Here is a 72,089-nt window from a genome sequence, read left to right as displayed (position 1 = left end):
CGATACTAGAGAGATGTCAGTCCCAGGAATTCCAAGGTCGTGTCAAAATCTATACACTGTTTCCGGAGACTAGCCCGAACATACACAAAGAAGTGAACAGAGGACTTCGGTTTATACACGTGGAGAGAGAAAGTTTAATAAAATATTTTTTATTTTTTTATTAAAATATATTATGATGTATGCAGCATGCAGCAATATTTTTCTGTAATGCTTTTGACGGATGATGAATGCAGTTTAAGATGTAATAGCAAAAAAATATTTTATATGTGATATTATTACATTTCAACAATTTTCGAATTTCTTTCTTCACTTATACTGTGAAACTTTCCTTATTGCCAAATTTAAATGTTGTAGGCTAACGAGCGAGTTTGTATCAAAATATGTGTCATAAAACATGTGTCATTTGATTAAATGGACTTAGAAGCTTAAATGATTTACATCGCCAAGGGACCGATTGCTTAATACACAACATAAATTCGAACTTGATATGCCTACCCGTTCATGAGAGAAAGGGTTCTTAACATTTAGACAAACAACAACGCGATCGCATAAGGGTTCCGTTCTTATCGATTGACGTACGGAATGTCTCTCCGCCCTCCCACCCCCAAAAAAGAAAGTCGAGTAAACGTGGGCTTTAAAATGAATATCTTAAGAGCTATGAAGCTATGAGCACTTGTTCCGTAGATGAGATGTGATTCACAATAGCGAAGATGAAGAAGTTCTCACAGGTCTTAAGATAGTATGCATTTTGGTGGGATAAGGAACGTGTCCTTAAATCGTGTTAAGGGTGTTTGGTTACACCCAGTATGTGTGCTGTCCGTCCAAACAAGAGTGTTTCAGATGATTAACGGAAACTATTTCATCGTATGATGATGGCTTACAAAAAAATTCACTTCATCAAAGGTGAATTCAATGACTGATAAATACAGGGGACAGGCAAAATAATAGTAGTAATGGGATGGTTGTGTTTGGCAGTCACCAACGCAGGTAAGGCACGCGTCGCGCTGGACTGTACATGATGAGTGCAGGTTGTTTACTAGTAGTGCACACTTCGTATTTGCATTCAGAGGCCGAGGTCGACGCACAATGAAAGACCCAACAGAGTTCCAAAGAGGGCAGATTGTGGGGGTCCCGATTAGTTGGAGCATCAGTAACCAAGACAGGCAACTTACTGAATGTTTCAAGAGCAACTGTTTCAACAGTCATGACGGCCTACACAAAACATGGGAAGACATCATCGTGTAAGTGTAACAGTGGGCGCAAATAAAAAAAAATGACAGAGATCGTCGTACGCTAACACGATTTGTGTCCAAACACGAAACTGCGGCGGCTAAAGTGATTGTAGAACTCTATAGCCATCTTCCAGACCACGTGTCTGTGGACACTGTCCGCCGAGAACTCCATAAATCGAATATTCATGGACGAGCTGCTATACCGAAACTATTAGTGACGACAACCTAGGCAAAGAAGTGTAAAACTTGGTGTCAGAAGCCTATACCCTGGACGGCTGATCAGTGGACACATGCCTTATGGTACGACGATTCAGCGTTTCCGTTATTTCCTACATCGGGCAGTGTTTACGTCTGGAGAACGCTAAAAGAAGCCTACAATCCCGATTGCTTCATTCCAACGGTTAAGCATAGAGGTGGAGGTGTGATTGTGTCGGCAGCCATATCATGGTATTCTGCTGGTCCTATCATTACTCTCAAAGGCCGTGTTAGAGCCAACGGTTATGTGAACATTTTAGGTGATGAGGTGCACCCCATGTTTCACATGTTGTTCCTCAACAACGATGCCATATTTCAGGACGATAATGTACCCATTACACAGCCAGGACGGTACAATCGTGGAGCACGCAACTCAACTGCAGCGACTTCTCTCGCCCACACAGCCCCCGGACTCGAACATTATCGCGCCCTAGTGGGCGGTATTGGAACAGATTTCCGCCTCCCTCGTCATTACAGGAGTTAGAAGAGGTTCGGATCGATCAGTGGCATAACATTCCACTGGAGTCTAAACAATCATTATATTACAGAATTCCAAGAAGAATAGCAGTTGTATTATGGGAAAATGGTGTCGAACCCCTTATTAATAAACCATTCCCAAGTAAGTAAAGGTGTTCACACAATTTTGCCTGTTCCCTGTATATACCGCGAACACGGTTCCACTGATTTTCGACAGTAGCTCAGAGGAAGCAATTCCTTAGGGCACATTGTTTGGGGATTCCGTATTCGCTGAAATTGCACTTTTAAAAGCAATGGTCATAATTAGGCTCTGGTTCGAACTTATTGCCTTTCGACGGTTGTGTACTGTTGCAGAATCTTAATTCTGCGTTAAAATGAAGTGCTTGTAAAATGATCTCGTATTCTTCTCCGGATGTGGTGTATTCATTTCGGTTAACTTACACTTTAGTTTATAATTATGGCTTGTATGTGAGGCCGAAATGTCGAGACTCGATAAAAGAAGAGAATGTAGAGACACACGTATCTTGTGCCTTCTGATGGAAAGCGTTACGTCACGAAGTTTTTTCTATCATCTTTGTAACTCGGCTAACGCACTTTTAGCGCGCTTTAATTCCAATATCATTAAACGTGTAAAAGTAAGAAGAAATTTATGAAGGCAGACCTGCTTCGTAATACTCCTGAGCTGAAATTCCGTCTAGGTAGCACATAAAAGTAGCAGTGTAATGTCGAAACTATCTATAGCTTCTTTCTCGCAGTTGGTGGGGGGAAACGGGTGGAATAGTTTCGTAATTCCTGCGCTGTCTCTAAGGCGTGTCTTCGCTGTGAATACAGAGCCCGATTCGGAGCTGAATTTAACCCCGAAACTAATTATCTCGCGCCCGTAATCCCCACCCGGTATACGTCTGGGCTGAGCTGAAAATGGGACGTCAGCCCCGCCAGAAACGCCGAGAAGAAGTATTGAAGTCGGCTAGACGTCTTTTCGAACAACGAATGACGGAGGTTAGGAATTCTAATGTCGCCAGACGATCCTCGACCCTTTGACTCACTCGATCGAACAAGTCGACCTAATTCTATGTTACGCCAAGGATAAGACGTCCTCAAACTCTTTCCAAAGTATTATTTCACAAAATTGCACATGACCTTTCATTAATACCTCCGAGGTTTCAGAAGAGGGCTATGGGAAAACTACAAGACATACAGAAAAAGTACAGTTCATCAGCTGTGACTGAGCCCTCGCGATCTCTTTACTTTAATTCAATCTACGCTTTTTAATTAGTGACATACCGCGTAAAAAATTGCATCAAATTTATTTCGTGACAGTTCTGCAATGCCTGTTGATTGCCGATCAAGGGTCTACTGCTCCTGTTAACATAGTTCGTTAAACAGGTCGGATCAGAGCTTCAGTTTTTCGTAAACACAAGTTACATTCTGCTTCACTCGGTCGCCTCAGTCTGATTGTTGTCTCTGCGACTGTTAGTTCGAACCGTGGCAATTGGTGACGGCCTCGTCGGTGCTATGTCGCTTAACTGTTACGCCGGATCCCAGTCCAAGCAAAAATTTCGCTTTGACTCATCGGTATACTGACGCTGTTAATATGTAACGAATAACGATATGCATTTTGCCGTATTTTGATTGACGCGTGTGTCCCCTACCTGAACTGTTTAATACATCAGAAGGGCGATCGATTACTTATTCCAAAGTGACTGGTGGATACAGGAGTTCGATCCTCAACTATACCCACTAACGTATTCAAAGCAGTGTCTTAATGTTAACACTGCCCATTTTCGATATCGTTTTCATAGCGTGATTACATTCGCCAGTCCACAGCCGAAGATTCAAGCTCAGGAAGAGTAGCTAGTGACTCACCTTGTATTATTCTTCTGTAATAATTGCTATTCTCTTGTTTTCTTTACAGTCGCCAAGTACTTCGCTTTAATTTTGAAATAAATTCTAGATGGTTGCTGTATTTTAATTTCAGTGCTGTATTTAATATTTAAATATGGATTCATTGATATACATCTTTAATTTTACGTATCGCTTTATGGAAATGGTTTTCTTTAACAAAAATTTAGCATTTAGTGAAACTTTGATGTTAATACAGCAAAATAATTGCTTCCAAAGAAATTGAATCGCAAAGTGAGCAACGCAGTTAAAACTTCTATTCTCTCTGCGTGAAGTGTCATAATTACTTCAGCAGTATTACTTTTGTTTTCATGTTTTTTGGTTTACGAAAGGTTTTTTGGTTTGCGAAGCACCATGGTTTCAAAGGAAAACTTCAGAGAGTTATAAAGATAATTGGATAAGGGAGAGTAAATTGTCTTTGATTGAATTTGACACTGTCATTAAGAATTATTAATATCAACAATCCTGTTGGCAGAACATCGGCAATTGAGCATTATATCAGAGGTTGAAAATACCGTTTCAGTTGTAAATTACTTTATTTTCACACGACCGGTTTCGGACTGTTATAAGCCCATCCTCAGGTGTCGTAGCTGTGCTATGGTCCCCGAGGACAGGGAGTTCTGCTCTCATAGGTAGCACACCGCACCTAGTACACGCGGCGCTCGGGGACCACAGCACAGCTACGACACCTGAGGATGGGCTTATAACAGTCCGAAACCGGTCGTGTGAAAATAAAGTAATTTACAACTGAAGCGGTATTTTCAACCTCCGCAATTATTAACAGATAATTTACAAAAATCATGTAATAGAAAATTATACTATGCTTATAGTATTTAAGAAAAGTAATTGGAGATTCTTGCCGTTTCGTGTCGTGACATTCGTTGTCGCGTGGGTCGTTAGGTGTGGGATAGGCAAACCCCTATTGCACTACTTCTTCTCGTTTCTCATGCATTAATTACTTGTCGACCAATATTACGCTATTTGGAGCCGTTGTTACTTCGGCAGCCATAGCTCCAAAACTTTGCAGGGTCAGAAGCGTGGAAATTTTTGCATCCACTCGTTGGAAATATCAGAGACGGTTTAACAGCGTCGAAATTAGCATCACACCAAATTATACTACTTAAAACACACTTTTTTTTAACAAAATAAACTGATATATCACCAACCGTTGACAAAACGACTGCCCAGTTCCACGTCTCGCTATCCTCTCTCTCCCTGCTATTGTGCACGACGCTACTGCGCGCCCCACCTGCGTGCGCAACCGATCACGATTCTCGAATCTCGTAATTACGACTTTTAAAAGCAAGTAGCTATTTTATAGACACATGGAGTACAGCAGTAAATTACATATACAAAACTAATTATTACAACTCTTTCTCCGGATTAATTAAGACTGTTTATAAACTTATTACTTTCCTAAGTTATATAGATACCAGCATTCCATTTACTTACAGGTACGTATCAGAACTTCTGGATCGACCACAAAATATCGAAAACATTTATGAAAGTAAATAATTTTGTTGTCTTTTGATGTCATTTATAGCTGTCCTGTTACGCAGTGGATAGAGATTGCCTCCATATTACTTGCTGTGGAATACTTGCACTAAGGGAGGGACGTGTCAGAAGATGTGGACCGATACCTCACTCCGTATGAGCGCATCGAATTAGTTCGCACCTGCAGACAGACAACCCAGTAAACATTTATCCAAAGCGGACAGCTGTAGATGCTATTCGGGCTACTCCCATCGGCGAGTCTTATGATTTGCATGTCGTAATCAAACTCTATGGTTCCAGGGACATTTACAAGTTTCAAACATCTATGATGTATACATGCACACTGAAAAGACGAAAGAAAATTTGTCTGAACCTGTACAAATTTCCATTCGTCGCTTCACTCTGCATATATCCATCATAGATGTTTAGTACTGGAAAAGGTTTCTAGAACCACACTACTGGCCATTAAAATTGCTACACCACAAAGATGACGTGCTACAGACGCGAAATTTAAGCGACAGGATGAAGATGCTGTGATATGCAAATGATTAGCTTTTCAGAGCATTCACACAAGGTTGGCGCCGGTGGCGACAACTACGACGTGCTGACATGAGGAAAGGTTCCAACCGATTTCTCATACACAAACGGTAGTTGACCGGCGTTGCCTGGTGAAACGTTGTTGCGATGCCTCGTGTAAGGAGGAGAAATGCGTACCATCACGTTTCCTACGTTAAAGAAGGTCGGATTGCAGCCTATCGCGATTGCGGTTTATCGAACCGCGACATTGCTGCTCGCGTTGGTCGAGATCCAATGACTGTTAGCAGAATATGGAATCGGTGGGTTCACGGGGGTAATACGGAACGCCGTGTGGATCCCAACGGCCTCGTATCACTATCAGTCGAGATGACCGGCATCTTATCCGCATGGCTGTAACGGATCATGCAGCCACGTCTCGATCCCTGAGTCAACAAATGAGGACGTTTGCAAGACAGCAACCATCTGCAAGAACAGTTCGACGACGTTTGCAGCAGCATGGACTATCGGCTCGGAGACCATGGCTGCGGTTACCCTTGACGCTGCATCACAGGCAGGAGCGCCTGCGACGGTGTACTCAACGACGAACCTGGGTGCACGAATGGCAAAACGTCATTTTTTCGGATGAATCCAGGTTCTGTTTACAGCATCGTGGTGGTCGCATACGTCCTTGGCGACATCGCGGTGAACGCACATTGGAAGCGTGTATTCATCATCGCCATACTGGCGTATCACCCGGCGTGTTGGTACGGGGTGCCATTGGTTACACGTCTTGGTCACCTCTTGTTCGCATTGACGGCACTTTGAACAGTGGACGTTACGTTTCAGATGTTTTACGACCCGTGGCTCTACCCTCCATTCGATCCCTGCGAAATCCTACATTTCAGCAGGATATTGCACGATCGCATGTTGCAGGTCCTGTACAGGAAATTCTGGATACAGAAAATGTTCGACTGCTGCCCTGGACAGCACATTCCCCAGATCTCTCAGCAACTGAAAACGTTTGGTCAATGGCGGCCGAGCAACAGACTCGTCACAATACGCGAGTCACTACACTTGATGGGCTGCGGTATCGTGTAGAAGCTGCATGGGTAGCTGTACCTGTACACGCCATCCAAGCTCTGTTCGACTCAATGCCCATGCGTAGCGAAGCCGTTATTACGGCAAGACGTGGTTGTTCTGGGTACTGATTTCTCAGGATCTATGCACCCAAAATGCGTGAAAATGTAATCACATGTCAGTTCTAGTATAGTATCTGTTAAGAAAAAGTTTGTGACCATGGACGTAAATTAAAGAAAACTTATAATATATTTGTCCAATGAATACCCATTTACCATCTGCATTTCTTCTTGGGGTAGAAATTTTAATGGCCAGTAGTGTATGTAGTTTAATTGATTAAAGCACCTATGCTTTGGTATTATACAGTGTCCCCCATTTAGTTGGATGCTGAAGTGTTATTCCAATAGAGCTGGAGTGCCTCTGCAATGCTCTTCGGGTTTAGGGGGAATATCAAATGGGTTGAAGCGTGAATGGGAATTTGCATTGAGGAGGAAGGCATGCTAGAGTGGTCCATGCAGTTGTGCAAAGCCCCCGTGCCCAGGTGACGTGATGGTCAGTGCGTCTACCTAGTGAGCAGGAGACAAGGTTCAAATCACGGCGTTGACACAAATTTTCATTCACCGCTTCAGTCTGAATGTATACATCATATTGCAAACGAAATCTAGCTTCCGAATTAAAACAACACGAGGTTTTGTACGCCAAGTGCTGATATTTTTGCTTTGCTCCAGTTATCAAACTGAAGTAATGTTCCACCGTTACAGTGTGCCAAATCAGGAGAGTATCGATAATGTTCAGTGACAATGAAGTTCTTACTACTCAAAATTTGGTTCACTGGTAAAACTTTGTGAACAGGCGCAATTTCAATATTCGTGACAATGCTGCCGGAACACTAGAAATTTCAGCTGTAAACTACTGGTCTGCTCCGTTTTGAAAACAAATAACTGCAACCAGTCACATCAGTCATTCTTACCTCTGTATAATTCAGTCTGTTGTATCTAATACAATAGGACATGTGATAATAAATTTTGGGGAACCTGTGGGCTTTTATCGCAGCAAAACACAATCTCAAAGGTTTGTGGACACTTCGGCTGAATACGTGCACAATAATATAGACATAAATATTTTCTAATGGCTACAGGCAGCTTTTAGAATTATGTTTATAACGAATACAGTTTTAACAAAGTGAAATTAAAAAAATTGATTATTAGAAGCAAACCAATTCCTAAATAGTAGTGCGGACAGCGGTGGCAAATCTTCAGTAATATTTTGGTTATTAATCTTATATTAACCATTTGACTACTGGGGGCTGGTTAACGCATCATGTCCCACGGCCCCACATGTGCTAGGTTTTCCTGAAGCGCTACTGACATGTTTCTACAACCCCTTTCCGTCGATTTAAGACGGCTGCGTATTCCACGTGATCTAACGGTGTGCTTCCCGCATGGGAAAGCGTGCCGGTCCCCGGCACGAATCCGCCCAGTGAATTAGTGCCGAGGTCCGGCGTGTCAGCCATCCCCTGTGGATGGTATCTAAGGGGAGTTAGAACGGTAAAATTTTTTTCACATTTTCAGAATTTTATCTCGTTATAAAATTTGATTGTATGTATATATATATTGGTGTTTTGTCCTTAAAGAGCGCAGTTGGACTAAACTACATGGACAGTCCTTTTGCTGCTTTCCTTGCTGCCCAAACTTCCCTCATTCGCTCCCTGTGTTACTGTTTCCGGTCCTCTGTCCATGCATCTTGTCTGCTTTGTGTATTTGGCTTCATCTTGATTGCCTTTTTGGTTGCCCATATTTCTTTCATCTTCCAACTGTGATCTTACTTGCGTTCTTCGGTCCATTTTACGCCTGTTCGTTTGTCAGAGTGTATCTCATGTAGTTTACGTTTATTAAAGATGTTTCTGAGTTTTATTCTGTCGTTTATTGTGTCTGCTGTTATGTTGAGTTGGTTCAGGTCATTTTATACCTCTGCCACCCATTTGTTGTGTCTAGTGGTTACCCAGTCAAAGATCTATTTGGTCAGTCTGTGTGATGGCATTCTGTATAGGTATCCATAGAATTGTAGTCTGTGTTTTCTAATCTTTTCTGTGATTGTCTCCGTATGTTTGTACAGTTCCTCTGTAGGTTTCTTAATCCATATCCCATTGTTGTTAGTTGCGCCAAATATTTTCCTGAGTATTTTCCGTTTTACTTTTTCTAGTTATCTGATACGTGTATGTCCTAAGATTAGTGTGGCCTCTGCTGCATATAGAGCCTCGGAGATCACCACCGTGTCGTAGTGGCGTAATTGATATATATATATATATATATATATATATATATATATACATATATATATATATATATATATATGTGTGTATATAAAACTCACATGGGAAGTGTTTTATTTTATTTTTTTAAAATATAATCTACACCGGTTAAAAATGTAAAATTTTTACGTGCATTGATTCAAGATCCAATAAAATCGGTAAATTTTTATATGAAGATGGTGGATTGCTGTGTTATAAATGTCACATTCAGAAGAGGATGGGTACCAGGTTGAGGAAGTTGAAACAAAATTTGAGAGACAAGAGACGTTGAGATGGTAAAACCATATGCGGCAGGCTGACAGACAAAATGATCGATGACCTACAGCAGTATTATGGGATGGCCATTAGAAATAATACTGAGGATTTGTTGAAAATGAAGCAGGCAGTATGGGCTACCTTCTTCCACAGACTGTCAACTGATGAAAAACCAGTACACTACCTTTGCCCTCCTGGACCTGATTCATTGTGCAATTACCACAATGCCCAGGATTCAAACAGTTCACGCATCCATAAACAATCCACCCCAGCAGGAATCATGGATATCAAAAAACCTATTTACAGAGACCTGTCAAATCCTGAATTACTGAAGAAGTGTCTGCATGGTTAGACTCAAAATCACAGTGAGTCGTTCAGTAATCTTATATGGACTCGCTTACCTAAAAATGTTTTTGTTCGAATGAAGACACTAAAGCGGAGGGTCAGTGATGCTGTTATTGCATTTAATGTTGGCAACATTGGTAGGGTGAAAGAGCTACAGCATATGGGTATTAATCCTGGAGCAAACTGCATCAGAGAACTTTAACGGATGGACAAGATTCACAGTGATGAAGCAGAGTATGCAGCACAGATGGCCACTAAGGAGTCCAGAAAGGAGAAATGAAGAAGAAACATGTAAAATGATCTAGAAGATGATATAAGTTACAGTATGGTGCAGGGTGCTTCTGAGTGGCTAAAAATAAAAAAAATAAGCAAATATTAAGTGAGTTACAGTCTTTTGAAACCTTAGAAGCCGTTAGTCAAAATTTAGATTTTCTGTTGTATTTTTTCCTACGTCTCAGAAACCACTTCGAGTAGAGTATTCAAATTTTCAGGGAGTAATAAAAAAACATATCCTGAAACTACTGAACTAAGAAAAGCACATAATTTTATCTATGACTGAAATTATTTAGGATAACGAACAAGCAATTTACACAAAATTTTTGCCGTGTAATTAAAAAATTATATTTCCGAAAGCAGTGGCTGACGTGAAATTGTTGTAGTTCAGTAGACTCAAAAGAAACAGTCTACTGTCCTGTAAATGTTTCATATCAATGGCTACAGTAGTTCCTGAAATACATTGAAGCCAAGTCACTAAACTTAACACTGTCGGGATAGAGCGTTCCAACTGCCGTTAAGGTGGTTTTCCATCTGCCTCGGTGAACGCAGGCTTGTTCCCCTTATTCAACCTCCGTTACACTATGTTGGCGATTGCTGCGCAAACACTGTCTCCACGTACGTGTACATCGTAATTACTCTACCACGCAAACATCTGGGATTACACTCGTTTGGCATGAGACGTTCCTGGTGGTGGTGAGGGAGGGGGGGGGGGGAGGGGGGGGGGCTTCACTGGAGGCCGAACCGCACAGTAACCCTGGGGTCGGTGTGGGGCGGCAGTGAGTTGGGTGGACTGCTGTGGCCTTTTGTGTGATTGTGGACCACTGTGAGCATCGACGGGACGAAGCCTCTCCGTCGTTTCTAGGCCACGGTTCAATACACACACACACTATTTATCATACTACATATCCTTGCATGCTACCATTTCCAAAAAAAGTAAAAATAAAGAACCTCTTTTCGATATCTTGAATCGTTTATGATGGATGACAACTGCTATAACCACATAATTCCAAATGTGCAGGGATGTAGATGGGTGCATCAGTTGGGTATAAAGTAAGTAACTTGCGAGTGACTAGAGATATCGCCCAGCTCTCAGTTTTAAATAAAGTTTCGATATCTTATCTACACTGAGGAATACAGAAGAGAAACTGTGGTAGAGTTCAGATTGACTACGGCCTTTGAATTGCTAAGCGTATGATTTAAATTTATTTTATTGTGACTAGGCTCACAACAATAATTTGAACAGTTACTCTGTAACATTAACGCTGTTTTCCTTGCTCCTAAAATGTATAATTATTTACGTAAATCTGGCTATTAGCTAGGTAAGGCAACTGCAACAAAACATAACGCAATCTGGAATTAATGAACTACTAAAAGAACCATATTAATTATTATCATGAACCATCTTCTGTCATCATTTCAATTGATTTAATCAGCTCCTATTTCCACAAACTGAGCACACCATCTTAAATAGGCATTCAGGGATTCTCCTGTTCTTATGGAGAAAAGTATCGGATTTTATGGTCCATAAGACGTTATGGACTATAATATGAATCTTAATTTTTTTGCAATTTTTTTAAAAAATCACATTTTTTCTGTTATTATTAGACTGTGAAATCAATCTAAAAGAGAAATTCTTACATTATAAAGCAGAACTGACATTAAAAATCCCTAAAAATGGGCATCTCAACTTTCTTTTTCCTGTTCTTCTCCTTCTTCCTCTTTGTCGTCATCATTGTCCTTGTGGTCCTCACTGCTATTAGTCTTTCTCGTTTTCTCAGTTCTTCTTTATTAACCTGCCAATTGCCAAGTGTCTTTCCTGTTGGTGGAGGGCCGAAATGACGCTCAGCTGCTCTGTTCCCATTTCCTTCTGCATATGTTATTACTTTCAATTTATAGCCATATGAACAGCATTTATTTTTTCCATCACGAAACTACCTACTTAGAAAAATAATGTACTGTTATTTATAACACAAATCACTTTCAATTCAAGTTCGCTGGCAATGACGTATCATGGGCAAGCCATTGTTCTGGGTTTGTGATGGCTGGACGGAAGTGAGACAGTGTTAGCAAGCTTGTGAATCCTCGCAACTCTTGTTCATCACTTCTGTGCACTGCTGCAGTCAGACGAATCCAATGTTGCCATATAGGTATGTTTCACTCGTCATCGAATACATGGCCATTTTAACACTGGCGGGAATTTTAGATCAAACACTGGACATTATTATATTTGTTTCGAGTATAGGACGGACCTGAATTTTGGAGGCAATTTTTCGAAGAGAAAATTACATCTTATAGTCGGTAAAACGTCGTATACCAGTTACTGGTTAAGCATAAGTTATAATAACTGATATAACTTGAATGATTTATTTTATCCAACAATATTACAGGCATATTTATTACTCTGTTTCTTTAAAAATACTTTTGCTTATTCTAGGATCCTCTCTACAATTGCAAATCTACAGAAAGTTGCCAACGTTAAAAGTCAAGGTAAAAGGTAACGAGTACTCTGAAAAATAAAATGAAATCATTAATACATGTCTCCAACGGCGTATTTCAGTTGCAGCAAAGCTAATTAAGTAGGACAAACGCTCATAAAAAAACTAAAGTTTAATGTATAGGCTGAGCAATGCATATCCGTCGTTGACATGCCTCACAACAAAATGAGAATACGTTTTCTTTATATATCGAATATGCGGTATCTCTCGCCTCCCAATGCAATAAATAACGCCGATTTAAATACAATGTATTAAATTACTTGACAGAGACATACCACAATAACTGAACTGCAGGCTATGTGCAAACGAAAGTACGAGTAGTAAATTGATGAGCGATGGCTCGATATTACCAAATGCAGTAGCGATATCTAGAAAGAAGATCTGGTCAGTTTGGTGGCAGCAGCAAAAGTGCCTCTCCACGCTACCATTCGAAAAACCAAACGTTTTCACCCGTTCCTCCGGACGGTGACCTACACTTACCCCAAGGGAACCATACCATCCTACGAAAATTTAGGCAAGGCTAGATTAGTGAGAGTGGCAACTGAATACATGGTTACATCGCTGGTCTTAGCTCAGCAAAGATGGGGAGGATTGAACATATAGCCGACCGCAGCTCACCAGCGTTACCTTAGAGAAATATCGCCGTCTGACGAACTTAATTGTAATAATGAACTGAAAGCAGCAAAAGAAATCATAACTATATTCCAGTATTAAACGATGAGACGACCCCTACGAACTTGTCTCCCTATTTTACAATTCTTGTTACACACTTGTAGAAGTTGTAGAAGGGACATAGTACATCTAGTTTCAACTAGGAACCCCGAGTCCGGAACCACCATCCAACGACGCTACACAACGTCAGGCTGGCGCCTGAAAATGTACATACAGGATGATACCATGATGATGTTACAAAATTCCAGGGATGATAGAGAGGGATAAACCTATCAATTTGCGGGAAGAGTCCCTGTGCCGACAACGAACGAGTCGGAAGTATTAAGCGAAAACTGTTCTCACACCTCTGGCGGTGGCACACATGTGCCGGTACTATTGTTGGTAAGATTGTGTGATAGGTACCAACTTTCAGAGGTTTTAATGTGTACCAGAGCAAGAAAAAAATGCCCGGTAAACGTGGGCTCTAAATTGCATACCTGAAGAGCGATGTGGCCTTGTTCCATAGAAGAGACGTATTACACATTAGCGAAGATGAACAAGTACTCATACAATGAAGAGCAAGAGAAATTGGCACACCCATATTATATGGTGTAGGGCCCCCGCAAACACGCAGAAGTGCAGTAGCACGACGTGGCATGGACTCGACTAATGTCTGAGGTAATGCTAGTGTTAAATGATACCATGAATCCTGCTGAGCTGTCCATAAATCCGTAATAGTACGAAAGGGAGGAGATCGCTTCTGTACAGCACGTTGCAAGGCCTCCCAGATACGCTCAATAACTTTCATGTCTGTGTATTTTTCGTGCCAGCGGAAATGTTTCAACTCAGAAGAGTGTTCCTGGAGCCAGTCTGTAGCAATTCTGGACGTGTGGGGTGTCTCATTGTCCTGCTGTAATTTCCCAAGTCCGTCGGAAGGCACAATGGAAACGAATGGATGCAGGTGATGAGACAGGACGTTTACGTGTGTTACCTGTCAGAGGTATATCTAGACGTATCAGGGGTCCCATATCACACAAACTGCACACGTCTCACGTCTCACACAGTTACAGAGCCTCCACCAGCTTTAACAATCCCCTACTGATATGCTGGTTCCATGGATTCATAAGATTGTCTCCATACATGTTCACGTCCATCCACTCGATACAATTTGAAACCATACTCGTCCGACCAGACAACGTGTTTCCAGTCATCAGCAATCCAATGTCGATGTTGATGGGCCCATGCGAGGCGTGAGGTCATCAGGGGTACACGAGTGGGCAATCGGCTCCGAAAGCCCATATCGATGATGTTTCGGTGAATGGTTCGCACGCTGACCCTTGTTGACGGTCCAGCACTATAATCTGCAACAATCTGCGGAAGGTTGCACTTCTACCACATTGAAAGATGCTCTGCAGTCGTCGTTCGTCCCGTTCTTGCAGGATCTTTTTCCGACCGCAGCGATGTCGGAGATTTAATGTTTTTCCGGATTCCTGTTTTTCACGGTACACTTATGGAATTGTCGTACCAGTTATAACCTCCCCACAAAATTTCAGCCGGCCGCGTTGGCCGTGCGGTTCTAGGCACTTCAGTCTGGAACCGCGTGACTGCTACGGTCGCAGGTTCGAATCCTGCCTCGGACGTGGATGTGTGTAATGTCCTTAGGTTAGTTAGGTTTAAGTAGTTCTAAGTTCTAGGGCACTGATGACCTCAGATGTTGAGTCCCATAGTGCTCAGAGCCATTTGAACCATTTTTGAACAAAATTTCATTCTGTGTAACCTCCCCACAAAATTCTTTTCTCATTTAATGTAAGCTCAAAACAGAAAAATTCCTAAACTTCTCAACAGTAAAAATTATAATTATGTCGTTCACATTCAGTGTAACATCCCAACAAAATAATTTCCGTAACCTGATAATAATACAATGTAACAAACCTCTCAATTAAATTGTAGCTCACTTCTAATTTTTCAATAATTGACTGTGAATTTCACCTGGTAAATTTTGGACGTCAGAGTGCTGCGTCATGGTCTTGAAAGATCATTCTGAATAAAAAGACAAAAATTCTTACCTCAATGAAGTCCCCGGATAACGCATATATATCTGCTCTTACAATTTTTTTTTGGGTCACAGCCCTGTGCAATGCTGCCCGATAGATTTGTCATTTATGAAAGGAAACAACTGATTTTTCTTTTGCAACAATCGGGATGATCATGGATTGGAGAAATTAGTAAATTCTTTAAATTGAAATGAATGGTTGTTAAAAGTTACTTTTTATGAGAAAGATTATTATTACGAGATTTTTAAAACATTTACATGGGAGTTGAGATAACGTTACTACATATGCGCGAGGCTGCTTTTCACCTTATACAATAATACTCAGGCTCCGGCATCACTGCACCGCGACCGGCCCAGTCAACTCGACACACCAGACCAGACCAGAGCAGACCGCAGACTAGCAACAACTTACTGCTACAGCTAAACAGTTCCTACTGCAGTCAACACTGCTCTCTGGTCAGAGATTCTCTTATACCTTGCATATCGCAGGCATCACATGAGCAATACATCGAAATTACATCTGCTCGGACCTCTTACATAACCCTCCATTGGGGGGCAAAAATTTGGCAGCGATGGTGAGTCAATTGGACTTGCCATGAGCAACAAATTTTTCTATAATCTACTTAATTAACTAAGTTTACAGTTACATAATATATACATATATATATAAGTGCAGAACATGAAATGAAATAGAGTGCACATGCGCTGAGTACAGAACATATCAAGAAATGACAAAATGTATGCGCAATGAGTACAAAACATATTAACAAATGACATAAAGTGCACATGCACTGTGTATATTTTTACCATTTTACAATAACTAGGAAAGGAAAGGGAAGGATTGCATCATGGTTGTAGCACATTAGGTTGTACATAGCTGCACTGAAAGTCCATATCTTTCTACAGAAGCACAACACCAAGTGAGACAATCTGAAATTCTCTTCCCTGAAGCATTAATCAGTGTAGCCAAGACACTGAAATGTTGTATTAATATTCAATGTCATCATTTTGGTAGTACTTTAGGTACACCAAACAGTGGGACCATAATAACATCTCCATTGTTCAAGGTGGTGGACAGCATGATGTGTCAACACCACATTCTTGTTGAATCCATACTCTTTCACCAACGTAGAATTAGTGCAAAATCCAAAAATAGTGTTCCATGATCATGAGGATGGATAGGACAAACGGATATTGCAGTAATTTCTGGTAATTAGGTCAGAAGGTGAAAGACATTAATTCTTATGCTACTCATCATTGAGAATTACACTAGTCTATCAACCAATTTGAGCAATTGTTGGCACTCATCGCCTAGTTACTAAACATTTCTGTACTATGTACGGAGTACTACAGAACATTGTTCATAAGTCATCTAATTACAGTAAATATTGGCACTCATTGGCCAGTTACAAGACCATTTTTATGCATCATTCAAAACAAGAGTTAATTAATGGAATAGCATTTACATAATTCATCTAATTATGGTAATCATTGGTATTCATTGGCCAGTTACTAAACATGTAACAAGTATTGAGTATTACAAAACTTTTTCATAACTCATCTGATTGCGGTAATTATTGGCACTCATTGGCCAGTTACAAACCATTTTTATGCATTATTCAGAAGTCATCATTCTAAACAAGAGTTAATGAGTGTAGCATCAAGCTACTGGTATTCATATATAATATCATGTAAGTGGCATAAGACAAATTTAAAATATAAGAAACAGTGGCATTCATTGGCCAGTTACTAAACATATAGCAAGTATTGAATATTACAAAACATTTTTCATAACTCATCTGATTGCAGTAATTATTGGCACTCATTGGCCAGTTACAAAGTAATCATATAGTTTTATAAAACATCATTCAGTATTATTCAGAAGTCATCATTCAAAATGAGAGTTAATTATTGGTATAGCATTTATAGAGTATAACAAAAATATTATTTACAGAAATTATTGACATAGCATTTATGCATTATTACAAAACATCATTCAGTATTACTCAGAACTCATCATTCAAGTGACATAGGACATATTACTCAAGGTGTGTGGTCCAATAATACATAGATAAAATGGATTAATACATATGAGAAATTAGCATTATATTTAAAACCAGAAATACCTCTTAAACTAGTAGCATTATTTAGGACTGGTAATACATTTTTTGTGCTATCAATGCATTGCGTTGAGATCGATAATTAATTGCTGGGGCATGAAAGTATTTGCTTTTGACTTATTGCTGGAAATAAGGATTAATAACGTCATTCGTCGTGAGTCAGCTGTAGCAAGGTTATGAAACAAGTAGAGTATATGCGATCACATTCATGAATGACACACACAAATGGGTAAAAAAATGCAAGTACTAGAACAGGTTTAATGAGTAACTGCTTATAGCACAATAATTTCATCAATAGCTTCTCCTGGAAAAAATACAAAATGGATTATTGAGCTGAAGGAAGAAACGCAAATTATGCTGAAAAGCAGTGAACTTCGAATTAACGGGTAATGAAACATGTACTCGATATGTATGTACTCTAGCTGTCCTTTCCAAAACATTCAGTCATTATACCATGCGACATAAGACATACTGTCAAAACGAACTGCAACAAATAATTAAATAACTACATAGCATCCCTTAACTAATAGTAAATATATAAACTTCATCATTATCCTCATCTGTAAAGAAAAACTTCATTATTCACATTACCATAACTTCATTACTATCATCACTTGCAAAGAAAAACTTCATTATTCATATTAGCATATTCTTCATATAACTATTCATCATCATTCATTATCATCTGCAAAAAAGACACTTCATTATTCATATTACCATTTACTTCATACAACTATTCATAGTATAGAGTTTCTTATTTCTAGCATATTTCATCACTAAAACTAAGATATGTAGTTCTATCTGAGAGCTTGCATCAATCGTCTCGTATTCTGAAAGAAAAATAATTAGTTAAGACTGCTATCATACGACGTGTATGGTTTATTCTTGTTAATTCTGATCCATTTACTCTTCATGATAAGGTATTGCATTTTCTTTCGTTCATTCCGAAGGTGAAATTCCCATTTCATAGTAATCCACTGTGGTTTTTTTAATTTATCCCTATTACACGTTATTGCTTTCTGAAAATGATGAATGAGGATTAATATCTTGCATTTAAATCATATACTCATTAAATAAAAACTAGTTTCCAGTGATATAATTAAGCACACAGCATAGCATGACAGAAAACGTATTATGTCAAAAACATAGACAGTTTTAAAGTGCAAAAAATGTACACAGAGTATCATAATGTAGTAGCAAAAAAATGTAAAATTGTCAAGATATTGACATATCACAAGGAAAACTGTCAAATTCAACTGGTGTTTGTTATATCTTAAAGATTTCGTAGTGCATATAAACAAAACAGGAAAACAATCATACATACACGAAAAATGGAAAATGTGCACGGTCTGATATATAACGACAAGAAAAATGACCTGCTAACCTTACCTTGCCGGGCTCTTGCCAAGAAAAAATATTATAATCATCAGTAAGTAGTCACATATATAGCATTGCATAATTGGTCATAAAATATGTAAGTTTATCTGGAAAAATGTGCACGGTCTGACGTGTAACGACAAGAAAAGCGACCTGCTAACCTTACCTTGCCGGGCACTTGCCAAGAAAAAATATGATAATCATCAGTAAGTGTTCATATAAATATAATTGCATAAGTGGTCATATACAAATCAGGAAATGGCATTACAGTGTGATAAATCATAAAGTATGTTCATTCAATAAAGGGTTTAATATTGGAGACATGGTGATTGCCCTTGCTTTTTCTAGTTCTCAAAGTTTCGACGTGTACTACACTGGGGTGTGAAATTCTGCGAATTCGATATGGACATGCGTATAGAAGCTCAAATTTACTGCATCTACTCTTTCCTCTGTTGGATAAATAGTGTGTACGTACTAATATCTTCTGTCCAATGTGAAAGTCACGGCGTGTACAAACCTGTTTTTGCTGTCTTCTCCGGCGCTCTGCGGCACGTTTGATGTTTTTGAGTGCAATGTCAATTATTTCATGGTGGCGTAGTCGACGCGATGTAGGAAAGGATACCAATTCTTTAATTTTGTTAGGTGGTTCAACATTTTTCAATATAATAGTCGGAGATAGCATAGTAGATTCATCTGGTATGGAGTTAATTACATCCTGGAATGAGAGTATGTGTGTGTCCCAATCAATATGTTTTTTATGGCAGTTTATTCTACATAGTTTATCAATTTCTTTCATTAGTCGTTCACAAGGGCTCGAAGAAGCGTGATACCTGGATATATAGATCGGACAAATGTTTCCTGCTCGTAACACACGTGTCCATATAGCAGATCGACATTGTGGTACATTGTCGGAAATTACTTTCAATACATGCCCTACATGGAATAAAAAATGTTTTACAAATGCATTCGAAATCGATTTAGCGGTAGCTTTGCGTAACGGAGTGAAGGTAACAAATTTCGAAGTGAGTTCAACAACGACAAAGATGTAGCAAAAACCTCAATTAGTTCTGGGAATCGGACCAAAAATGTCTACAGCGGCCATGTGTCTCAATTTAACAGGTACAATGGGATGTAACGGAGGAATATGTGAAGTCGTGTTTGACTTAGCTTTCTGGCCGGTTTTACGTGACGCTAAAACTCGTCGAACATGTTGGCAAAGTAACAGTTCTGTCTCAGTATAAGAAAACATTTTCTGGCTCCATAATGTGCGTAACTTAAATGAGTATACCAAATTAATTTGTTAACAAGTTCGTCAGGAATGCATAGTAACCAGTTGTTGCTGTCAGGGTGAGAGCGGCGAAACAGAATATTATTGAGTACAGTGTAATGGTTTCTGATGGTAATATTATTCCTGTCTTGCCAAAGGTGTTTAATGTCTTTCCGCACGTTGTCTTTACTCTGCTCTTGAGCTATGTCTCGTAATGATGCCGAAATAAAATTTTCGAATGTAACTTGTTGAATATACATGACGCTAGGATTTGCTTGGCAGAAGTTGGTTGCGATGTCTTCCTGATTGTTAGTGAGAGAACGGGATAGTGCGTCTGCTACAATATTTTGCGTACCGGGAATATGAACAATTGTAAAATTAAATTCCTGTAAATAAAGTTTCCATCTGCTTAACCTGCCGTCTGTAAATTTTGCTGAAAGTAAAAAACTTAATAGCCTTATGATCTGTGTAAACAGTCGTATGTCTTCCATAAAAATGCCTAAATCTGGTAAATGCCCATGTAACACATAATGTTTCAAGTTCTGTAACAGAATTATTGCGTTCAGCAGGTGACAGAATGCGACTCGCAATGGCGATGTTTTTAATTACTGTAGAACTATCTTCTTCAATTTCCCGAAAAATGTGTACGCCTAAAGCAGTGTTAGAACTGTCGGTGGCAATGGAAAAATTTCTAGTAAGATCTGGGTGTGATAAAAGAGGTGCATTCAACAAGGCATGTTTCAAATTAACAAACTCAGACTGTGTTTGGCTATCCCAGGACCAAACAGTGTTTTTACCTGTCAATTGACATAATCTAGGGGTGTCTAAAGCAGAGTAATGAATAAATTTACGAAAAAAGTTAATTAAACACAGAAAGCTGCGTCATTGTTTCTTCGTCGTAGGTACAGTAATGTCACGTAAAGCTTGAAGTTTTCCCGGGTCAGGCGCAATGCCTTCTGCTCAAATTACATGTCCAAGAAATTTTATTGAAGTTTTGCCAAAGTGTGATTTGCTAAGATTAACTGCGAGTCCTTGTGCACGAAATGTTTGCAACAGTTGTTCAAGAATCAGATTGTGTTCAGACCAGTTAGCTTCTGCAATAAGAATGTCGTCTACATACGTTGTGATTCTGCCTATCAGTTCTGTCGGAAGTATAGTATTCCAACCTCTGCTGAAGAAATAGTTAAACCGAACGGTAATTTGCAAAATTGATGACAGTCACCAAAACAGAGAAATGCTGTGTACTTTCTGCAGTTCGGATGGAGCTGAATTTGCCAAAATCCCCATTTTAAATCTAAAGGGGAATAAATAGCAGTACCATGAAATTTCTGTAGAAGTTTTTGTAGTGTCTGTGGGCGATTTGTTTCATTAATAATAATGTCATTGATGTGACGCGAATCAAGTACGAGGCGAAGTGAACCATCCTTTTTCTTAACAATATGGAGCGGGTTTATGTACAGACTAACTGACGGTTCAATAATTCGTTGGTCAAGCATAGCTCACAATTCTTTCTTAACTTGATCTCTGTGAATATATGGAAAGGGATAATGTTTGACTTTAAACGTGTCGTGCTGTTTAACTTGAAATTCATACATAAATCCGGACATAGTACCAGGGATGTTGCCAAAAACTGGAGCTTGCTGTAAAAGAATTTTGCGTAGTTGCGTGCGTTCGTCGTCTGTATTTGCACTGCTCTGTTTAACTTTTTCAGAAATCATCGGCATAACGTCATAGTCGGCTTCGTCTGGAGTATTATTGTTGTGTACGTACGTATATGTGAACAACGTGGAATAATAGTCTATGTTACGTGATGCAGAAATGACCCCTGTACGATTAATTGTTTGTTCTTCTACAGATAAAGAGTGCTGAAATTCTAATGCCAGTTATACATTTTCATCCTTTAACATTAAATAGGGATTTTGAAAGTCAATAATTGCGTCATGTTGTACCAGAAAATTCGTACCTAAAATAACGTCTGTTGTCAATAAGGGAACAATCCAAAAATTTGAGTGAAACGTATGACCTGCAATACAATATGATATGTGTGTCTGTAACTTTACATCTACTGCTTTACCAGATACTACTCCTTTTACTTTAGTTTTGCCTAATGGTAACGTAGGATAGGTACTCTCTTTGTTACATTCGTTGAAAGTTTCCTCATTTATAACTGACATAGGTGATCCAGAATTGATTACTGCTGAAAATTTGGATGATCCAATCTTTACTTCAATGACAGGGTGGGAAATGGTTTTTTAAATAACTGGTTTTTCCTGCAAAAGAGTGTCAAAAGTATTGCTTGCGTTGCTGGAAGATTCATTCTGTACTGTATCTAGTCAAATTCTTCCTGACGTGCTGTTAATCGCGGGAGGATGCTGTGGCATTTCAAGTATTTGTACTGTTCTGTTATTTCTTCCTGACGTATTACGTTCGAGACGATATCTACTGTCTGGTTCATTCATAATAATCTGTTGTTGCGGATGACTCTGCTGCTGGTAAGACCGACTGTTATTAAATGTACGCTGAAATCTGTGCTCATTACATTTACGTCTGTCATGATAGTCATTGCTGTATGGCGTGTTGCGATAGGAATTGAAATGATGTGTCTTCAGTACGTAGTGATTTCCTTGTTGCTGTGCATTTCTACACTCCTGGAAATGGAAAAAAGAACACATTGACACCGGTGTGTCAGACCCACCATACTTGCTCCGGACACTGCGAGAGGGCTGTACAAGTAATGATCACACGCACGGCACAGCGGACACACCAGGAACCGCGGTGTTGGCCGTCGAATGGCGCTAGCTGCGCAGCATTTGTGCACCGCCGCCGTCAGTGTCAGCCAGTTTGCCGTGGCATACGGAGCTCCATCGCAGTCTTTAACACTGGTAGCATGCCGCGACAGCGTGGACATGAACCGTATGTGCAGTTGACGGACTTTGAGCGAGGGCGTATAGTGGGCATGCGGGAGGCCGGGTGGACGTACCGCCGAATTGCTCAACACGTGGGGCGTGAGGTCTCCACAGTACATCGATGTTGTCGCCAGTGGTCGGCGGAAGGTGCACGTGCCCGTCGACCTGGGACCGGACCGCAGCGACGCACGGATGCACGCCAAGACCGTAGGATCCTACGCAGTGCCGTAGGGGACCGCACCGCCACTTCCCAGCAAATTAGGGACACTGTTGCTCCTGGGGTATCGGCGAGGACCATTCGCAACCGTCTCCATGAACCTGGGCTACGGTCCCGCACACCGTTAGGCCGTCTTCCGCTCACGCTCCAACATCGTGCAGCCCACCTCCAGTGGTGTCGCGACAGGCGTGAATGGAGGGACGAATGGAGACGTGTCGTCTTCAGCGATGAGAGTCGCTTCTGCCTTGGTGCCAATGATGGTCGTATGCGTGTTTGGCGCCGTGCAGGTGAGCGCCACAATCAGGACTGCATACGACCGAGGCACACAGGGCCAATACCCGGCATCATGGTGTGGGGAGCGATCTCCTACACTGGCCGTACACCACTGGTGATCGTCGAGGGGACACTGAATAGTGCACGGTACATCCAAACCGTCATTGAACCCATCGTTCTACCATTGCTAGACCGGCAAGGGAACTTACTGTTCCAACAGAACAATGCACGTCCGCATGTATCCCGTGCCAACCAACGTGCTCTAGAAGGTGTAAGTCAACTACCCTGGCCAGCAAGATCTCCGGATCTGTCCCCCATTGAGCATGTTTGGGACTGGATGAAGCGTCGTCTCACGCGGTCTGCACGTCCAGCACGAACGCTGGTCCAACTGAGGCGCCAGGTGGAAATGGCATGGCAAGCCGTTCCACAGGACTACATCCAGCATCTATACGATCGTCTCCACTGTACTAGTGCCGACATTGTGCATGCTCTGTTGCCTGTGTCTATGTGCCTGTGGTTCTGTCAGTGTGATCATGTGATGTATCTGACCCCAGGAATGTGTCAATAAAGTTTCCCCTTCCTGGGACAATGAATTCACGGTGTTCTTATTTCAATTTCCAGGAGTGTATTTGGCGGAGCCGACGCTATACTTGTAGGCGGCGAAACATTAAAGCTTCGTTGACCTTGCAGACTACGTTGTTGGTTAGGTATGCTAACCGGCTGGTTTTGTTGTTGTTGTGGAGAAGAACCTCTATTGTTGCCAAAATATGTTTGCGATTGCTGAAAATTTTGTACATAATGATGATTAAAATTTTGTCTTATTAAAATTATGCTGGTAGTTCTGGAGTGTCTAATGAAAATTGTCACTTTCGGTAAAACTTGTCATATCGGGTTTTCTTTACACGTTTCTAATCCTAGATAGATATATAGTTGAAGAGTTGTTTTGATAGATGTAAAGGATAGTAGAAGAGAAGGCAGCAGTGCAGAAAACTAAAGATGAAATAGCACTACTACGGCTCGGGGCCCTGTGCACGCTACGGCACAAATTCATCGAAGCGTAATGAATCCCCTGAGGTCACTTACGCGCTGCAAATAAAGTTTAGTTTCTGCAATACAGGCAATGCCGGTGAAAATTCAAAAACAAATTGTCGTATCCAGTCCAAAGGGTGAATCTGTGTTGTGTCATTATTAAATAACTTTAATTTTCTCACTGACAGAAAGTGCTTATAATCACAAGTTTCGTCTCTGAATGTCTGAACAGGTTCAGGATTGTATGATAATCTGTTTGTCTGTGACTGTTCGGAATCTAACTCACGTAGTCTCTGTAAATTACCTAAATTACACTGGCTGTGTGAGTCTGACAAATGTTCGGAGAGTGGCGTATGCTGTGATCTGTTAAATGCTGAAATATTTTTCATCTCCGTAATTTCTTGCTGTAAAGATGACAATTTTCCACGTAATGTATTATTGTACGAACCTATCTCACTGATCGTCTGCTGTAAATTTTGGAATTCGGGTGTTTGATTAAACGAAACAGGTGACGTATCATCTGATTTGGTGTCATTATTACTTTCTATAACGTCAATACGACTGGCCAATTCATCATATCTTTCAGTCAGTGCATTTACGTGATCGTCGTTTTTAGTGTCACAAGCTTTAATTTGTTTTTGTATTTTACGTGTGGTTTTGTTCAATTTCTTAACGTCTGCTTTAATGGCATCGGGATCCTGTATTAATTCCAACTTTTCAAGTCTGTTGGTCATTGTCTGAACGTCTAATGTGTGTGTGTCTGTTTTTGTTTTAAGATCGGAAATTTCATTATGCAATTCGGTGTTCAACTGTTTGATAGTATTAATTTCGTCTGATACTGTAGCAATATTGTTGTCTACGTATGTTTTTGCTTTCGTAAACAATTTACGCTTATCTTCCTGTCTCTGTCCAGTAATTGTTTCCATGTCTTGTTGCTTTACTTTATTCTGTTCCTGTATAAATTTACTGTAACGCGTTTCACTGCTTTGTAAGTGGTGATTAAAACGTTCGCCAATTTGTCTGTTCTGTTGGTCAAATTTCGCGTCTACTTTCGCACCCAGCGTGCGTGAAAGTTTGGTCTTTCTCCCTATCCAGACAGAAATATATGCCCAACATCTCACCTGGACTTAGTATTTGCGTGTGCTGCCAAAATTCAAGCGACCTTCTTCGAGGCAGGAATCATGTTTTGGAAGTAGTCCTGGCGCTGTTATCGGGGAATAAGCTGGAGAAATGTAATCTAAATGTAATGTAAAATGCAGGTGACCAGAAACTGCAGATCATTGAATGTATGGTAGGTGGACCGAGGAAATTCCTCGCTTAATAAAAAAACCGAGGCGACGATCTAACATCAAGGTGGGTGTTTGACTTAAGTAAACGCCCAATTTATTTCTTGGATGTGTGCCAGTAAACCTTCCACGTGTAAAACAATTTCAGACTTGTAACTACTATACAAATGTGAAAAATATTTGAGGTTAAGTATGTAAGCGAGAAAAGTTGAGAAAATGTTTGAAATTATCCTTAAATCATCTTGGTACCACGTAACTGGTATCAATTTTGGTCTCCGTGTTAAGAAAAATCAAATTTTCCACACACTTTTTTATTTTTTATTTTTTTTACGTCATATATGCTGAACTGTGCGACGTACATTTATATGCCATGGCAGGTACATTCAGTGACATACGTGGGTTCTGTCTGTAAAATGTGTTGCGAATAGACTTAGCAGCAAAGAAACTGTAAAAAAATGCCTCTGAGCACTATGCAACTTAACTTCTGAGGTCATCAGTCGCCTAGAACTTAGAACTAATTTAACCTAAGTAACCTAAGGATATCACACACATCCATGCCCAAGGCAGGATTCGAACCTGCTACCGTACCGGTCGCTTGGGTCAGACTGTAGCGCCTAGAACCGCACGGCCATTACGGCCGGCTAAAGAAGTTCTAAATTAAAACGTCATGCCTACTGTGGCACTTTCACTACGTGAGTGTCGACAGCATAATAAGCAATGAACTATATTCCTTTAATTACGTCATAGGTGTCATCGATAAAAAGTTTGATAATGATCTGAAACGAGGTATAAAGTTTGTTGCCAGTCAATGAGTGCTTTCATTATCAAATACTGGATAAATATAATTCGTGTTTTTGCATGCGGTGTGTCACAGTGTTTCAAGAAATATACTGTACATAGCTACTATTACCAACATTTACCTTAATGTGTTACACCTTTAACAAAAGATTACGACCTGCAGATGAGTAGGTTATTACAGCATTTTAAGTACACTACTGGCCATTAAAATTGCTGCACCACGAAGATGACGTGCTACAGAAACGAACTTTAACGAGAAGGAAGATGATGCTGTGATATGCAAATGATTAGCTTTTCAGAGCATTCACACAATGTTGGCGCCGGTGGCAACACCTACATCGTGCTGACATGAGGAAAGTTTCCGGCCGATTTCTCATACACAAACAGTAGTTGACTGGCGTTGCCTGGTGAAACATTGTTGTGATGAATCGTGTAAGGAGCAGAAATGCGTACCATCGCGTTTCCAACTTTGATAAAGGTCGTATTGTAGCCTATTGCGATTGCGGTTCATCGTATCGCGACATTGCTGCTCGAGTTGGCCGAGACCCCATGACTGTTAGCAGAATATGGAATCGGTATGTTCAGGAGAGTAATACGGAACGCCGCGCTGCATCCCAACGGCCTCGTATTACTAGCAGTCGAGATGACAGGCATCTTACCCGCATGGCTGTAACGGATCGTGCAGCCACGTCTCGATCCCTGAGTCAACAGATGGGGACGTTTGCAAGACAACACCCATCTGCACGAATAGTTCGACGACGTTTGCAGCAGCATGGACTATCAGCTCGGAGACCATGGCTGCGGTTACCCATGACACTGCATCACAGACAGGAGCGCCTGCGATGGTGTACTCAACGACGAACCAGGGTGCACAAACAGCAAAACGTGATTTTTTCATATGAATCCAGGTTCTGTTTACAGCATCATGATGGTCGCATACGTCCTTGGCGATATCATGGTGAACGCACATTGGAAGCGTGTATGCGACATCGCCATACTGGTGTATCACCAGGCGTGATGGTATGGGGTGCCATTGGTTACACGTCTCGGTCACCTCTTGTTAGCACTGACGGCACTTTGAACAGTGGACGTTACATTTCAGATGTGTTACGACCCGTGGCTCTACCCTTCATTCGATCCCTGCGAAACCCTACATTTCAGCAGGATAATGCACGACCGCATGTCGCAGGTCCTGTACATGCCTTTCTGGATGTAGAAAATGTTCGACTGCTGCCCTGGCCAACACATTCTCCAGATCTCTAACCAACTGAAAACGTCTGGTCAGTGGTGGCCGAGCTACTGGCTCGTCACAATATGCCAGTCACTACTCTTGATGAATTGTGGTATCGTGTTGAAGCTGCATGGGCAGCTGTACTTGTACACACCATCCAAGCTCTGTTTGACTCAATGCCCAGGCGTATGAAGGCCGTTATTACGGCCAGAGGTGGTTGTTCTGGGTACGGATTTCTCAGGATCTATGCATCCAAACTGCGTGAAAATGTAATCACGTGTCAGTTCTAGTATAATATATTTGTCCAATGAATATTCGTTTATCATCTGCATTTCTTCTTGGTGTAGCAATTTTAATGGACTTCAGTAAATAATTATAAAAATATCTTAAATCAAATTTTACTGCCCCCAAGAAGCCACTAAATAGGGAACCTCAATTGGTAGTGAAACTGCGGACCGTGAATCGGGATAGCTATTTTATTCCTGAAATGCCTGACGATTGTAGTGCAAGTTTTTAAATGCCACGAGGATTCTTTCACGGAACAGTTGATATTAAGTGGCTAATGATAATGATTTATGAAACAGACGATAAGTAGGGGACGTACTCCAGAACACTTTTGAGACGTTCTCACTGTAGTAAAGAATATATGTATATTATCATTCCCTTTTATATGATAGATTTCACATCTTGTGTGCTGCAGTGTTTTTTCTAAAATTATAAAAATTACTTGAAAGACATAAGGCTTTTTCAAGCTTGGAAAATTATTCCAAAGTACAAGATGGTCATGGACCAGTGGACAAATATTTGATTGAAATTTAAAAGGGTGGCTATTGAGAAATTCTTGTTAATACTGCATTTAATATTCTGTTTGTTATATTATTATTTTACTATAAAACAATAATTTAAAGAAATGTAACTAAGTACATATATTATCGAAAACCAGATAGAAGTTAAGTATTTTTTTTAATTAGAAGCTGTTGGAAACCGTTATAAGTCTCTATTTTACGACAGCTAAAACTGTTACGTCGATGAAAAAAGTCAGGTAATTTGCAAATGAAACATGGACCAAAATAGAAGTCGTTCTTCCGTTTCCAGCTACAAGATGGTGCATGACCGACGATGTCGTTTTAAAAATATTTACTGTTTTACTCCCCATGAAATTCTGGAATTGAAAAATTAGGAATGTCTCCAAAACACCTGTTATTCAAATGTTCTGCAAAATTTAAATGCATGAAATTAAATGTCTTTAAAAGTATTGCTCAAATTACAGTCTGATGTCACACAGCAGCAAAAACAGTAGAAAACAATGAAAACTGCATATTATTCAAGTCTTCCTTTGGGTCTATAATCATTCAGTAGATGGAAACACTGACCAGAAAACATATTCGTTCCTCGGTACAGTGTTCTTAAGCAACAACACGCTCTCTTACTGCCCGAACTTATTGCAACTGTAAAAGAAGTCTCATAAATAGTTTGTGTGAGTTGCAGTCGATGGGTAGTTTGATTAGGCTGTCCAATCTAATTGCTTCTGTGCAAGTGCCTTCATCTCTATGTAGGTATTGTAGCCTACATCCTCTTGAATCTTCTTAGTGTGGTCGTTCTCTGGTCACTCTCTACAATTTATACTCGTCGTTGTTTCATATCCATACAAACTTTCACTCCAAGCTAACATTTTGAGAAAGCACCCCATCAAATTTTAATTTATATTACATTTTATGAATTCTTTGTTCGAGAAAGGTTTCCTTACAATTGCATGACCGCATTTTATATCTTCCTTACATAGTCTGTCATCAGTTATTGTAGTTCCCTAACAGCAAATGTTGTCTACAATTTTATGTGGATCATTACGTTATTCGATTCACCCAACATTTCCTGATTTAATTCGGATACTCTCCAGTACCTTTGTTCAACAATTATTGATTTTGATTTTATAAATTCTTTTGAAGCTTCTGTCCACTATATTTAAAATTCGAGATCATTTACCCCGTCTCGCATAATTTGAATGCCATCGGGAAACATCAAACTTTTTAGTTCTTCTCCATGAACTTTGGTTTCCTTTACAGATATCTCCTTTGTTTTCTTTACTGCTAAGACACTGTACAGACTGTGTAAATGGAGAAAAGTTCCACGTGGTAGAAGAAGCTGTAAGATTAGTTTTGTCTTATTCAGATATGTTTCATCATATTCTGTGCTATTTACAATTGGTTTTATTTATTTTCCTTCTGAAGACTAATATATGTTAACACCCTGTGAATGTTATGTGAACCTTGGCTTGACGCTATTTTCACATACAAAGCAAAGATAATTAAGCATCAGATTAACGTTAGTTTACTTACACAGCTAAAGACATATGTCAGTGCATTGAGTCGCTAAGTAATATTGAAAACTAAGGCAGCTTACAAAACAGAGGAAAGGGTACAATATATAATGGTTCAGTTCTGTGACAAGTGTATTGTGTTTATATGTAAACTAAGTACATTTCACACCCAATTACAGCTCCCTCGTACATGAAAACTGTTTAATGTGTAATTGGTAAAACTTCCACGCGTTATTGACTTCTGATAATAATTTGCGGAAAGGAAGTAAGCGGAACCCACGGAAGGTAATAGATAAATTAGTTACAAAGATTTGGCTACGACAAAACTAATGACACGTGTGTTTCATAAGAGCAATTTTTTCCCCAATCTCCCGTAGCCGTCACGGACATTAAAATCAGCCACATCATACAAAAAATTATAGAGGCTGAATAACTTCAGTGATTGGCTACAATACTGTTTCCCTCTCTTTCGTATACTTCGACCGTTGCAGCTGCAATCTGAGTTTATACAAGTTGTAGACCAAAGAATAGTAAATAAAGGTAATTCCTCAGAACAAGAAATCAATTATCCCTCGTGGAGAACTGCGAAGCCGAGCATGCACAGTGCTATGTCTGCTATGTTCCCCCACAGTAATTCACTGTTAACACCCACACGGCAGTGAATTGGAGCTGAACGGCAATTCAGATGCATTTTATGTAATTAGCACAAATTAACGAGACAATGAAAGAAATTTACGTCAACAGCGGCAAGTTCGTAAATACCGCGGTCAAATAATTTTCTGGTACCGCTAAAGGGGAGTTTTGCGGGACAGGGTGGGGCGGGGGTGTGAACAGGGGGCTGGAGGGGAAAATTGTCGGCTTAACAACAGCGAGAGCGAATTCCTAAATGTTAAGTGGCTTTAATTGCATTCCCGCCTGAAATTACAGCAGCTACAACGGCCGGCGGCGGGGGCAGGCTAGGCCGCTGTCATCGCGGGCGCTGCCCCCGGGGGCGGCCGTGATAACGAATTATAATCTCTGCCACTCACCGGGCCCGCCCGGCTCTCCACGGTGGCCTGGAATGCGGCCGCGCTGCCCAGCTGCCCAGCCCGGCAACTTGTGCCGGCGTCGCCGACGCCGCCGCAACCTTGCGGGGCGCGTCCTGCCCCTGTCAGGGGTCTGGCTGGCCACTGTGCGCGACAGCCGGCATCTCACAGCGCGAAATTCAAGCCCACTGTGCACGGCGAAGGATGTGCACGAGAATGCGACCTGCTAGAGATTGCTAGTCACTGAAGCATGCAAACGTTAGCACAGCATGTCATCCTACGGAAGTCGAATCAGAACGAAAGAGAACATGTTGAGGGATTGTTTACAACATGTAGGGGGGAGCGGGGAAATACCGTGCACGTAAGCCATTTTTCAAATATTTCCAATTTTTCGAACTCAGTTGAAATGCTGAACACCTTTTTTAGGGCAAGAAATCAATGCCACACACGTTTATGGCTTCATATTTGCTATATTAAATCGATTTCCGTTCCTACAGCTGTTTTAAAAAAGTGTTACGTTGCACGGTATTACCCCGAGGGGTGGGGTAATATCGCGCAATATACCTTATGTTACAGCATAGCACATAAAATGACAAAAACTCTGTAAAAATAAATCAAATACAGAAATTCGAAATTCAGAATTCATAAATTTTACAGCTTATTAAAGTTTGTAAAGACAGAGAATCCTTTTACTGGTAAAACCAAATTATTGGATTAAGGTGTCAACTTGTCTCTGAACACATTTATCCCCTGTTTTAATGGCAGTGGTCGCAAATGTAGTTTCCAGCTGTGTCACATGCACTACACTCTGGCTCTGTTTCTCACCATAAAAAAAGAAAGAAAACTTGTAAGATGACACACATACGCACACACTTCCGAATATATAGTTCACGAAAATGCCAAAAGAAATTACCAGATGGGGCAATGCCGTTCACCACGGGGCAATACCCTGCATCGGGCACGGTATTGCCCCGAGACAACATGACTCGCCATTGCAAATTCTAACCCATAATCACGAAATTAAACATCTAACACTTGATGTTTAAAAGAAGATCAAGACATGCGTAATGAAATAGAGCTACTCTAAATATTGTTGCTATTAACATATTTCGCTCACCTCTAGGCTTATTATCTTCAGATTTTATAAGAAAACAGTCGAAATCAGTTGGAAGTGATTGTAGAGGACGTCTGGGCTGTTGAACGATATAGACCCCTCTGTATCTGATTACAGTTACATCCGCTATGTGGCAGCACCGTGCAGCGCTCTTTGCGCTCTCTGGTAAACTGGATAAAGCGGTGCACGGTATTACCCCGCTGTACGGCATTGCCCCGCTCTCCCCTACACTGATCAGAATGCAGTTATACGAGCCGAAGGAGGTGAGCAACATGAGACGTAGCGCCGTATAACGATCCTGCCTTGGAGGCGGTTAAGTGGGAGATGTGTCTCAGACCTGGATAGTGACAGATGGTGACGCGAGACTGGACGCGCACGTAGTTTATGTATCAGCCGATAGAGGACAATATCGGATAGGGAGACTGTGATTTTAGTTTAGATTGTGCCCACTAGAGTGCACTAAAGTAATAGAATGTTTTCATAAACTGTTGTAGTACTTTCATAATATGTTATTATGTCTTTTTGTGTATGTAAAACGTTATAAATGTGTTTTAGCGGTGTGAATGATGCGTGAGTGTGGTTTAAGGTTAATATGAAAATAACTGTTTAACGAGTTATGTAGTAGGATTTAGTGTGGCAACATTTCGAAGGAGTATGGATATTGACAAAGGGGATTTTTTGTAGAATAGATTTGTAAAGGAAGTTTATGGTAAAGGGAAAGTTAATTCAGGTATAAATAACAACAGTAAATAACTTTATGCATAAGCAAAACTTCAGCATATTAGATAATTACGTCGTTAAAAAGTGCTGTCGTTAGGTTTACTGTTTTGTGATTGTTTATTGATGAAAAGCGCGGGGTGACGCAGGAGAACGTTGTTTTGCTATCGGCTGTTGAGTAAACTGCCCAATGGTAAAGCAATATTCTTCGCGCGCCTTTCTCTGTTAGTAGAGAAGACGTAGAGTAGGCCTATTCGAGATAAGAGTGGGAGCCTAGCCATGAAACAGATCAGACGTGTGTAGAAGTAGTTCCGATGGAAATGATAAGTTGCCGTATCTAGCAGTGTTACATACATCAAGAGTGTGGTAAAGTGACGGCATAATTATTCCGATGGGTATGTAGAAATTTCGGAGTTTTTAAGTGAATTTTGTGATGAGAAAAGACTTATATTCCGCGTGGCGTATTGAGCAGGTCGGTGGCTAAAAACTGTGACTGCATTTGGTACCGACAGACTTCATATTTGGCGAGCATTCTGAATCAAAAACAATCCGTATTTTTGTGGCTATTACGTTTTCGGGAAATGCAACACCATAAACTTGCTAACGTGAATGAAAGGGATTGTGAGTGACTGTCTTAAGACTAGAATTCTCATACCTCTTCATTCTCATGCATATTGTTCAGCCCTAATTACAGAGTTGCTTAATCCTTGTATATGTAACGAATATTGCCCGATTTTATGCGTCTGAAGATGCCAGTACATTTTACCGAAACTAGTAAGGCAATAATTGTGTTAATATAACAGTCTCGGCAAGTAAATTAATTCTCACGAGAAGACTACAGCACAAATTAATAGATAGGTTCCTGCACTGAATGATCATGTCAGGGAACAATGAAAGTAAAACACATCCAAGTCGCTTGTCGAGATGGGCATAGTGGTTGGTGGTTCCACGCTCCCACGCTTCTGTTTGGCTTGGGGGTGACGCCCCTTGCGTGACTGGCCCGACTGACGCACATTTATGTTCCCACAGTTACTAGACGGCACCTGAAGATGATACCATAGTGCTGGGCTACGTTTAAAAGTGCCGTGGCACAGTGCTATAGTTCAGTAGTCACCTATGCGAGTGGAGGGGTTCTACTGCCACAAAATTGTTGACCTGAACAGCTATAAATATTCATTACTCATCTCTTACCAGCACCACTGGTTCTGTACTTACGCTTGCAGCCGACGCCGAGACGTTTCCATGCCAGCATACAGTCCAGTTTGGGACTAACCAGCTTTAACTTCACGTGGCAACTTCATAAATTAGCCGCTGATGTACAATCCGCTGCTTCAGGTGATGATTTTGGGTGTACAGCTGGGAATGAGAACCTCTTCTAAGATGTCTTAGCCCATCACTCTGGGCGACTCCGATATATATATATCGGCGATATTTCTTTTCCAGATATATAATGGCAATATCGAGTGCCGACATTTTTATTTTATATTATATTTTTATCGGAATATTCGGAAAATACTTGAAAATTTTCTTTTGAAATTGTAGTAGGACTAATTTCACTTTCACTTTTTCACTTTCACTCGGTGAAGGAGTCTTACTGCTTTTTCAGCTTTCATCACGTACAGTCTTTTTCTTTGATTGGGTGAAGCAAGTACAAGAGTCACAAAGAAGAAATCCGATTGCACTGGAGTGTGGTGATGAGAATGGAATAACAAGATTTATGACGAGAAGGAACAGTACACCAGTGGCGCTAAAAAAAAGTATTTAACGTAACTAGTGTGCTGTTTTTTAGGATTGGCAGTCTTCAAAAACAGTTGCTGAAAATGATCAACAAAAGTTTAAATGACAACACTGGACTTTGATGTGGGCAGAGACGTGTGAAGATAAATGCCGACGCAATCGGCGCTGGGCCCTGCTGACAGAAACTGCAACGTTTAGTTTCAACACACAATTTTGACACAACAAATGCTAGATCTCTAGGGTTTGCAGAAACGCAGAAATAAAAAATAAAAAAAAACAACAAAAAGAAAACAGGGAAGTAGATATGAAGTGTTCCAGACACATCCGATATGTGACGAAACCGAACGACGGGCCACTTACATGCAGTTACCACTGTTAGCAAAGTGGTTATCACCAGACGTGAACATGCAACCTTTTACTCTCAGTTGTTGCTCTAAGGAATATAAGCAGGCTGCTAGCTTGTTGATGTACAGAATATCTAATAATAAATCAATGCTTAAATATATACCTCTAAAGCCGGCAGTATATTTCCAGTGTGCAACGGATACTTTTATAGATCAGTACATCGACATCTTTTTTGCATCGATATATGGTAACATTTTTAGGTGTATCGAGGACCGATAATGATATTTTTTAAAATATTGATATATCGGGTTCCCCATGGTTTTAAAAATATCGATTGTCCTACTCTTGGGTTCGGGGTAAGGCATCTGAGCCCCTGACTTGCTCTTCACGACCGCCGCCACGATGAGTAGCTTGCTACCAGGGATGCGCTGCTCTGTGTCAGGACTGTCGCATCACCGGCCACAGTTCTTCTGCTGGGGTAGCACCGTACTGCTTAGCGTACAAACACACTAGCGTGGTACCAAGAACACCACTGTGGAATGAGGGGGATGGGGAGGGCGACGCCCGTTAATTACGTGAGTTTTTTTTTTTTTTTTTTTTTTTTTTTTTTTTTTTTTTTTTTTTTTTTTACCTGCTCCATCCTTGGTGAGATTTGGTGAGGTGTGTTGCCACCACTATCCCCTCACGTGAGATCTACACCGTAACTTTAAGTTATTTAATTTTGTTCGCTACTATTTTAGGGGCCCCTGATTCGGTTTTTTACGTTGTAGGTTCTGAACATTTGTTTTGTTTTTCTTCACTCGATTCCTAAGGAAACAGTCATTCCCTAACACAATGGGCCATGCTGCGAGCTAGATAGCTTGCACCCGGTGACGTGAGCTCTTTCTTTGCAGGTTTGAGGCCCTATGGTTTCTTTCTGTGGTAGAAAGAATGCAGTGGAACGATCGGGAGGTGCTAGTTGAAGTTAGTGTGGTTTGTTACTGGTGTCTGGAGGGTGTGCAAGCTTGTTGGAGAGTAGCTGGGCAGTATTGTTGGCGCACGGATTTTCTGGTGCGGACGTCGTGAGCCGAGGTTTAGCATACAGGACCATGCGGTTGTGACGTGCTCGGCGAGGCTATCGCCGAGCTGGCTATGTTAGTTGGCGTGGTTTCGGGGTTCCTCCTGGAGAAGTCATTGCGATTCGGCAAAGTCTAAGGATTGTGCCTTGCGCTGAACCAATCGCTCGGAACGAATTCATCGTTGAATGGCTCTGACCACTATGGGACTTGACTTCGGAGGTCATCAGTCCCCTAGAACTTAGAACTACTTAAACCTAACTAACCTAAGGACTAAGGACAACACACACATCCTTGCCCGAGGCATGATTCGAACCTGCGACCGTAGCGGTCGCGCGGTTCCAGACTGTAGCGCCTAGAACCGCTCGGCCACTCCGGCCGGCCATCTTTGAATCCTGCCGACACCGGTTCAAAAACTTCTCTGATTTTCCAGTCTACGACAAAACTACATTATGTCTCCTTCTGTTTATTTGTGAGCGTCATTTGTAATCTTCGCCAGAAACTTGTCTCGGTTGTCTGCAGTGCGTTTGAAGCAGCTTGGTGCTTACCTTCTGATTGGTTTTCAACTTCAGTTGTGCTACGTCTCGCATTTTCAATTGGTGATTGTTTGAAGGGGCCGCTTGCGTGCCCTTAGCTCCCTCCTGTACTCTGTACGTAAATTCACTTTTTTGTTTAGAGTAATTTTTAAAATTTTCTGTGACCGATGTTAAGTAAAAGTTCAAACTGTGTGTTTTCCTGCGATTTTCATTTTAACACCTTCTACATCTACATACATACTCCACCAGCCACCAAGCGGTGTGTGGCGGAGGGCACAATTCGCACCAAAGTCATATTCCCCCCCCCCCCGCCACCCTCTGATCCACTCGCGGATCGCACGGGGGATAAATGACTGTCTGAACGCCTCAGTACGACCTCTAATTCCCTTATCTTTGAATGGTGACCATTGCGCGATACGGAAGTTGGTGGTAATAATATATCCTCTACATCCTCGGCGAAGATCGGATTTCGGAATTGAGTGAGCAGCCATTCGTGTTTAGCGCGTCGCCTAACTGCAAGTGTGTCTGACTTCAAACTTTGTATGAGATTTGTAACGCTCTCGCGATGACTAAATGTACCAGTCACGAATCTTGCCGCTCTTCTTTGGACTTTCTCAATCTCTTGAATCAGACCCAACTGGTAAGGGTCCCATACAGACGAACAATACTGTACGATTTGACGAACTAACGTTTTGTAAGCAATTTCCTTTGCTGAAGGACTGCATCGCTTCAGGATCCTGCCAATAAACCGCAATCTAGAGTTCGCCTTGACCGTTACTTGTGTAATCTAATCATTCCATTTGAGATCATTTCGAATAGTCATACCCAGATACTTGATTAATGTTACCGCTTCCAAAGACTGGACATTTATTTTGTACTCGTACATTAATGGGGATTTTCGCCTTGTTATACACAGTAGGTGAGATAACTGCCAGTCATTACACTACGCATTAATTTTCTGCATTTCCTCATTGATTTGTTCACAACTTTCATGTGATACTACTTTCCTGTAGACTACAGCATCATCGGCAAACAGTCTAATGCCGCTGTCAGTACCATCAACCAGATCGTCTATGTAAATTGTAAAAAGCAGCGGACCTATTACGCTGCCCTAGGGCACACCTGAAGTGACGCTTGTTTCTGTTGAAGTCACCCCATACAGCTCTCTGTCTATAAGAAAACCTTCTATCTAACAGCATATGTCATTGGACAGACCGTAGGCGCGCACTTTCTGGAGCAAGTGACAGTGCGGAACTGAGTTGGACGCCTTTCGAAAGTCGATAAATATGGCATCAACCTGGGAGCCGGTATACTACAGCCTTTTGTATATAATGCTCAAAGAGGTGTGTTTCGCATGACAGCTGTTTCCTAAAACCGTGCTGGTTTCTGCAGATGAGCTTCTCATAGGCTGGAAAGGTCATTATGCCTGAACACAAAATATGTTCCATGATTCTACAAGTCGATGTCAGTGAAACTGGCCGGTCGTTATGTGCATTCGTTTTTCTACTCTCCTTATAGATTGCTATGACCTGGGCCCTCTTCCAGTCCCGTGGAACTTTCCGTTCTTTCAATGATCTCTGATAGATGATGCATAAGAATGGTGCTATATTTGTAGCATAGTCAACACATAATGTTACGGATACACCGTCTGGACCATATGCCTTCCTGGTGTATAAGGATCTTAACTGTTTTACAATCCCAGATACACTAAACACTATGTCATCCACCCTTGCGTTTAATCGATAATTAAAAGGGGGAATTGTGCTGCAGTTCTCCACCGTAAATGAGTTTACGAAAGCTAGGTTTATAATTTCGGCCTTCTGTTTATCATCATCCGTTACATTAACCGTACTGTCAGCAAGGGAAGGTATTGATTTATTTGTAGCGTTCACAGATTTTACGTACGACCATATTTTTTGGGGTTATTTTGAGAATCTGAAAATAAACTATTGCTTTCAAATTCGTTAAAATAATCTCTCATTGACCTTTTGACAGCTGCTTTCATTTCGCATAACTTCTTTTTGTCAGCCTGGTAGCGACTAAATTTAAAACTGCTGTGCAAAATTTTTGGCTTTATCAGCAACTTCCTAATATGTGTGTTGTACCAGGGTGGATCCTTTCCCTCCCTTATATTTTTGATAGGCAAACTTCTCTAGCACTTGGTGGACAATACCTTTAAATTCCGAGCAAAGATGCTCAATATCTTTGCGTCCCGCGGTGAATGCTTGGAGCGGACTATGAAGATATTCATTAATGACACTTTTATTTGCTTTCCCAAACAAGAAAACTCTATGCTGTATACACACACACACACACACACACACACACACACATATATATATATATATATATATATATATATATATATATATATATATATATATATATATATAATTTTTTTTGCAACTTCCACTGACATAGAATCTAAGTTCTAGTGGACTGCTGACCTCAGAAGTTAAGTCCCATAGTGCTCAGAGCCAATTGAACAATTTTGAACCTTCTTCTAGAATAACTTCCTCAAAAAGATCGGGTCTGTTTGTCGCTGGGATATCTAATATGTTCCCATCACGAGTTGGTTTTCTAGCCAATTGCTCAAGGTTTTATGTTGAGAGCGCTCCTAGAGTAACTGCACACGAGTCTTTGCTTCTGCCCCCTGTCATAAACGTGTAATTTTCCCAGTCAATGGATGCCAGATTAAAGTCTCCACCTGTAACTAGTGGATAATTTGTATATCTATTTCCTATGCACTCAAGACTTTCCCTGAAACGTTATGCGACTTTTTTTGATCCATGTGTTCAATTTTAAGCTTATATTTTATCTTGCCACTGTGTTGAACTTCAGAAAAGGGATCCATTTTAATCAGTGGTATTGACTTGGTTCTTTTAATTAGTAGGAGATAGCAAAACTAATCTTTAGTGGAATATTTTATATGATACAAAGCGGTCTGACATCTCTTAAATTATTTATGAAACTGCCCAAGGAGAAATTCCACAAGGTCAACCGAAGAACCGAAAACGCCGATGTGACCATTACGCTAATAAAGAGCCGTTCGTATAAGAAGGGTCAATGTACGTTTTCAGTTGTGGATACTAGTTCCGAAAGCGGACGTTGCATTTGTGGACATTGTTGTGATAGTGGTTTTACGTTTAAAAGCGTAAATAACCTTTTATTGCTGTATACTCGCGTGTTTATACCTGCTGTAGGGTTGATACCTTTCACCAAATGGGTCTGAGGGTCTAGTTTTGCTTTACCCTTCCGCTGTGAAAGAGAGTGTTTGCTGCTCATGTTGTGACGGCCAGCTTACTCTCACGTGTGTGTTGTCACCAGCGGATGGTATCCGAGGTCTACACCTGGGGTCTATTGTGCGGATAGCGGGTTTGTGTCCCGATCTGAAGTCGGGCTGATCAGTTGCGATTTATTAATATTTCATGTGTTTGATCTTTTGTAATCTTCTTAATATCATGAAACATGTTTAAATTGTTTAACGTCAGCTATTTGGAGTTTAATAATTTTTCTTAAATCTGGCCTTTAATATTTTTTTTCTATATTTAAATAGAGAATGGAAAACTGATGGTTGAACCTTGATAATGTTTTGGAAGAGAATTTCTTGTTGGTCATACATTTTTTGAGGAGGTAGTTAACAACAAACTATGTTCACTTGTTTTCCCCAGCCCTTCGTCTAGGACTGACTGTTCGTCTCCTGTAACTACGTACATTCCTTCGTTTCCTTCTTCAAACATACTTCATTATCTGTAACCAGGAAGTCGAATGACAATTACCATACATTTTAGCATTAAAACTGTTTTAATTTAAAGAAATTTTTTCATTTAAATTTTCATCCCTAATTTCACCCTCTTAGGGACTGAATTTCCAAAAACACTGAATCGCGTATTTATTATTTCCGAGCGGGAAGCCAAATATCAGTTTCCTTAGATTTAGCTTTAAAATGCTTTTGTAATGAAATATTTTCATAAATCTTTTAATGCTCTTTTTCACCCCTTTAGTGGTGGGATTTCGAACAATTCCTCTTTAAACAATGCCTACAGTATAAGATCTACACTTCCTTAAAATTTCTAGCTTCTATCTTTAGCGATTTTAGCTGGGCGATAATGAGTGAGTGAGAACATATCCGTTTATTCGGGTGTAAGTGCAAATACTTCTTTGGGTGACTTAAGACGATGTACTGAACACCACTACATCAGTATTTAGGTCACTTTCAAACTAATACTTATTGTTATTGCAATTAGTAGTTTTTTAGGTTTCTTAGTACCTCCAAGTACATGTGCTGAGAGCGACCCATTGCTAACTTTCCCCTGGGCAGCAGGTCAGGTATTGAAATGTAGACGCTTGGATCCAAAAACGTTAGTCTATACTGACAGATATAGTACACTTAGTGGTGCAATGAGACCGTGCAGAAAACATCAGGTGGTAATGTTTACGACGTGTTCGTGGAAAAGTTGTTCAACGCACAGAAAATACAACCAACACTTTGCTCCATGTGCGCAATGAGTTTCCACGCACAAAACTATCTCAAATATACCGGTTACACCCTGTATACGGGGTTGTTGATGTTTTTGCTTCGTACCACTAAAAATACTTTAAGCGTAGCTGTTATGTAATATAATTTTCCGTGAAATTAGAGGTAAAAATTATAATTACTTTTCAGGGGTACTGCACTGTGTGTAATTAAATTAATTGTCTTGAAAACTGGCAAAAGGCTCTATACAGATCGCAGTTAAAATATGCTATGCAATCAACTACAAAATGGGCTGACAAATGGCTCTATACACACCTCGGTTTCTCAATACAGGAAGACAGTCATTAGACCTGTCTTCATCCTCCTTCTACACCAGCAAATAATTTAATGCTCACAGCATCTCCTCAGCTCGGCGGTCGGCGGATGACCACGCGTTTTGGTCGAACCCTAACCACAGGCGGTCGAGGGTTGTATACAGCGCCGGTCTGTCTTCCAGCTGCTTCACGCACGAGGCAAAGTAGTTGCTGCAAATCTTTCACTATCCGTTATGAAGTTTCATTATTCATCAAAAGAGATGGCGAGAAGGAATCGTACGGCATTTGGGAATGGCCGACATATCTGGGATGCACTGTGATAGACTTCCGAAGCAGAAGCTACGCAATCCTCATCGTTTTCACCAGGCTTCAGCACAGCCGGTTATTCGGTCACTTTGACGTTCGGATATGGTGGAGGCCTGAAATGTCCACGACCCACTCTCTCCAAAGAAATACTATTTTCACACTTGACACCCTGCAGATACAGATTGAAATTTCTGTATAATTTCGAGATTTGTAAAGTCGTAATAAATAGGCATTTTAACACGGAGAGCATATACGTGGTCCAGCGGTGACCACCGCTTATGCTCGAAATTAATGTGTAATAATTACTTTAGACTGCCATCTGTGAGAAGTTATTCCACGTTAACGTCGAACATAAGCGGTGGTCACATTAATGTGACTGCACCATGTACATGCACTTCGTGTCAAAATGCCTATTAATTACGACTGTGCACTAACACTATCAGTGGAGTTTGCACAAAAGTATAGGGCTGGAGGAGCGGGGAGGGGGGGGGGGGGAAGGGAGGAGGACATGGAAACAGTCCATCGTTGAAATGAGCAAACGGAGTGGTTTACCTGATGGCCAAAACAGCATGCTCATTGGCTTTCGGACCAACGGTGTAAGTATTTGCAAAATTCCTAAACTTGTGAACTGTTAGCGTGCTGCAATGTTTGAAGTATACTGTGCACGCGAAAACTGCTCTATCCAAAGTCGACGCTGAGGCAACTGTGGTGTGACACAGGTCATATATGACAGATGTGAAAGATGTCTGCAGAGATGTGTACGGGCGTACTGACGTGCAACTGTGTAGCAACAGACCATCCTGTCTGAACCAGGATGTTACAAGCTGTGTCTTCTAAACGACTGTTCAGCGAACGTTGCTGCTTATGGGAATCTAAAGCAGGCGTCTGATTAACACGACGATACTCCCTTTCGTCCATCGGCGACGAAGGCTGGAATTTGGATGGCAATACCATAACTGGACGTCCACTGACTGGCAACAAGTGGCGTTTTTGGGTGAATCACGTTTTATGTTCCATGAGACAGATGGTCGTTGGCGTGTTGGGGGTGAAACGTCTGAAAGCAGGAGGACCGCGATGGATCAGGGAGCGGTGTGATGAGGGGAATGTTTCTGTGAAATTTCCTGGGAGATATCGTTATTATTAAACGCACAGTGTATGAACATAAGTGGGCATCTACCCGTGGGGACCATGTGCACCTCTACTGGCAGTTAGCTTCTCCTCGGTACTATGGCGTCTACCAGCGGGACAATACAACGTGTCATACGGCTCGCAGTGTTCCAGCACTCGCCCCCCGTCAGCAAACACCCTGGATCTTTCTAAACCCAGTCTAGAATCTGTGGGACCACCTCGATCGGGGTGTTCGCGGCATGCATCCTCGACCAAGAAACCTGTGCCGCAGGCCACGGCATTGGAGTCGGCGTGGTGCCAAATCCATGTTGGTGTCTTCCAGTACCTCACTGACTCTGCTCCTTCATGTCTCGCAGCGGTCGGCACTGTAAAATGTGATTATCAGGATTCTGACAGGTGGTCAAATTAGTGACTGCAGCAAATACTTCTTCTCATTCACATATACATTTCTTTTCAGGCGATAGCCTACAGCATGAATTTATTGAAGAAAAATGCATTTTAACTTTGTTGTATTGAATTTTACACATTTATTTCGACCGGCTTCGGTTTTCAACCATCAGCAAGGGACTATACCAAACAGATAGAAAGGAACAGTACATATCACTGACGCAAAATGATTCCACCTATTTAATACCAATCTATTTACCAATGGATGTGGAATCACCTTGCTAACAATGGAAAAATACACATCCCATAGTCGTTAACTGCTGAACATCATACGTTAAGATCATCGAAAAAAGTATTTAGATTGGAAAAAAGAATACGACTTTTACATTTTCACACATAAGTGCTGAACAACAGGGACATGATATAATCGCGCTAGTCGGGAGCTGTAGTTAGGCTGTCCGTCTGCTTTATGTATTCGTCAAAGCCTTTGTGCCCATCGATTAACACCAAATTCTATATTTCGCCCTTAATTTCGCCTATTTGCCAGAAGATTGGAATTGTTAAGTGGGAACAACAATTTTGCCGCTGTAATTTCCAGGCGATCCATAAGAGTAATGAGGAAGATCAGGCCTGTCAGTTCAGGATCCAAAGGACCCGTTCCCCTTTACGTATGTCTGATGAACACGTATTTTCCATTTTTTGGACTTCAGATACAAAGTTTCGGATATAATATTCCTCAGTCTCAGGATTTTATCTGTAACTTACCACTTATTTCACCTCTGACAGTGTTTGATGGTGAGAATTATGCCTAATTGCACCGTAGTTCGGAATGCATGGTAACTGTAGGTCTCCCTATAAGCTGGCTGTTTAAGTCAAAAAAATGTGTGTGAAATCATTTGGGACTTAACTGCTAAGGTAAACGGTCCCAATGCTTACACACTACTTAACCGAAATTATCCTAAGGACAAACACACACACCCATGCCCGAGGGAGAACTCGAATCTCCGCCGGGACCAGCCGCACAGTCCATGACTACAGCGCCTCAGACCACTCGGCTAATCCCGCGCGGCTGTTTAAGTCACTTCGGAGGACGGAGGTAGGTAACGGCGTACCTCCAAGGACCATGCCTGGTAGAGAACAGTGATTCTCAGAGCCGTATCTCACTCTGTTTTGAAATTACTTAGTACCAGACTATAGAACTCAATAAGTCTCTGAAAGCACATGTTCATTTTCTGTGGTTGATAATACATTTATGAAGTTACTAGAAATCAAAACAATAGCGTTTTCGGGAGAACCACAACAGACAAAGATATGCTCTTCTCGACGTTTTTTCTGATCTTTTTCAGACCTGCAACTTAGTACTACATGTAATGATGTAGTTCTTATGGTTTACGTAGTGCATTATAAGAGAAAGCGCAGCGGGCAATCTTTCTGAAGTTATTTAAATGTTTCCCAATGGTCACATCATCGTTAAATATGGCATAAATTTATGGCTGCACTGTTCCGAACATATTAAAAAAAACCTTACCTGAATACTTTCAGTAGTTTGTGTGTGATTCTGGGGCAGACTCGAATTTGACTTTACGATTTAATTTGCAGGAATTACTTATATTTACCCAGATAATGTAAATATTTCAAATGTGCTCATTATTAGACCTTTCATTTGATACCAAATACATGTTTACCTTCGTTTCATTTCTTCATACATGTGAAATTTAGTTTATAGAATCCACCAAATTTAATGTAGTGCGACGATATTACACACCATGTGACACGCAGAATGACGCATCGAATGCCGTCTGTTGCCAAACTACGATATTAAAGTAGTTAAATGGAGTTTAATGAATTAACTAATGAACCTAGCAAAATATATGCATAGTTACACAGGTTGCTAAAATCATATTATAAACCCTCTCTCGGGTTTGCGATAGTTTGGTAAAAATACGTGACAATGAAAATTTTTAAACTTTCATTAAAACACTTCAGTAAAAAAAAGTTTATTTAGGAAGTGTATACAACAGTGTTTTTGACAAATGATTACAAACACTTCACTTTAAACATGCCAACTTTGAGTTGTACTCTCACTATGAGAATTCATTCCGGTGAATTTCAGCTTAGATCACTTCTACGACCGACTGACTTCTTGCTGACATAACCGTTGCGACATGTCGGCTTGCCGCTTAGCACAAATGCTGTAAAATTTAGATAGAAATTCATGTTGAACACAATTACATCAGGCTCACATGCCTTGTAGAATATTGAAACTGACTCACCGATTGACATGTTGTGATTCTAACCGGCACGGCAGGGAACTCTCCGAATGAAGTCTGACACTTGCGAGGCACTGTTTCAAATCGGGGAAATCCGGACATACACAGGTGTAACGCATTCAGTTCAGTTCTGGGAGTCCATTAAGTTTGGTGGTTACTTTAATATTGTCTACGCTCTGGATAATTTTTATAAACCAAAATGTTATCAGTTGTAATCATGTATGTTCTCTGAATTATAAAGTTGACGTGAGATTTTCATTGTCCCATCCCTCTTCATGAAATGAGATTTGGTGAGATTTTGTCGGACCCCTGCATCCGCCACTTTCAGCTGACGACCCCTTATGTTGAGGTAGCAACCCGCTGTCTGGGTGACCACACACGCCACTAAGAGGCTCATAAAAACGTCTGTACGGAATTGTTGCAAAATAACGAATGTTAGTACTGAATTGCCTCTCCTGATCCCGTCCTCGTCATGGTTGTGGTTGTCAGCAACACAAAATTTCTGCAATCGGCTTTCTGGGACAGAAGCGGCCATCCTAAAGGGTACCGATACGAGAGAAATTACACCCCTTTGTAATGTTGGGTTTTGTTTTACTTAAATTTGTGGCATTGTGTTGATAGTTCGATTCTGATATTTAAGAGATGAAGCTACATCTATATAGATACTCCGCAAGCCACCGTACAGTGCGTGGCGGAGGGTACCCTGTACCACTACCTGTCATGTTCTCAGTTTGTTATTTATTGTATAATGAATCTTGCCAGCGTTGGTGTCACTGGTCCCACCCACTGTGGTGGACAGACAGAAGCTCACAGCGTAAAAATTCAACTCTGTGTGTGGAGGTGATGTGGAGATGAAGAAAGTAAGACATAAAAGCTGGTATGATTGATAGTTAGGTGAGTGACGGCCCATTAGATATCAACTAAAATCACTCAACTATGGACTCGTATCTGAACCGGGTGAGACTCTATAGACATTAAGCGAAATAAGCCAAACTATTTAAAGTTCTCAGGAATCTGCAGTTTCGTTTCACGGAATATTGGTCAGTTCATACACAATCTGACAGCAAAAAGATACTAAAATTCGAATTTTACGTGCAAGCGGTAACGAATGCATTGAAATTCCACTACCTGTCTCTTCATTCTTCTTTCTAGAACGACAGCGGCACGTGGATGTTAGCTGTGTGGTCTGGTTAGTTACTGGCGTGCATATCTCGACTGCCGTGCCTCCGTGTGCCAATGTAGCACTTGGCCGGGGTAGTGCCACAGGAGGGGAAGAAACAGGAGGGCTTAAAATGCATTCGCTGCTTCGGATCACGGCCGAATTTCGTCGAATTTATTACGATCTCTAGTGCTTGCAACCTGTACACGAGTGTGGATTTTACCGTCACGCTGCATTCCAAAGGAGTGAGATTACGTTCAATGAGGATACAGCCCTGCAATGTCCATAGAGAAATTTCGAGAAGTCCGTAGGTGTCAAAGTTTGCCACGAGCGTCGTGCTGTCACTCCTCGCGCTCGGAAACGAACGCCCCTAGGAAAGGAGTGGTTTCGCCGATGCCCTTCACAACACCCCTGAGGTCTTGCCGTGTTGATTCTGACCGGCGGTGTCTCCCTCGGCCACTCATGAGAAAACCTGTGATTTCAACGCTGTTTGTCGCGGTTCTGACGTCCATCGCAGAGGCGTCAAAAGAAGTCGTGGAATGAGGTTAAGAGGAGGTGTGACGGCATTCCCACCGAGTGACAGGTGCACGGTAGCGCTCGGCAGAGCTGTGATGAAATTTGTAGCTAATTGAACATCGTGAAGCCATCTTACACGTCAAAAAAACTTCTGAGCTTTGGTTCTATTTTCACAACTTTGCTTTTCGAAGCGTCATCCAGCCCGACGACGCAGGGCACCACCGTTTTACACAATTGCAGGAGGAAGCTGTAAGCTCCTTCGAGCCTCGAAATTGTGCCTCCAAATGGGAGACAATCGTGGGGTTTCAAAATTGTGACACCTTAACAATGGTTCAAATGGCTCTGAGCACTATGCGACTTAACTTCTGAGGTCATCAGTCGCCTAGAACTTAGAACTAATTAAACCTAACTTACCAAAGGACATAACACACATCCATGCCCGAGGCAGGATTCGAATCTGCGACTGTAGCGGTCACGCGGCTCCAGACTGAAGCGCCGTTAACCGCACGGCCACACCGGCCGGCCCTTAACAATGTTTCTCTGTGTATTACAGGTCATTCCGTACAGGGCATATTTTCTTGTATGAGAAATTTTAATATCTTGCACCATGTTATATTGTAGATTTTAATCTTCATTTACTCACCCCATCCTACCCGTTGAATGTCCTCATTTACTTTCTCTGAATGAGAAATAATCGTACCACTGAACTGTTCGCTCTAACTTAGTCTCTAACCTACCTTCCTATTTGTGACGAATCTTACTCTGTTACGTCATTTTCAGCTGCTGCTTATGCGACCATACAGTGGTCTGACCAGATACCATTATCTTCTTTCCATTTCACTTCACTGCCCCCCACTATACTTAGGCTGAGCCTGCACTTATCTTTTCATATTGTCTATACGGGGGGGATCAACAAGTTTCCGTTCGAAGGCCTTTTGTCGAGAATCCGTATACCTATCAGGCAAAATCGGCTGCGGTCTCGTAAAATAGGCTCTGAAGTGTCCTGGCGGACGAGGACTGCAGTAACGAACTCCCTTACACACCAAGAAAAGGTGTCTTACCAGATGATTATCTTCAACCTGGTACTTCGGTGGGATGATTGCCTCAATGTTCACTGCGATTTTACATGACTGGCACTCAGATTCTGAACTGCACGGCCTATGAACGGGAACTTTTTGATAGCCCGTTACAGCTTCCGAACGATCAGTTAGAATTCTGAAATTCCACGCGCCGACTTTTAGAATGTTGCCCTTACCTGGAATCCTTTGCTACAGTAACGATTATCTTCAAACTTTTTCGATTACAGGACTCGTTTTGTACGGATACAAAAAAATTTCCCTACTGCAGTGATTTCTCATACATCTACATCTACATCATACTTCGAAAGCCACCTAATGGTGTGTGGCAGAGGGTACCACTATCTACTCCCTCTAAGCCTGTTCCACTCGCGAATAGTGCGTGGGAAGAATGATTGTGGTAAGCCTCTGTATTTGCTCTAATTTATCGAATTTTTTCCTCGTGGTCAATACTCGAGATTTACGTGGTTGGAGATAATATGTTGTCCGATTCCTCCTGAAAAGTGCTGTACCGAAATTTCAATAGTAAATCTCTCCGTGATGCAAAACGCCTCTCTTGTAACGTCTGCCAGTGGAGTTTGTTTAGCATCTCCGTAACGCCCTCACGCCAACTAAACGCTCCCGTGACGAAACGCGCCGCTCTTCCATTGGATTTGCTCTATCTCCTCTATCAGTCCTACCTGGTAGGGATCCCGTATAGATGAACAATACTCAAGAATCAGGTAAACAAACACCTTATAAGCCACTTCTTTCGTGGATGAGTTACATTTCCTTAAGAATCTTCCGACTAATCTGAGCCTGGTATCTACTTTTCCCACTATTTGTTTTATGTGGTCATTCGACTTAAGGTCGCACTGGATAGTTACGCTGTCTCCAGCTGTTTGTCATCAACAGTGTAACCGTACAGTAGTGGATTTCTTTCTCTATGTATGGCAATATGTTACATTTATTTATGTTCACGGTCAACCGCCAGAGCCTGTACCACTTATCAGTTCTCTGCAGGTCGTTGTGCAAATTACACTGTGCAACAATGAAAATGTAAATCGAATGAAAGTAGCCAATCCCTATCAATTCTAATGTGCTTATCGAGAATGTCACAAAGACAACTCAACATTAGCTCTAGTTTTCATTTTACACTGTTTTATTACGGTGAGATAATTATATACGGAATTTTATGTTAAGTTTAAAATCAAATATTATAATGGTTTCTCGAGTCATAATAACTAGTAACAATGGATTAATTATTGTTCCTGGTGTTACCTGTGTGCAATATTTTGGATATAAACATTTTGACACCAATTTTAGTGTTCTTTTTGTCTCCCTCTTCTTCAACTTCAGTGATTTTTTTAATGCATGTAATAATTTTTGCACATATGTTTACAGATTAATTACCTATTGTTCAAGCTGACTGATATTTAAGTGAACAAAAATGTTTGTGTCAACAGTGCTGACTCAATTTGAAATGTGTGTGGAGAAGTGACATTTGCTTCACAAAAATAGCAAATGACTCCATTGATTAAAAAAGCTTACAGTTGTTATTTTGGGTGCAAAATAGGTGATCAGGATAAACCCTGGGCTCCACATGTGATCTGCAACAGTTATGCCAGCAACCTGAGAAACTGGATGCATGAGAATGGACGTTCAATACCCTTTGCAGCGCCCATGATCTGGCGTGAGCCAACTATCCATGTCCGTGACTCCTACTTTTGTATGGTTCCTCCTATCAGGAAGGGAATATCTAAGAAGAAGAAGAAGCGGAGAGTGATCCATCCTATAGTGACATCTGCCATACGTCCAGTTCTACATGGGAAAGGATTGCCAATACCTGAACCACCAGCAGAGTACGAGATTACCTCTGATGGGTATTCTGAATGTCCTGAACTATGTACAACACAAGATCCAGAGATTCTTCCAAATACGTATATCATCAACTGGTGAGCCACAAAAATTGACTCAAAATGAATTAAGTGATCTCATTACAGATTTGGAGCTCTCTAAAGCTACGGCTGAGATCTTAGCAACAAGGTTGCCCCAGCACAATTTTCTAGAGAGCAATGCAAATGTTTCATTCTGCCGCAGAAGGGACCAACAATTCACTCTTTTTTTTTAACATGCCAGATAGTTTTGTGACCTGTGTGGACATAAACCGTCTAATGAAGGCTCCCAGAATTAATTACAAACCTGACGAGTGGAGACTCTTCACTAATTCGTCAGAGTTGAGCTTAAAAGCAGTGCTTTTAGATATTGGTGATGAACTTCCTTCTATTCAAGTTGGGTATAATGTGCATATGAAAAAGTCATGCCAAAATATGAAAATTTTACTAGACGCCATCAAGTATAATGACTCTCAATGACAGATTTATGGTGACCTGAAAGTGTTTGCGCAGTTATTAGGTATGCAGTTAGGGTATACTAAATATTGCTGCTTTCTCTGTGAATGGGATAGCCGAGCTCGTGAATCTCATTACAGTAAACACGAATGGCACACCAGAAAATCTCTTCAACAAGGTATTAAGAACATTAAGGGTGAACCTCTAGTAGACCATAAAAATATTGTGCTCCTGCACTTGCACGTCTAGTTGGATATCAAGAAAAACTTTGTTAAGGAAATGAACAAAGATGGTGATGCGTTTAAGCGCTTAAGGCAAAAGATCCCTTACATAAGTGATGTCAAAGTAAAGGAGGGCATCTTTGTAGGCCCACAGATTCGAGAACTTTTTAGAGACCATACTTTTGATGGTATCATACAAGGTGATGAGAAGCATGCTTGGGAATGTTTTAAGACAGCCTGTTTACAATTATTAGGGAGCAAACCATTAATAAATTACAAGGAAATTGTAGATAGCATGTTGTCATGTTATGAAACACTTGGTGGCAACATACTGAAAATGGATTTCTTACATAGTCATCTTGACTTCTTCTCCAAAGATTGTGGTGTAGTAAGAGATGGACATGGGGAGTGATTTCATCAATATATTGCCACATTGGAGAAGAGGTATGCTGGAAGGTGAAGCCCTACTATTTTGCATATTACTGCTGGGCTGTCAGAGGGGATGTTCCCGAGTATGTCTATAAACGTCAAGCCAAGCGAAAACAGTCATCGTCTGGATTTATCTCTGAACAAAATATGTAACTATATATACTGTGCATATTGACATTTAACATTTGTAATCCTTATATACAACAGTGACCATTTAAGTTATATATTTTCTTTTGTGCTTTACATAGTTCTGGTATAAAGTAGAGTTACAAAGTATTTTCATTCATGTGATATTATCTTAATTTTTTCTTAATATTTAGTTTTTGTACTTCCAGAATTAGATTAGGAAATTAGACACTTAAAGTAGTAAAGGAGTTTTGCTATTTGGGGAGCAAAATAACTGATGATGGTCGAAGTAGAGAGGATATAAAATGTAGACTGGCAATGGCAAGGAAAGCGTTTCTGAAGAAGATAAATTTGTTAACATCGAGTACAGATTTAAGTGTCAGGAAGTCGTTTCTGAAAGCATTTGTATGGGGTCTAGCCGTGTATGGAAGTGAAACATGGACGGTAAATAGTTTAGACAAGAAGAGAATAGAAGCTTTCGAAATGTGGTGCTACAGAAGAATGCTGAAGATTAGATGGGTAGATCACATAACTAATGAGGCGGTATTGAATAAAATTTGGGAGAAGAGGAGTTTGTGGCACAACTTGACAAGAAGGGACCGGTTGGTAGGACATGTTCTGAGGCATCAAGGGATCACAAATTTAGCATTGGAGGGCAGCTTGGAGGGTAAAAATTGTAGAGGGAGACCAAGAGATGAATACACTAAGCAGATTCAGAAGGGTGTCGGTTTCAGTAAGTACTGGGAGATGAAGAAGCTTGCACAGGATAGAGTAGCATGGAGAGCTGCATCAAACCAGTCTCAGGACTGAAGACAGCAACAACTACAACTTCCAGAATGGCACTGATATTTACCAGTGCATACCAAATAACATAATTCAATTAATTATTCACTTAATATTTGTTTTGCTGAGTCTTGGAACATGAATGCATATTTAGTTAGTTACTAATATATACGGAAACGTTGATTACTTTAAAAATAAGTAGAACGAAATATTTATGGAGATGATGATTTTGTATCAGTCTATACTGAAATAAAAATAACTAGCTCAAAATCATGCAATTTACACCCTTTCTATTAAAATTTGTTATTCATTATTATTATCTTCTGGCGTTACTACTTTCATATAGACAGCTGCAAGTCTGCTCCGATACTCCGTAAGCTTTTGTTTTTTTTTTTCATTAAACGGAAATGTGGGACGGTGTCAAATGCCTTACTTGATTGCAGGAACACGGCATCAACGGGAGCGCCATTGTCCACTGCGCTGTGGATCTCATGGTGGAACAGAATGAGCTGAGTTTAGCAGGATCTCTGCTTGCGTAATCCATGTTGATTTTTATAGAGGAGACGTTTATTTTCCAAAACCGTCTCAGTTCTTGAGCCTAAAAGATGTTCCATAATTCTACAACAGATTGACGTCAACGATATATGTATATGATAGCGTGTATCTGCCTTACGGCCTTTCTTGAAAGCGGGAATAACCTGAGCTTTTTTCCAGTCGTTAGGTACCTTTCGTTGCTCAAGCGGTTTACAATAAAATTACTGCTTGAAGGGGAGTAAGGTCTTTCGTATAATCTTTATAGAATCTTATTAGTATCTCATCTGGTCCTGACACCTTCCCACTACTAAGCGATTGTAGCTGCTTTTCAGTTCTGCAATCGGATATTTCAGGGTCTGCCATTTAGACTTTCTTACGTCGATTGAAGGGACGGACAGTGTTACGATTTCCGCCGATTTTGAATCCTCATGCTGTCAACGATTGCTGCCCATTCCGCGTTAATGGGCAATTTCGCATCCCAAGGACAAGAAGTAGTCGCATACCTCTACTCGATGCGCCGCCCTCTTTAACAAGCCTGTTGGCAGAAGTATACGGCTGTCATTTTTGATTATTTTTGTTCGAAATGTAAGCAATGATAAATTCTAAGAGCGCTCCAAAACCTTTTGGTTAGCATGCAAAAATGGCTACCCCTACACCAGGGTCATTCTGAACGAACAGAATGCTTTAGAAAATTGGTTCGAGGAAAATTGTGTTATAGCTGATAAGACTGTCATCGATAGAGAGCAGTATATAATAATGATATGCCACTTTTCATTTTTGTGAAAGAAAACTGACCTAAACGTCCTTACATGAGATGTATCTGCCTCTAGGCAGACCCGAGCAAATGATTGGGTGATGAGCTCATCAGATGTAAACATTATCTCGAGTCCTTAGCTGTCACAGATGAGCAGCAATTTCCTCTGGAGCATGTATATTGCAAGACAATGAAACCTACAGAGGTATGTAACGATACGGAGCTACCCGAACACAGAAGATTAGTGGCAGGTTCGCAGGTACACGCCTTTGAAGACCGCAAACGAACCCATACTGAAACTGCCGGACTCAGCATCGACATGATTCACCAGACATCTCACGGAAAACATCGCCGTTGATTCATATGGAAACAAACAAACACAGTTTCACTAACATCTGGATTTAAGTGTTTTGTCTAGGTTATTTTGCCCCTGAAATTAGTTAAAGATAGTTTCTATTTTCGGGCAGTAACCAAGGTTTCTTGGTGGTTTTCCCTGGTTGTGATGCAAACGCTAGAACTGGATACCTCCTCCATGATGTTCACAATCTTGAATGCATCTGCCTTAGTACTTGCAGCTACAACATATAGAATGAAGTGTATACAAAAATTAACGACCTCACTCAATGAAGTAGTAGTGTAAAATGTTAAGATGTGTGTGAAATCTTATGGGACTTAACTGCTAAGGTCATTACTCCCTAAGCTTACACACTACTTAACCTAAATTATCCTAGGGACAAACACACACACCAATGCCCGAGGGAGGACTCAAACCTCCGCCGGGACAAGCCGCACTGTCCATAACTGCAGCGCCTTGGACCGCTCGGCTAATCCTAGTAGTGTAGACACGCTGTGGAATGGCGACTATTTGTGTGCAGGAACTGTAGACGTTAGGCTGTACAGGTTAGCTGTTCACGTTGGTCTCTGATTACTTGTGCTGTGTGATCAAGATGGCATACCTGTCTAAGATCTTAGTGTGAAATATATGAGGTATCCCGTTTACATACTTTACCCTTATAATCGCATTGTAGAATTTAGGACTACTTTATTTTCCGATATACTGGGACCGTATTCAATTAAGTCATGCTTTGAGCCTACTGATCTGATTACAAAGGGAGGAATGCCATTCCTCACTTCGAAATATCTTAACTCTACTTGACAGGAAAATTGTCGCTGTTTCGTCTTAACATTGTTCTGTGCTATTAAAGAATAACACAAAGCGGAAAGTGAAGTTTCGAGTACGAATAGAATTCCAAAATCTGCTCTTTCTTTCGACAGAAAAATTTTGAAGAGACGACGTTAATTGTGTAGTATGTAACTAAACAATGGTATATTTTCACCTACCCTGATTGAATGTTGATAATAGCAATAGATCTTATCATACACTAGAAACTGTGCATTATGTCGATTATAAATTGGTTTAACGTACTATTACAATGTAATGAGATTAGTGGGGTATACAAGCCCTTGACTTTAAGCATTTTCAGAGGAACCAAGGCAACCACGGCGCTGCTAGGGTGATAAGCTTGAAATGGATGGATTCTTTCGTGATTCTTTAGTCTTTCCAAGAATCGAGCCTCTCCCTTTTAGGCCGAGAGGACTCAAATGTGTCCTTCGTATTCTACTATCAGTGGGTCACAAGTAATCAACGAATTTTAAATAAAAAGAAAGAGAAAGGTCCATTCGAAAGATATTCTGCACTCGTGTAAACCCTGCTGGCCGATTCAGTTTATTCAAAGTTTTCACCCCGGAGTGGGCGAGTGTTTCTTTGGAACAGATTTTCACCCAGAGTTAAACAAGGAGCTGCAAATGCAAATACAGTGAGGGTGAGCAGAGCACAGCAGTAGAAATAGCTGCGTAAGACAGTCTGGTTAAAAGGGCAAGAGGAAAGGAGGAAGCGACCTCTTCCTGAACCTGCGTAATTGTCTGCTAAAAGCTTTTCTATTGCCCACGTTTTGGAGGCTGAGTGGTCCAAACAACCGAATTACCAGCAACATGGCGACTTAATGGAGGTGTCCATTAACGATATCCGAACCCATCTCAAGCCCAGGGGGATTGTGCGCGCTGCCGCTCGGTGCGAAGTGCGCCAGCGTTTTCTGTTTACCGAGACCGGCGAAGAGCCTCTTAAATGGCGCGTTCTGGATCCGAGAGGGGGCCACAGCTGCCGGGCTGCACCTCGTCTCGCTACCGTGGAGCGGGTGTCCGCTAAGTGGCGCAGGGCAGCGCAAAACGCCTGTTACTTTCCGCACTGTAACAACCACTGCGAAGTGGTAATATCGTACAATTGAGGGTGCTCAAGCCACTCTACAATTACTTACTTACTACACCTACTTACAGGGAAGCGACGGAAATATGGACATACCGCAAGAAATACATACTAGAACGTAAATGCAGATGCCACGAACGGCATCTCTGAAATGTCCTCAGAACGTCGAAAGCTTTCATTCGTGGTCAGAACGGTGTTCTGTGTAGTTGTGAGTCCATTGCATCGAAACTAAGAGAATTAGAACGTGGGAAAATTGTTGGTGCTGGTATAACGGATGCTTCTGTACCCAAAGTAGCTGAAGTGTTTGGTGGTTCAAGAGGCACAGTATCGAAGATACCTACCGCATAAAGTAAGGTGACAATTCGTCCCGTTTTTCTCGGGACAGTCCCGATTTTTGCATGTCTGTCCCGAATTTTTTCAAAGCTAATTCGAGACACCTGTTTGTCCCGAAATTAACAATCATGACCCAATTTGTCCTGAATTAGACATTCATCAAAATGTTTAAACCACTAAAATCATACTTCTAATCTGAAAAAAGTGTTACTTCAAAACTTCTTTCCAAAGCTTTTATCTGAAGTATTGCTATACTTCGTTCACAGTCAGGCTTCATCATTTCATGAAGAAATTAAAAATGTTGAAGGACAGACAGTCACAATATTTGAAGTGGCTGATTGTATTAGGAAGTTGGAAACTACATTGCAGTCCAAAATTGAAGACCAGTTCCTTCCCTCAAGAGTTAAAACAATTCTTGAAACTCTTGAAACAGAGGTAGGTCTGCTTCCAGCAGAGGTAAAGAGTTTTCATGGTGCTGTATTATTTTTCTATGAGACTGCCCTATCCTACTTAAAAAAGTGGACTGAAAAAAGTTTCCAGAACTTGGACTACTACAATTTGGTTACCTTGAATCAAATTCCTGTATGGGTTGACATTGAAAGAACTTCTTCTCTAGTTAGCGAAACTGTGCCATATGTTCAGTTTGCAGAAAATGTAATGTATGATGAGTATGTCAGTGTTCAACAGTTTGTAACCACTGAGAAAATCATTGAATGGACTGCTAACAACACTGTTCCAGGTCAAAGATGGGTTGAGATGATTTCTCATTTCAGCCAGAATCATGAGCCATTCTCAAATGTACTCAAGCTAGTGGAGTGTCTTTTCTGCCTTTCTGGCACTAACGCTGCTACTGAAAGGGTATTTTCCCACATGAACAATGTATGGACAAGTGACAAAACACAGTTGGCTGTAGAAACCATGAAAGCAATGTTAGTAAGTAGAATGAATTAAGATGAAACTTGTATCGAGATTTTTCCATATGTTGTTGGAAAATACAGACTTGATAAAGAAAATTCACAGCACTGATAAATACAGTTGCCCTGATCACACTCATTCATCTTAGAAGGTATTAATAAAATGTAAGTGTGCTTTTCTTTGTAACAAATTTAATTGATATTTTGTATTTATTACATCTAATTGAAACCTTCTTCTCATATAAAAAATAAATAAGTAAATTTAGCCTGTTTTGCAAAATTTTTAATGTGTCCCGGATTCGGTCCTAGGAAATATGTTTATGTCCCGAATTTGAGTCTAGAAAATATGGTCACCTTACATAAAGAGCTATCAGGACACATCATCCGCTAAATCACAATGGGGACGAAAGTGTTTCTTGAGTAATGGTGCCGAATGCTCATTGAAGAGGTTATAAATGGGAAATAAGAGAGTGAAGCTGCAACAGTCACTGCAGAACTGAATGTTGCGGTCGTGAACGCTTCCAGCACTATGACAACACGAAGCAAGCTCCACAAGCAGAACATTGCAGGGTGAGCTGGAATTACAGAAACACTCATTAGTGATGTGAATGTCATTAACAGGAATACGTTGTGTAGAACCGTAAAACCCGGTCTATGGAGCAATGGAAGAACATAATTAGGTCGGACGAGTCTTGTTCCTCACTGTTTTCAATTTCTGGCCGAGTTTACGTCCTAAGTGTGAAACATGCCGCGTGATCTGCAACGACTTGGGCGGACTTATCGTGTTATTCCACGGGCCCCAGTGTTAAGCTGCAAGGTCGTGTTACTGACAAGTATTATATGCCCATTTTGGCTGATGAAGTCCATCCTGTGGTACTTTGCTTATTCCCATGAGGTGATTCTGTGTCTCAAGGCAACAGCGCACCTTTTCACACAGATTACTTCATCCTGAATTGGTTTTGTGCGCGCATCTCCCCTAGCCGTTACAGTCAGAAGACAGCAATATTATTGAGCCTTTGCGAAGTACTTTGGGGAAAAAGGTAAGCGATTGCTATTTACCTCCACCATCGGTAACTGAACTTGCCAGTGTTTTGCAGGAATATTGGTATAAAACTAACTTCAGAATCATGCAGGACATCTGTTTTTCCTTTCCGAGACGAATGGAAGTTGTTTCAAAAGATAAAGGTTTTGCTACACCGTATTAGGCCTTTTAAAGGGTTGTCACTGTGATATTTCCACCGTTTGGTCCATCCCCTGTATATATTTCGAAAATCACTGTGAAGCGCAGGGTGGTGGACACATTGTACTATCGTTTTATATTTTTTGCCTTACTTGTGTTTCATTTGCTCATTGAGCTAGAGAAACAATATTTTATGCCTCTGAATGCGTCTCAGTCTTTATGTTACTGTCGTAATCCCCTAGCGAGATGAACGACTGCGGCAGCATAACCATACCACATTCTTCTTCGAAACTAGGTTCCCTAAATTACTCCAACTGTGTTATTTATGAATAGCTACTCATATGTTCGATCACAACCCATGTCCAAGAGATGAGTATCCGTTTGCTTCCATTCATTCTAATTTCGTACATGTCCAAAATTACTCATATTTTTACACACATCCCTCGATTGTCATGATGTGCGATAGTACCAAAGTGTTCTACCAAATTCATTAGGTAATACGCCATGAGATCGTCTGTGGTCAATGCCAAAACATAATTTCCTTACTCGTTAGGTCTCTCCGTCGATAGGGTGCCGGGTTTGAAGAGCGCAGGCAGACCGTCTCCACGCAGAGTGTGTGCTTGGACCGTCTAGTAAGCTTCAAGGTGGTTTTCCCAGCAGAGTAATCGTGTTTGGAGATACTTGCAGTGGGTAATGCTATGTAGAAAGGCATATTTGATTACCAGTGCTACTGAAGTTACGTGAACACGTTGCTAGGTACCCTTTGCAACGACAAGCGACCACGGCTGTTGGTTCGGCCCCGTCTCTGGTGTGTGGAGCTGTACTGAAGGAAACATCACAGTCTGCTTAACCGGGGCGTCCTTGTCACTGTGCTGCAGAAAAGGTGCTGTTCTGTGGAGGTTACAGCACTGTATTGATTTCACCTTGGCTTCATGTTGGGTGATGAGCGAGACGGTGGGACTGATTAGATTTATACACGGCGCAATTGACCGCGGTGAATACCTGTTCTTACCTACTGTTAGAAAGCAAGTACACTACTGGCCATTAAAATTGCTACACCAAGAAGAAATGCAGATGATAAACGGGTATTCCTTGTACAAATGTATTATACTAGATCTGACATGTCATTACATTTGCGTGCATAGATCCTGAGAAATCAGTACCCAGAACAACCACCTCTGGCAGTAATAACGGCAATGATACGACTGGGCATTGAATAAAACAGAGCTTGGGTGGCGTGTATAGGTACAGGTGCTCATGTAGCTTCAACACGATACCACAGTTCATCAAGAGTATTGACTGGCGTATTGTGACGAGCCAGTTGCTCGGCCACCATTGACCAGACGTTTTCAATTGGTGAGAGATCTGGAGAATGTGCTGGACAGGACAGCATTCGAACATATTCTGTATCCAGGAAGGTCCGAACAGGACGTGCAACATGCGGTTGTGCATTATCCTGCTGAAATGTAGGGTTTCGCTGGGATTGAATGAAGGGTAGAGCCACGGGTCGTACACATCTGGAATGTAACGTCCACTGTTCGAAGTGCCGTCAATACGAATAAGAGGTGACCGAGACGTGTAAGCAATGGCACCCTATACCATCACGCCGGGTATTACGCCAGTATGACGATGACGAATACACGCTTCCAATGTGCGTTCACCGCGATGTCACCAAACACGGATGTGACCATCATGATGCTGTAAACAGAACCTGGATTCATCCTAAAAAATAACGTTTTGCCATTCTTGCACCAAGGTTCGTCGTTGAGTACAAAATCGCAGGTGCTCCTGTCTGTTATGCAGCGTTAAGGGTAACCGCAGCCATGGTCTTCCAGCTGATAGTCCATGTTACTGCAAACGTCGTCGAGCTGTTCGTGCAGATGGTTGTTGTCTTGTATATGTCCCCATCTGTTGACTCAGGGTCGAGACGTGGCTGCACGATCCGTTACAGCCATGCGGAGACGATGCCTGTCATCTCGACTGCTAGTGATACGAGGCCGTTGGGATCCTGCACGGCGTTCCGTATTACCCTCCAGAGCCCACCGACTCCATGTTCTGGTAAGAGTCATTGTATCTCGACCAACGCGAGCAGCAATGTCGCGATACGATAAACCGCAATCGCTATAGGCTGCAATCCGACCTTTATCAAAGTCGGAAATGTGATGGTACTCATTTCTCCTCCTTACACGAGGCATCACAACAACGTTTCATCAGGCAACGCCGGTCAACTGTTGTTTGTGTATGAGAAATCGCTTGGAAACTTTCCTCGTGTCAGCACGTGGTAGGTGTCGCCACCGCCGCCAGCCTTGTGTGAATGCTCTGGAAAGCTAATCATTTGCAGATCACAGTATCTTCTTCCTGTCGGTTAAATTTCGCGTCTGTAGCACGCCATCTTCGTGGTGTAGCAATTTTAATAGCCAGTAGTGTATCAGGCTGTTTGAGTGGTGATATTAAATAATCGCTAATTGTGTTACACTGTACGTTTTTAGCCTTTAACGTGTTTTTAAATTTTCAGAGTGTTTACTTGGTGGGCCTTGCAGCTGTTAAGTCAATTACTGTTACCTAAATGTAATCTGCAGTTTGTTGAGCTGCGTAAATTTGAATCCTGCTGCTCGACCATAAACATGAAACATGCATTGATTTAATTAATCTTCCAGCTTTTCAGTATATCCATTGTGGATGACGAAGTGCGACAGTGATTTAAATTGGCGTTTATCTATTAATAAATATGCAACCAGTCGCTTTTTTACGATTCATTCAACCCTGAACGTGTTTGCGGGCCATTGCTAGTTGATCTTCAGATGGAGATTTACAGCAACATTATGTCGTGGAGCAACTGTAGCTAGAAGGAATGCTGGTGCTGCTGGCGAAAAAGACGGAAATTTAGTAATCGGTGACGAGAAATTTACGAATCCGAAAGTTCATTGTGATTTAGGAACTTACAGTGCAATACTCTGTGGTATTCACATCACATTGCTTCCTATAACGTACATTATTAAGCTATGTACACAAATAAACACAGTATGTAGCTACACTTTGTTTTACACTGGCTCACAGGATGTAAACATTCGATGTTTTCACAAAGAATATGGATATGACAGATATTTCTCTTTATTGCACAGTGGTCTTTGGGAAGAGATGCATTATATTATGATACAAATATTACTAGTACAGATTATACATTTCAGTAAATGTTACTAACTGGATACAAAAGGTAAACAGCTAGAGGTGAACATTTAATACCTAGTTAAAAACCGTTTTTAAGTTACAGAATACCATAGTCGTTACACACCAAGAAGAACAATATTTGAGCAGGAAGATGAATTATTTTGTTATTTTGGTGCCAAAATATCATGGAAATTCTGGAATAAAAGCTTTTATGCTGACGCAGTCTGTTAATTGAGGATTATTTAAGATTTTTAGCCAAAGGGCATCCATATGTTCTATGGAGCAGGGTTCATTTTATTCATTTCAACTGCTAGGTTATTTACTTCTCCTTTTGGACCATTGAAAAGTGTTATTGTGTCATCCGCACATCTTTTATAACACAGAAGTTTGTCAGTAAATTGTGGGTTTGTTAAGAAAAAGTCTTGTTCCAAATTATGTATAAATATGTCAGCAAGCAAGGCTGCTGCCTATTGCCAGACCACTGTTTTGATTTAAAATTTGCCATTTAATGAAAAATAGTTACGTGCGAGGACTAATTCAAGCAACATCATGAGTTCATAAATTTCTGCATAGCTTAGTTTTTGTATTTCACTAGATTCTTTTATGTTATTGTGAGAGTATCTTTCCAAGCGATATTGGTGTATAGGTTTACACTGTCAAAGGAGGCAAACGTTGCTGTGTCTGGCTCTATTAGATCTTTAGTGTAGTCGATTAACTGAAAACTGTTGTTAATCGAAAAGGTATTTTCAAAGGTGTAATTTTTCTTCAGTATATCGTGAAATTTTCTGTTAAGTTTGTATGCTGGGCTTTTTATTGCACTTAGAACTGGACGTATTGGACCACCAGTTTTGTGAATCTTTGGCTGAGACCATAACCTAGGGGACTGTGAATTCATTGTAACACAGTACTGAATTTCACTAATCGTCAGTAGAAAAATCCTGAATGAGCCAACACAAAATCTGTTCTTCTAGAATTTCCAGGATATCTTGGCACCAAAACAACAAAAATAACAGTAATCTACCTGCATAAATTTTGTTCTTCTTGGTGTTTAATGACTACGGTATTCTGTGATGATGATGATGAAGTCCCATACTCCTTGACAGACCGTCGGGGAGCGATGAGGGAGACCCGCACCGTCGTGCTAGGCGAGGTCGTAGTGGAGGTGGTTTCCCATTACCTTCCTCCGACCGTAATGGGGATGAATGATGATGATGATGACGCCACAACAACGCCCAGTCATCTCGAGGCAGGTGAAAATCCCTGACCCCGCCGGGAATCGAACCCGGGACCCCGTGTTCGGGAAGCGAGACCGCTACCGCGAGACCACGAGCTGCGGACACGGAATTCTGTAACTTACAAAAAGTTTTTTACTACGTGTTAAATATTCACCTCTAGCTGTTTACCTTTTGGGTAAGCAGCTAGCAACATTTACTGAAATGTACAATCTGTACCAGTAATATTCGCATCGTAATACAATTATTCTCTTGCCAAAGACTACTGTGTAGGAAAAAGCAATATCTGTAATATCCGTATTCTCTGTAAAAACATCGAATGTTTACATCCTGTGAGCCAGTGTAAAACCACGGGTAGCTATATAATGTGTTTATTTGTGTACACAGCTTGATAATGCTCGTTATAAGAAGGAATCTGATGTGAATACCACAAGGCAGTCCACTGTAAGTACCTAAACCACAAAAAACTTTCGGGTCGTAAATTTTTCGTCACCGATTACTAAATCTCCGTCATTTCCGCCGGCAGCACCAGCACTGCATCTAGCTACACTTGGTCCACAACATAATGTTCCTGCCGGCCGCGGTGGTCTCGCGGTTCTAGGCGCGCAGTCCGGAACCGCGCGACTGCTACGGTCGCAGGTTCGAATCCGGCCTCGGGCATGGATGTGTGTGATGTCCTTAGGTTAGTTAGGTTTAAGTAGTTCTAAGTTCTAGGGGACTGATGACCACAGCTGTTAAGTCCCATAGTGCTCAGATCCATTTGAACCATTTGACCCATAATGTTCCTGCAGGACCTCCATCTGAAGATGAGCCTGCAGTGGCTCGATTAGATTAGATTAGATCAGATTAGTACTTGTTCCATAGATCATGAATACGACACTTCGTAATGATGTGGAACGTGTCAGGTTAATAAAAGGTGTCTATACAAGATATTACATTACACAAAATATTACATGACACTCAATATTTTTAATTCTTTTTTCTTTTTTTTGGTGGGGGTAGGGAAATTACCCACTTACTATGTCTAAAAATTCATCTAATGAGTAGGAGGAGTTGCCATTAAGAAATTCCTTTAATTTCGTTTTAAATGCTATATGGCTATCTGTCAGACATTTGATGCTATTAGGTAAGTGACGAAAAACTTTTGTGGCAGCATAATTTACACCTTCTGTGCCAAAGTTAGATTTAACCTTGAGTAGTGAAGATCATCCTTTCTCCTAGTGTTGTAGCCATGTACACTGCTTTTACTTTTGAATTAGTTCGGATTGTTAACAACAAATTTCAAAGTCTATATATATATATATATATATATATATATATATATATATATATATATATATATATTCATATATATTCATATATTCATATATATTCATATATAATCTTCACTGTAGCCTCATTATATATATATATATATATATATATATATATATATATATATATATATAATGAGGCTACAGTGAAGATTTCTAGCTCTTTAAATAAGTGTCTGCAGGATGATCTTGGATGAGCTCCAGCAATTATTCTGACTATACGCTTTTGTGCAATGAACACTCTTTTACTCAATGATGAATTACCCCAGAATATGACGCCATACGAAAGTAGAGAATGAAAATAGGCGTGGTAAGCTAATTTACTCATGTGTATATTGCCCAAATTTGCAATGCCCCTAATAGCATAAGTAGCTGATCTCAAATGTTTCAGCAGATCCTCAGTGTGTTTTTTTCCAGTTCAACGCCTCATCAATACATACACCTAGAAAGTTTGAATATTCTACTTTAGCTACCGATTTCTGATATAAGTTTATATTTATTAATGGTGTCATTCCATTTACTGTGTGGAACTGTATATACTGTGGTTTGTCAGAGTCTAATGAGAGCCCACTTGCAGAGAACCACTTAATGATTTTCTGAAAAACATCAATTACAATTTCACCAGTTAATTCTTGACTGTTGTATGTGATAGCTATACTTGTTTCATCGGCAAAAAGTACCAGTTTTGCATCTTTGTGAATATAGAATGGCAAGTCACTAATATACATTAAGAACAGCAGAGGACCCAAGACCGAACTTTGCGGCACCCCATTCTTGATTGTTCCCAGTTTGAGAAATCACCAGCTTTTTGCATATTATGTGAAATGTTTCTTTCAACTTTCTGCACTCTTCCAATTAGGTATGATTTAAACCATTTGAGCACTGTCCCATTCATATTACAGTACTTGAAGTTATCTAGAAGTATTCCATGATTTACACAGTCAAAAGCCTTTGATAGATCACAAAAAATCCCAACAGGTGACTTCTGGTTACTCAGAGCATTTAATATTTCATTACTGAAAGTATATATACCATTTTCCGTTGAAAAACCCTTCTAGAAACCTTACTCATATTTTGTTAAAACTTTATTTTTACAAAGGTGTGAAGCTACTCTCCAATACATTATTTTTTCAAGAATTTTGAATAAGGCAGTCAGAAGAGAGATTGGGCGGTAGTTGTTGACATCAGACGTATCCCCTTTTTTATGCAGTGGTTTAACAATGGCATACTTCAGTCTATCTGGGAAAATATCCCGCTTCAAAGAGCTACTACATATGGGGCTAAGAATCCCACTTATTTCTTGAGAAGAAGCTTTTATTATCCTGCTGGAGATGCCATCAATTCCATGTCAGCTTTTATTTTTGAGAGAGTTCATTATCTTCCTAATTTCAGAAGGAGAGGTGGGTGGAATTTCAGTTGTATCAAATGGTGTAGGTAAGGCCTCTTCCATTAACTGCCTTGCTTCTTCTAATGAACATTTAGATTCTATTTTGTCTACAACATTTAAAAAATAATTATTCAAAATATTTTCGAAAATATGTTCACATTTGAATGAATCGTAAACAAGCGAATGCTTGCATATTTATTACTAGATAAACGCCAATATTTCATCTGGTTTTGTGGTGTTATTTAAAGTTTATTAAGGTTCTTAAATATGTTTTAAGGTTACCCTTCACATTGAATGGGTTTGGTGTAATTGTTTTATAATTGTATGGGTGTTACAGTTCTGTTAGATCTGTTTCAGATTGCCAGCTGGATTGTGTTTTTCAATGTTTTTAACCTGAGGGTGGCCGCTATTGGCGTCGTCTTGACGCTGGGGCAAATTGCGCCCGTTTGTAAGAAAAGAAATATAGGAATTTTAGGTTTAATTTTGACATACATGTGACCGTGGACTGATTGTTAATTGTATTATAACTTTCTAATAAGGAGCGTAATTTGTTAATCTTTTGGCCTCTGGGTTATGGTCCTGGAACCTCTTGATCTGAATTATTTGTCGTTCTGTGTTTTTTCAATTTTTTTTAAATTGTTAACTCAAATGTCTTTAGATATTGAGCAGTTATAAATTGATTTTACCTGCATGGCTTAGGTTGTAAGGGTAATATTACTTTATTTCTCTGGAAACATAACGAGCGGATCTCACACACGATTACATCAGTTCCACATGGGAAGGCTACCCTTCTTTCTTGCGTTCAGTAGGGTTTCACTAATGGAAGTAGAAACCTTACTGACTGCAAGAAAGAAACATGGCCTTACGAGCTGGCAAGACCGTCAAAGGTGGTGCGGGCAGGAAATATGACACCATCGCATATCGTTGTGGTCAGTCCGTACGTGCTTGACGTACGGGACGCAGCTTAAAAAATGGTTCAAATGGCTCTGAGCACTGTGGGACTCAACATCTGAGGTCATAAGTCCCTTAGAACTTAGAAGTACTTAAACCTAACTAACCTGAGGACATCACGCACATGCATTCCCGAGGCAGGATTCGAATCTGCAACCGTAGCAGTCGCGCGGTTCGGGACTGAAGCGCCTAGAACCGCTCGGCTTCCGCGGCCAGCGGACGCAGTTTATGCACGGTCGTGCATCTACTAGGGGTACCTGAGTGTCAGGAATACAGGTTGTTTAAAAAATACCCATGCCATTACATAACACTGTATCATCTCCGTGGAAAAAGATACAAACTTATACTGAATTTTAACTTATGCATGGTCCTATTGAGGCCCTTTTTCAATAGAGCTATCCAATTTTATAAGTGTACATCTATGACCTGGATGCACATAAAAAATTCTGGTACTTTTCATAAGTACTTTAGGATAAACGTTTTCACGTATCTTTCACAGAAGTTCAATAAGCCCTCCACTGGATGCACGAGGAAAAGATTCAGACGACAGTTAAAGTTGTCGCATAATTTTGAAGTAACTTCAGCTATTTGGGCATTCATTGCTGTTGCTATGGTGGGCCGCATTTTACACAAAGCTGCTGTAAGTGGACACGCAAAGTTGTTGGAAGTGGAGACACGTAGTCAGAGTGTTACGCCATCCCCTCCGCACCCATAACATATTAAAATAGCCTACTGTGGAGACTGTTGTTAGAGTAGCTGACTATTGGGATTACTTCCGACTTGCATGTACAAGTTAGTGGTTGTTCCGTTACGAAGAAAAATTGCGTTTCGCTCTCACAATTGTGGAAAAAGCCAGGCCTCAGATTGGTGCAAATACGTTATTATTGTAACTATTTTAGTAGGAAAGGCAGTAATCTTATCTCGAGAAATGGCGCACGACACATTAAGTTTTGGAGAGTGTCTCCTGTGCCTGGCTACGGTATGTGACTACTGTGTTTCTTCTGTTCTATCGTCATCGCGGTTCATTTCACAATTAATCGTCCAACAGTTGCATGCATTCTTCTTATGTTAGCGGGTGAACTGTATACGTTGTACTCCATACCGAGCTATAGCATATCCATTACTGAAAAGTAACCGTATTTAAGGAGTGTCTCGTTTATTTGTATGTTATTACTTCAAGTTGTTTAACTGACTGTCTTTGCTACAAACGGAGTGCTTTTAGTAGGGTTATGTATAAGGGTCCATAATACAGAATTATGCTAACGTAGTGAGATTAAGCATTTTCGGTTTATTATATAAATTAAATTGTTTCTTCTGTTTTGATTCCTAATTTCTAGCATTATTTGTTATTCTTCACAATTCCTAAGATTACTGTGATAAATAAAAATCTTTACACGATGTTTTCTTTCTCTTTTACTTTCCTTTTACTGAAATTGCAGATTTTTTTTCCATTTACAACTACACTGTTTTCCTCTTGCTAAGAAATATATTTCATTTGCAAGCTCACTATTTCCTTCACTGCAATCGTTATCAAGATGATATTGCTTCTGTCGTTGTGAATCATGCTCGCTATAATTAGTGGCTTCATCTTCTTCATCAGCACCAATATCCTACAGGAAACACTATTTCAGGATTGGAATTCGTATTGGATAGCTCATCAAGTTAATAGATGTGACTTTTTACCGGTCTGTACAGCTGTAACTTCTCTTGCAGTTTACAGACAGTTACATACAAAACCAGACGCAAAACAGTGGCTATATTAGTAAAAGTAGAAAAACTAAACAGGAGAGATCTTGATCCATAAAATTTCGATCTTGCAGCCGCATAATTATGACTTCTTCCAATATTTCGACTGAATACCGTCCAGCCATCTTTAGAGTGAGCCAAGGTGACTGACGCTCCAGCAGCTGCTCTGTTCTTTTAAACACGTGGATCGCACCATTGCGCATGCGGCCATATACAGGGTGTTACAAAAAGGTACGGCCGAACTTTCAGGAAACATTCCTCACACACAAATAAAGAAAAGATGTTATGTGGACATGTGTCCGGAAACGCTTAATTTCCATGTTAGAGCTCATTTTAGTTTCGTCAGTATGTACTGTACTTCCTCGATTCACCGCCAGTTGCCCCAATTGAAGGAAGGTAATGTTGGCTTCGGTGCTTGTGTTAACATGCGACTCATTGATCTACAGTACTAGCATCAAGTACATCAGAACGTAGCATCAAAAGGTTAGTTTTCATCACGAACGTGGTTTTGCAGTCAGTGCAATGTTTACAAATGCGGAGTTGGCAGATGCCCATTTGATGTATGGATTGGCACGGGGCAATAGCCGTGGCGCGGTACGTTTGTATCGAGACAGATTTCCAGAACGAAGGTGTCCCGACAGGAAGACGTTCGAAGCAATTGATCGGCGTCTTAGGGAGCACGGAACATTCCAGTCTATGACTCGCGACTGGGGAAAACCTAGAACGACGAGGACACCTGCAATGGACGAGGCAATTTTTCGTGCAGTTGACAATAACCCTAATGTCTGCGTCAGAGAAGGTGCTGCTGTACAAGGTAACGTTGACGACGTCACTGTATGGAGAGCGCTACGGGAGAACCAGTTGTTTCCGTACCATGTACAGCGTGTGCAGGCACTATCAGCAGCTGATTGGCCTCCACGGGTACACTTCTGCGAATGGTTCATCCAACAATGTGTCAATCCTCATTTCCGTGCAAATGTTCTCTTTACGGATGAGGCTTCATTCCAACGTGATCAAATTGTAAATTTTCACAATCAAAATGTGAGGGCTGACGAGAATCCGCACGCAATTGTGCAATCACGTCATCAACACAGATTTTCTGTGAACGTTTGCGCAGGCATTGTTGGTCATATCTTGATTGGGCCCCATGTTCTTCCACCTACGCGCAATGGAGCACGTTATCATCATTTCATACGGGATATTCTACCCGTGCTGCTAGAACATGTGCCATTACAAGTACGACACAACATGTGGTTCATGCACGATGGAGCTCCTGCACGTTTCAGCCGAAGTATTCGTACGCTTCTCAACAACATATTCGGTGACCGATGGATTGGTAGAGGCGGACCAATTCCATGGCCTCCACGCTCTCCTGACCTCAACCGTCCTGACTTTCATTTATGGGGGCATTTGAAAGCTCTTGTCTACGCAACCCCGGTACCAAATGTAGAGACTCTTCGTGCTCGTATTGTGGACAGCTGTGATACAAGACGCTTTTCTCCAGGGCTGCATCAGCGCATCAGGGATTCCAAGCGACAGAGGGTGGATGCATGTATCCTCGCTAACGGAGGGCATTATGAACATTTCCTCTAACAAAGTGTTTGAAGTCACGCTGGTACGTTCTGTTGCTGTGTGTTTCCATTCCATGATCAATGTGATTTGAAGAGAAGTAATAAAATGAGCTCTAACATGGAAAGTAAGCGTTTCCGGACACATGTCCACATAATATATTTTCTTTCTTTGTGTGTGAGGAATGTTTCCTGAAAGTTTGGCCATACCTTTTTGTAACACCATGTCTACACAAGGCGCCAGAGACGTTAATCGGTGGCAAAGAGGTATGGCATATGCATGGAAATAGATCAGTGGCAGCGCTGTCGATCCATACGGTGATATCGATGTATCACTGCAAGCTACACCGTCGCGACGTCTTTACGATTTTTTTAGAGAAATTGCTGCATTCCGTGAAATGTCCAGGCTGAATCCTCTATCTCTATTAAATTAAATTCGTCGCCTACCGAATGTCTATTGTTTCATTCAGAAATGAGTCCCAGAAACAAGAATCCGAGGCTCAAATTTTGACATTATCGTACACCATAGGGTGCTCAGTCTCAATACAGTGCTCTGCTACCGCAGATTTATTAGGTTGTAGGAGCAGGGTGTACCTGCAGTGCTCTGTGCATCTCGGGTACTCTTCATAGCAGATACGTAAGGCGCTACCAATGAAACCAACTGCGGGTATAAGAAAAGCAGAAGAAGACAAGGAAAGTTTTAAATCTATGGCTTTTCTGCCATACGTAGGCAGCCTATAGTTAAAAACAAGACGGATCCACAGTAAGCATAAAATGAAAGTGATTTTTCGCCCTCTACCAAAGACAACAGCACTCCTGGGTTCCGTTAAAGGCGATTTCGTGCTTCGGAAGCCTGGGGTTTACAAGATCCGCTGTGAATGCGGCCGTTCATACATCGGACAGACGACACGTACTCTCCAGGAGAGATGCACAGAGCCATAGATCTATTTCCACGCAAATGCCACACCTCTTTGCCGCCGATTAACGTCTCAGGGGCCTTGTGTATCAGTGGCCGCATGCACAGTGCTGCGATTCACGGATTTAAAAGGACGGAGCAAGTGCTGGAGCGTCAGTCACCTCGGCTTACTCTGAAGATGGCTGGACGGCATTCAGCCGAAATATTAGAAGAAGAAGTTGAATTTATGTGGCTGCACGCCAGAAATTTTATGGATCAGTCTTTGTGTCGCGAAAATATGAAGATGCTCAAGAGAGATCATAGGTAGAAGACCAGGTGCGCAGTGTAATTTGTACGCCAAACGTGACGCACGTGACTTCTCATAGACGCTCTTCAGATGTTCGCAAGTAGACGTATCATGTCAACACGATATCCGTAACAATAAAGAAGGTATTGCTGTTCGCCCAAACGCCACAGAAGATCGAAACTCGTAAAAAAATGAACTTAATTTGCATTTGGCGTACTTTATAGACCAGTGGGCCCTATGGATTTAAATACACCGGCGTGCAAAAAATAAGGACGGATGTAACTTTGGCCTGACGTGTCACTGCCAAGGAACAAAGTTCAATTAAACTTGAAACATGTATGGAAAAAATAGCTACACTATAAATACAGAAGGTCACGGAAATGAATACGCAATGTAGTGGCAACTTCTGCCACCGAATATGACAGCAACACCAAAGGTAGCGGGAAGAGGTAGAAGGCACCATATTAAGATTTGTCCGAGCTTTCCAAGTGATTTATTGTTTCCGACAACAGTACCCCCATTCATCTCAATCTGCGTCATTGAGTCTCGCAATGCTGATGACACCACTTCATCTACATCTACATATATACTCCACAACCCAGCATAGGTGCGTAGCGGAGGGTACCTCGTACCACATCTAGCGTTTTCTCACCCTGTTCCACTCCCAAACATAACGAGGGAAAAATGACTGCCTATATGCCTCTATACAAGCCCCAATCTCTCTTATCTTACCTTTGTGGTGTTTCCGCGAAATATAAGTTGACGGCAGTAAAATTGTACTGCAGTCAGCCTCAAATGCTGGTTCTCTAAATTTCCTCAATAGAGATTCACGAAAAGAACGCCTCCTTTCCTCCAGAGACTCCCACCCGAGTTCCTGAAGCATTTCCGTAACACTCGCGAGATGATGAAACCTACCAGTAACAAATCTAGCAGCCCGCCTCGGAATTGCTTCTATGTCCTCCCTCAACCCGTCCTAATAGGGATCCTAAACGCTCGAGCAGTAGTCAAGAATAGGTCGTATTAGTGTTTTATAAGCGGTCTCCTTTACAGATAAACCACATCTTCCCAAAATTCTACCAATGAACCGAAGACGACTATCCGCCTTCCCCACAACTGCCATTACATGCTTGTCCCACTTCATATCGCTCTGCAATGTTACGCCCAAATATTTAATCGACGTGACTGTGTCAAGCGCTACACTACTAATGGTGTATTCAAACATTACGGGATTCTTTTTACTATTCATCTGCATTAATTTACATTTATCTATATTTAGAGTTAGCTGCCATTCTTTACACCAATCACAAATCCTGTCCAAGCCATCTTGTATCCT

This window comes from Schistocerca piceifrons, chromosome 4 (genome assembly GCF_021461385.2).
Source record: "Schistocerca piceifrons isolate TAMUIC-IGC-003096 chromosome 4, iqSchPice1.1, whole genome shotgun sequence".
Lineage (NCBI taxonomy): Eukaryota > Metazoa > Arthropoda > Insecta > Orthoptera > Acrididae > Schistocerca > Schistocerca piceifrons.
This window is presented reverse-complemented; position numbering follows the sequence as displayed.